The sequence below is a fragment of the Prionailurus bengalensis genome, chromosome C1, assembly GCF_016509475.1.
Source record: "Prionailurus bengalensis isolate Pbe53 chromosome C1, Fcat_Pben_1.1_paternal_pri, whole genome shotgun sequence".
In the NCBI taxonomy this organism is placed as follows: Eukaryota; Metazoa; Chordata; class Mammalia; order Carnivora; family Felidae; genus Prionailurus; species Prionailurus bengalensis.
The window spans coordinates 26491186-26563274 of record NC_057345.1 but is presented as its reverse complement, the minus strand read 5'-3'; positions in this window follow the sequence as shown (position 1 = coordinate 26563274).

Sequence of the window (72089 nt, the reverse complement as noted above, 5' to 3'; positions counted from 1 at the left end):
CAGGATCTGAGAGCTGGGGAACCCTGGCCACTCAAACTCCCCAAGCCCAGTTACTCCCCTCACTGTAGATGCCCAGGCTGATGGCTGGTTCCTGGTTTTTACCTATTCTCTGGGATAAAGTCCTAATATCCAGCTTCACCTTTGGGAGTAAGGCCTTCCCTGGGAGTGGTTGCTGGTCCCTGCAGTCCTCCCGGCAGTCTGGGAACCTGTTTCACCCAGGAAGGCCCCACCCTACCCACGCAGATGCTCCGCATCCCACCTTTGCACTCATGTTCAGATTAGACTCTCAGGTGCAGCTGTGAATTAGACTCACTTTGCCACATCTCCTTGGATCTACCTAGTAATTTGGAATCCAAACTGTCCCCTGCTTAGCCACTTGTAAAGCAGGGTCTACCTCCTTTCCTCAGTCTCATGTGCATCCGAGTACACGTGTCCATCATTGATCATGCTGTGATGGCTGGAGGGACTGTGTCAGCGTGCGTGTGTGTTCGCTGAGGCTGTCATGTGTGGTTGTGCGCTGTGTTCTACAGCCTGACCCTATGTCCATCATAAACGTGAACGTGCCTGGTGTGCCTGGTGAGGGGTATCAGTATGACATCTATGTACATGGGTATATGTCTGTCTACACACATGTACAGCTCTCTCCAATATGTATGCATGCATGTGTATAGATATATGTGCATGTGGCTATCTACGCATGTGACTGTAGGTGTTTGTCCTTGTTTATGATGGGTCTTTTGCCCATTCTGGAAGGAAAGGAGATGAGGGTCCAGTCTCACTTTCTGTAGTTCCACTGGGGACCAGGCTGGGTTGTGACCAAAGGGGTGGACATGGATGCCTCAGATCCTCCTGGGATCTCTCTGCTTAACACTGGGACTCTTCTAGCTGTCCCCTAGCCCTATGGGCTTGGCTCTGAGTACTTTAAGATTATCTGGTGCTCTGGCTCAGCTCCTATCCCTTTCCTTCCCAAAGTGTGTACCTGCAGAAGGTAAATCAGTCAGTATCCCTGAAATCCAGTCTGGATAGTGGAGCCCATCATTATGGAGTCACCTGCTGTAGCCCATGTAAGTCCATCTCCTCCAGTGCTAATGTCTGGGCTATTGTCTGTGTGGGCCAGAGGGGTCTGAGGATAAGGGTCCTGGCCTGATGTGGCTGTTCCTGAGGATCAGGTTCTCTAGAGGACTCAGGACTGCTTGGAGACACTCCCAAGGACCTGGGCTGTGTTGAGTGCATGCCTAGGGCTCCCCCTTCCCAACAAATCTTGGGATGGGCAGGGAGAGCACTTGTGGGGAAATTACCAATTTAAATAGGAAATGCAAGTAATTTGGATGGAACCCCAGGACAGCAGTTTGAGAGCTCATTCTCTGCCCCGTGGGGGTTTGATTACAACCAACTTGGCTGATAACGTGCCGAGAGGGCCAGAGAAATGGTTTCCAAGGAAACTCAGATCTTTCTAGACCCCTCTGGCTCAGGTGGGAGCCAGGGCTAGTGGGAAAATCAGAGGTTGTGCTCAGTACCACTGGGCATTCTGTTCCCCATAAGCCCCCTGAACTCACTACCTGCTCCTACTCCTACGCCTACAACCCAAACCTAGCCTGCATGTCCATTTCTATCCGCAACAGTTGCTTCTTCTGTTCTCTCAGTCTCCTGATTTATCTCAGCCTTTATCTGCACAGACGTAAACACTGGGGAAAGTTGGCAAACAGTAAAAACAGGGATACTAAAGCCTACTATTCATATAACATCTACTATGTTCCAGAAAGGTCACAGGATTTACTTCTATCATTTCCATCTTCACAGCAACCTATAGATAGATGAATACTATGTGTTCATCCAATCCCTTTCTTTTTTCCTGGAACTACACTTCCCAACATTCCTTGCTAACACGTCAAGTCATGTGACCTAGTTCTGACCAATGGAATGTGAGTAGGAGTAATATATGCCACCCTCCTGTCTGTGCCCTACAAATACCATGCACCACCTTATACATACACTCGCTCACTCTTTTTTCTTGTGGTCTGCTGAAACAGAAAATCCAGTGGAGGACCCTGAGCCCTAGGGGATGGTAGAACCACTGGATCCAATTCCTGTGTAATCTTCCTTAGTAGCCCCTAGTCTCTGCTCATTCATTGGACTGTACGTTATGTTTATTAAGACCCTGAGGTTTTGGGGTTGTTTATTAGAAAGTTGCCTTGCCTGATAATACAAAGTCTGGGAGAGGGATTTCTGTTCGTCCAGGGAGGAAATGGACTCAGAGGTGCTAAGTAACTGGCCAGCGTCACACAGCAAACTGTGGGGCAAATCTGAGGTTTGAGCCCAGGTGATGTCTTTTTCACTATAGTAGGATGACCGCACCAAATAGAAATTGTGTCAGCCTTTGTCTGCCTTTTGAGGACTCACAGAAAGACGCAGGGCATGACTAGGAGATGGAGAGGGAGGGCAGGCCTGTGGAGTGGCACATCACAGCAGCCAAGACAGGTAGAGTTTTAAGGAAGGGGTGGCCAATTGTGTCTAATGAGACCCAGCTGGGTGGAGGAGGAAGAGGGCCAAGGAAAGACCATTAAATTTAACGACCCAGGTGACAGTTTCAGCGGAGTGATGGGGCAGATGCCAGATTACAGGGGGTTTGGGAGCAGGTTGGTGGTTGTATCGGTGAAGGGAAGGAGAGAAATAAAGGGATAGCTTTAAGCAGCAGCCAGGCCAGGGGAAGGAGTTTTGAGGAGAGAATCAGTGGTTAGGAGGAGATTAAAAGCAAAAAAGGGAATCATGACCTACATAGTGCAAAGCACCTGAATGTGATGATTTCCCCTTTCTGCCTGGTTCTAGTGTGCATTCCCAGAGCTAAGATGATGGGCCAGGAGGCAGGGAGGGGAGGGTTGGACACCGCCAGCAGGCCATGCAGCATTAACTGGGCTGCAAGGCCGTCTCTGGAGTGGGCAAGGGGGTGACAGCTGAAATGTGATTGGAGAGCCTGAAATTCTTCAGGGTTTTCTAAGATTATACACCTTCTTCTATGTGTTCAAGTTCTTTAGATTTTTTTTCTCCTTGTCCCTTCTAACTTTGTTTTCCAGCTTTATTGAGGTTTAATTGACAAATAAAATGGTAATACATTTAAAGTGTAAAACGTGATGATTTAATAAACATACACGTTGTGAAGGGGCTTCCACAGTCAAGTTAATTAACACATCCATCACCTCACAGAGTTACCTTTTGTTTGTTCGTTTGTTTTGTTTCATTTTGTTTTTTTTTGATGAGAAGTTTTAAGATCTGTCTTAGCAAATTTCAGTTACACAACACAGTATTATCAACTATAATCACCATGTGGCACATTAGATCCTCAGGCCTTACTTGTAAGATTGACTGGGCTAAGGTATTGATGCAGATAAGTCTAGATGATAAGCTTGAGGAGGAGAGGGGGTCGTCACCTGTACAGCACCTACCACAACTTTCTAGAACCCAGGGCCAGGGCTTGCTAAGTGTCCCCAAATGTCCGTTCACTCCCAGCCTCCCTTGCAGTTAGGTGTGGTCATGGACTCGGTTCTTCAGTTCTTGCTGAAAGGATGTGTGCAACTTCCATCCAGATTGCATCCGTATATAGAAGCTGTTTGCACCGAACATGGGAGGGGAAGCCTTTTTCCGTGGGCCGGAACTTGGAAAGTGCCAGTGATAAAAGCAGCTGTGGTTACATGGATAAAGGCAAGACCCTATGGATGGCCCAGCAACCAGATAGAGGAATCTGGGCCCCTTGAGACCTTGTGGAAAAGAACTGATTACTGCTCTGGACCATCTCTCCCTCTGGACTGTCATGTGGGAGAGAAATGAACTTCCATTTTATTTAAGCCACTGTGTTCATGAGTCTCATTATTACTGCAGCTTGGCCTGAACTTTAATTCGTATTCCCCCTTTGTCCCAATCTGTCTCTTTCCACAGTGTTCTCACCATTCAGCAGCTGCCCCACCCCTCCCCGCTCGTTTCTTCCCTTGTGTCTCTCCTCTCCCTGCTTCTATGGTTATATTCTTTCAGTCTCCTCCCATCTAAAACTTCTCATTCACTTCCTTCTGCTCCTTTGTTTTCTTTAGAGCCCTCCCAATGCTAGTGTTTCCCAGGGTTCTGCCTTTCACCCTGCTCTTCTCTCCTCTCCACATTCTATATGCTTTCCTTGGTCTGTCTTGGCTACTTTCTCTCAGTTTACATCCCATCTGATGACACCAGAAATTTACCTTCAGCTTGACTTCTTCCCTGAGCTTCAGACTGAAGAGCCATCTGCTGATGGGCACCACTCCTACAGGTCACCCTGGGCATGCTGTGTTGCCCAACTCCAGGGACTCCATGTACTGGGTCTCCTAGATTCAACATATCCATAATTGGTTAGGAAGCTTGAGGCTGTATGTAGCAGAAATCCCAACTTGAAGTGGCTTAAGCAATAAAGAAGTGTATATTGGCTCACATAAGAGGAATGGTTGAGCTTCTGGGGGGCTTGCTCCATTGGTTCAACAAGTTCATCCAGGGTCCAAGATTTTCTCTCTCTCCATTATACTCTTCATTATACTTGGCTTTCATGATGCATTATATCTTTCATTATATATTATACATTATATCTTCATTATACTCAGAATTGCCTTATCCTAAACCTCCTGAGTTGGAGTGTTGTCAGTAGCAATCAGGACTACTTGTTTTCTTGTTCTTATCAAGAGGGAGTTCCTTTCCCAGAACTTTTGAAGAAAGATGCTTTCCTACTGTCCAAATGGGTCAGTTTGTGGCCTGTCCACCAATAAAGTGTCAAGGGAAATGTTATGTGCTTATTTCTTTGGACCTATGCCCTGTATCAGTCATGGCACGGGGGATTATTATGGGATGGGCTTATTATGATTGGGTTATGTGAGTTAGGGTCTACCCTGGATGAGAGTGGGTTGCTCAGACTGCATATCTGTGACAGAGGGCAAAGGGGTTGAATGGATGTTGGACAACTACAATGTCAACCCCCAAACAAAAATCTAAACTTAACACATCTATTCATTTCTTTCAACCCAGACCTTCCTCCTGTATTTCCTGTTTCAGTTAATGGTCCCACTGTTAGCTCACTACTTAAACCAGAAACCAGAATCATCCTCCACTTTCTCTCTGTTGCCCCCCTCAATGATTAGCCGATCACCAAGACCCAGAGCTTCCATCCTCTATGGTCCTCGCTAGTGTCTACTGTCACCACTTGAACAACTACTCATTGGTTTCCTTTCTCCCACCCGGCACCTTCCAATGTACCCTCACTACAGCTAGCGGAAGGAGATTTCTGAAATGCAAATCTGATCTTTGTCGTCACCCTCTTTGCTTAAACTCTTCACTGACTTCATATCATTTACAGGATAAGATCCAACCACTTCTCAGATGGTTGGGGGCTAAGCAGGATATAGAAGCTTTATCTCAGCTACAAAGGGATCACAGCTAATACTGACACATCGTGGTGCCAATAAGTGTTGGTTGAACTAGACAGAATGCTGTGTGGTGTGTGTGCATGCATGGAAGGGCCTCACAAGAAGGTGGCTGACCTAGCCTGGGGGCAGGGGAGGGAAGTCAACACAAGGTAGTTGAAGTGTGAGAGGGCTTGGAATTTATGACATGGTGGGAAGTTCTGTTTTTAATCGGAATCTGGTGCTTATGGAGCTTTGGTTAGAAGTTAGACAGCAGGGGCTGGGTTCGAATCTTGACATCACTATCTGCCACCTTGGGCAGGCTGTTGTTGAACTCCCCAGTCTCAGCATCTTGCCCCTGCAAATGAAAATAACAACACTACCCACTTCAAAGATTTGTTGTGAGGATTTAATGAGATGATGCCCATGAAACACATGGCAGATGTGGGCTAAGTGTTGGTCTTTGTTATTACCACTTAATTGAAATCTAATATAAATTACTAATATTTTAAATCTAATATAAATTACTAATATTTAAGAGATGTTCTACAGTACCAGCTTCTTCTGTAAGAGGATTAATGAATATTTCCTCTCAAATATGAACATGTTTTTCTATTGATTTTCTGGGCCTGGGTGGCCCAGTAGGTTAAGTGCTCGACTTCGGCTCAGGTCATGTTCTCACGGTTCGTGAGTTCAAGCCCCCCATCGGGCTTTGTGCTGATAGAGCCTGGAGCCTGCTTTGGATTCTGTGTCCCCCCCCCCCCCCGCCCCCCCGCCTCTCACCCCTCCCCTGCTCACACTCTGCCTCTGTCTCTCTCTCAAAAATAAATAAACATTAAAACAATTAAAAAAAAATCTGGGATGAGACATCCATAAGTGTGAATTTTTAAATATTGCTAATTTAAAGAGTTTAAATCTATTAGAAATGAAAACAAAAGCCAAACATTTCAGGAACCCCTGGAACACTCCTGAGGAGTGCTAGGTTCTGTGGAACATAATTTAAAAATCATGGTTGTAGCCCTGCACTGTACAATGTGGTAGCTACTAGCCACATGTGGCTGTCGAGCACCTGAAATTAGCCATTCCAACCTTAGATGAACCGTGCGTGTAAAATACACATGGGACTTCCAAGACTTGGTACAAGAAATGTAAAGTCTTAGTAAGTTTTTTATATTGACTACATGTTGAAATAACATTTGAGATATCCTGAGTTAAATGCATTATCAATATTAATTTCACCTGTTTGTTTTTACTTTTCGAAATGTGGCTAAAATGTCACATTAGCTATGGGCTCACGTTGTATTTCTACTGAACAGGCTGCCCTCGACTTTCTCTCGCATCACCTCCTTCTCCATTCTGGTATTCACTGTCTTTCTCTCTGCTTTGCTTTCTTTCACTCGTTTCAGAGACCTCCAGCATCCACTTTTTGTTCTGCACATCTTGTGGATGACCTTTGGCCAGAGGGCTGCGATTCTGCTGTGGGGATCTGTGAATTCTCAATTAGAACTCCCTTGGCCCATTCTACTGCCTCCCGTGGGTGGGGCCGAGGCTCAGGAGCACAGCCTGGGGTCCCTGGAGACTTCATTAGGGCCAGTCCCTGTGTGTAGAACTCAGCAGAGCGGGGGCGGCTGGGTGCAGGGCAAAGCACACTTTCTGTGTCCCTGCGGGATGCTCCTCTTCCAAACACCTGCTCTTAGGTTTCTGCACCGCTGTGGTTATAAGTGTAGTGGAGTGCAATGGTGAGGACACGGGCTTTGGAATCAGAGAGGCTTCACCCAGTCTCACCTTCTAGCTGTGGGACACTGCGCCTGTTTCTTGATCTCCTTGTGCCTCGTTTTCTTATTCTGTGGAATGGGGGCCATACCAATCTCTGAGAATGATTGGTAGATTTAAACGGGACGGTGTGTAGCCCAGTGCCCGGCATATTCATAGGCGCTCAGTGGATCTTACTTCTTTTCCTGCATCCACCTCTCCATGCTTGGTGGATAGTAAGTTTTGGTAAAGGAGAAGGGGAGAGCAAGCAGACTGAAAGGGCTCAGGACAGAAAGGCCAAGGGCACCAAAGAAAAACTTCCCTGCTGCCCATCTTTGCCCAGGGCCAGCCCTGAGAGAGGAGGCAGGGCTGGGGCTGTTGGGGGCTCTGGGTTAATGAAGAACTGGAGCCCACTCTACTGCTGTCACCATTGATTTTTCGTTCCAGGCAGCTTGCAAGCTGCCCCAGGAATCAATGTTGGAAGGTGAAAACAAATTTCTAAAATTAGCCTGGAATACACTGCAAGAAAAACCCTTTGCATGACAAACTGTAATGAAGCAAATACCCGAGGCAGGTATCCTAATGGGGAACACAGGGTCCAGGCAGCACCCTGGGCTCACTGCCTCAGCATGGGGGGAATCAGTCCCATATGTAACCTTTCCATCTTCTGAGAAGTCTGTGTAGTCCATCAATACACAGACGCTCTGCCCAGCACGTTCCAGCACTTTTTGGTCCTACTATGCAACCATTCAACTATTATAGAAGGATAGTCATGCTAAGCATTGACTTTGGGGGTGGTGGGGATGTAGGGACATGCATTTGCACTCTGCTGGTGGTCCTGGAAATTGGCCTGTGTTGTTGGAGGGCTCCTAAGTGCCAGGAAACCATTTAAATTTTTGGCCAGTTTCCTCTGCTGGGCAGAGTCGGCTGTGACCGTTTGCACTGGGTTAGGAATCCCAGACGTGACAGTTTTCTGCTCACTTTTCACAAAGACATGTCTGAGGCCTGTAAACCTTACCATGTGAAGTGAGTACTCCCACAGAAGTGCAGATGCCTGCGTGTCTTCTTCTGCAGTCTTCCCCCACCCCCCACCCCCAGCTATAGGAAGAAAGGAAATAAACAATGAATTTCAGGAGAACCATTTTGTGCCAGGAGACATCCTCCTGGGACCCACCTCCCAGACTGTGGTATTGTATTGGAAGGGCTTCTGGGAAGGGTGTGTGAAGGGGGAGGACATTTATCCTGGCTTGTGTGACTCAGAGATGATAGGAATGAATTGAAGAACAGCCTTCTGGATCGTCCATCCTAAGTTGTCTGGGATGTTCTAGTACGACTAAGTGTCTGAGTTAGAAGTTTCTTGGGCTTTTTGTCTGCCCGCTGTGGGACCAGAAAATCATTACAATGCATAGAAGCTGAAAGAACTCAAGTTTAAGGCTCCAAATCTGCCAGAAAAGCCAGCCACCCATTGGCTGAAAACATCCCACAATTCCCTTTTGCAAACTAGAATTCAAAGAAATAACCAAGAAGGAAAACAAGTATTTGCAGACTTGTGCTTGCAGTTGTCTACGTTGCAAATGTAAAATATTAGAAGTAACCAAATGTACAGCTTCTGGGCCTTGGTTGGTGCCCTAGTGGCATGGTGACAGCATGGTGTGCTATGTGCGGCCTCAGGGTGGAGCATTTAGGGGGAGAGAGAATGGCCTCTCCATAGTACAGAGTGAGGTGCCCACTGGGCTGTTGTGTTATATGACTTTGGAAGAAATGAGTCATGATGCACATAATCAGGACTTTATGGACATGGGTTTTAAATTCCTGTGTCAGATTCAGTTCCAGAAGGGCCCTTAGTGGTAATCTGGTCTAACCCTCACACTAATTAATGAATTAATTCAACAGGTAATTGTTTGAAGCATCTACTATAATCCAGGTCTGTGCTAAGGACCTGGGGAAATAATGTTGAACAACCCTGACCCTGACAAGTCCTGACCCACATGACCTTCAAAGCCTAAAGCACAAACCCCTTCTACACTGTGTCTGACAACCAGTGAGTGTCTGACATCTGCTACACACTGGCCACCAGGAGACCATCGCTTTGGAGGTCAGAGCGATTCCACTGCAGGACGTCACTGGCTGGAAGCTGAAACGCACCTCTCTTATTCTTCCACTGGAAGCTGGCTCTGACTTCTGGTTTCATGTTGCACTGGCCTCTTCCTCCTCCAGACTAACCCACGTGTTTTCAAGGTGGCAGAAGGTGGTTAAAAGGCCTGATCCCAGCGTGCTTGCACACACCCAAGAGGAAAGGTGTGCTCAGAGCTGCCTCCCTTCTCCCAGGACTGCAGGTGGCCTTGCAGTGCTGATCTGTTCTCTGAGTCCACTGCCACGAGTTTTCCTGCCCCAAAGGAAAATTTCCAAAGGTAGGAGAAACGCTTTGGCTGACCTGTTATGGGCTGGCCCCAGGGAATTACCGATCTTTTAGGTTGTTCAGTTCTTGATGAGAAGAAGGAGCTGAAGTTGAGTGCCGAGAGGCTGGGACGGCTTCAGGTGGGGGGATGTGACTAATTTTCCAACATGCCCCTGTGCTAACTTTCCTACTCTTCTCCCCAACCCAAATTTCATGTTCTTTAATTTCTCCAAACGTGACAGTTGAACTTTCCTCACCTTCTGTGAGACAGAGTCTTAATTACAGAGTCTGGGGTTCTGAAATTCAGTCCCGATGGCCCCCAACACTTGGTCCCCGTGGTACCTTCCCAGTGTTTCCCAAGATTAGGGACTCTCAGTCACTTAGAACCCCTAGTGGCCAGTCCTGACACCGAGGATCCCCAGGCTGTGTCTGTGAAGCCTTATGCTTGGAAGCACTTGGCAATGTTTGCAGGAAAGTGGTCTGTCTCTTGGCAGTTTCCTTTTCGAAATGCAAATCCTGGTGCTGCTGTTCATTAACTGTGTGACCTCGGGCAAATTCCTTGGCCTCTCTGAACCTTGTCCATAAAATGGAGAAACGCCTGTGAACCTGCTGAATGAGACAATTGATTAAAAGAATTTAGCACACTTCCAGGCACACTGTCAGCACTCAACACATTTGCTGCCACTGTCTATCACTAACAAAATTGTCCTTTGTTAAAGGGGGACACCTGGAATTGGACTCGAGACCCCAGGTTTGGTTATGCCCAAATAGCAGAATTTTTTCTCCAACTTTTTAGACACTAGAATTCTACATGTCTGAAGATTGCATTAATTTTCCAAAACCTTCACAAACTTTACACACTTACTAAGACCATGCTCCCCACCCGAGTCACCCCTAATTCCACTTAGTAATGGCCAAGTTCACATTTTGGTGTGTATCTTTACACAGATCTTTTTTTCAAAAAATAAAAATTGGCTCAAACTGCACATATTGCTTTGTAACCTGCTGTTTTTCACTTAGTATTTTTCTAATAATAAGTCCTTAATATATTCTTATGCCATTATTTTTAATGGGTATGTAGCTGTCAGTTGCACAGATGAACCACGTCCATTGGCCAATGAGATTGTTCCCAATGTTATGCTAGTATAAACAATGCTGTGCTGAACATCCTGGACTATTCTGTTAGTGTTACAGCTATGCTGTGTTGACTAAAGCTCCAGCTTCATTAAAACCTGCTGCTGCTAAATCCCATTACTGTCCCGCCCAACTCAATCTTGCCCTTGAACAGTTATTGTTTTGAAGCCAAGTTCAGGACCTGACATTTATCTCTGCTTTATTTTATCTTATTAGATTCAGCCCATCAGTCCAGCCTGTCTAGAGCCATCTGGATTCTGTCGATGTTTTTGCAATCTGCTCAGGCTTTTTTTTTTTTTTTTTTAATCAACCACAAATTTGGTAAACAAGTTTTTTATGTTTTCGACTAAGTCATTAATAATGTTGTACAGGTCAAAGTTGAGGCCAGAACTCTGTGTCTGGCCACCAGAGACCTTCTCCCAGGTTTGGTCAGCACTCACGGGGATTAGCGAGTTACAAATTCCCCTCGCTGAAATGGCATTCAGCTGACATCCTCCTATGTAATCTAGTTCCAGCCCTATAATAAAGTTCAGAAAACAAAGTTGGGCCAGATGGTCTCAACATCCAGACTCAGTCGAGGGGAACCATCCTCAGAAGCAGAAGCTCAGGTTCTGGATGGAGAATTGGGCTCCCATCGTTTCTGTTTTAACTGGGGGACTTGGCCACCTGGTCGGCTCACCGCTCTCTCGGCGTGACCCAGGTTGAGGGCGTTTAGGGTTGCTGTCTCCCCCATCCATCGGGGACGGCCCTGGGGAAATGGCTGACAATGCCAGCTGAGCCCAAGCAGGAGTGAAATCTGATGTGGAAGGAAGTGCTGCTGTATCAGGGTGTCAGCTCTCACCCCACATGCAGCACCGAGTGAGAGATGCCGTGGATATGGGAAACCACCCACCCCAGGCTTTCACCACCTGGGGGAGCACCCCGGCATGGGGAGGGTAATGCAGGGCCCGACGGAAAGCGCAGACTCCGGGTTTAGTACTCATCAGCTGAGTGACTGTGGGCAAGCCCCCTCTCTCTGAGCCTCGGTGTTTTGTTTATTAAACGTAATATTCTTGGTAGGGGCTGGCATGTCAATGTAATGAGATGAAGGAGAAATAGCAGATAGGGTACAGTGGGGGAAGACTGGTGACTAATGGGCTGGATTTGGCCAACAGGTGTGTTTTGTTTGGACTCGTATTTTGTAAAAATTTGGGTCAGTTTCCAAAAATCAGGAGACTTCACTAAAAACTTTCGGCCCTACTTGAATTTAAATAAAATCTTGGAAGAAAAAAAAACCACTCTGGATCCTGTTTCTCTTGAAGAATTGGAAGATCTGGTGAGGTTAGGCCCACACTCCCAGTGATGCTGTAGACCGCTAGTGATTCTGTAGACCATTAGTGATTCTGTTCTGGATGGACATCCTTTCCATTTGCCCCGCCAGCCTGACCTGCTTACCTCCCAGGCCAGGGTTGTGCAGGCAGGTGAGCTCCTCACTCTGGCATGAGGTGGAGAGTGCCAGCTTCAGAGCCAAAGTGCATAGCTCTCATGTGACTTCTGGGTGCCTCACACTCCTCTTGCATCCAGCTGGCAGGATAAGGGTTTTGCAGCTCTTGGTTGGCGCCCCATAGAATTGTGCAGCCTGCATGGCCACCCATGGCAGCCTCAGCTGGAAGGCCAACCGGAAGCTGGTGGGAGCACAGGGAGCTCCAAAGTGCAAAGAAGCAGTAAGCCTAGTGACTGTCTCATAGCCCATCGGCAATCACGGCGGCCACAGACACCATTTTAAGGGACAGGGGTGTCTGAAGACAGTGTTCACTGTGGATACACATGTGCAGGTAGTGGGAGAAGATCTCATCTGTCACAGCAGTGCTCTGTCCCTGCGTTACTGTGGCTTTCAAACTCTGCGGTCCGCTTTTCTCCTAGGGTCCCCGTGGGTCATGTCTTCCCCCACCTCGTTCTGTCTCCCTCTCTCTTCAGTGTATTAGGGGCTCTTGGGTGTGAATTTTCTGAGCAACTGGAACCACCCCCTGTGGACCTTAGAAGAGCAAAGAAAAGAGCAGTCTCACCAGGTCACAGGTAGCCAGGAGCTTGGGAGCCAGAGCCTTTTAACTTCCCATCCGGATACCTGATGGAGCTACAGAGCAGCCGTATGTGGTGTTCTCCAGGCAGTAGTGCATGGGTAATCATCACGTCTGCCTGTCCAGTGATTTCAAAGTGTTGGGCTCGTGGACCAGCTGGCTTTTGTCTGTTGGCCCACACCTCCAGCCTGTTGTACCAGTTCGTACTTAACCTCTGCTGGCTGTGTTATCAGCAGATTTCCCAGCTGCCTCCCACCTCTGTTTCCCATCCCTGCTAGAGATCTCTGTCCAGTGTAGGGGTGGGCATTGATGGACCCCCATGAGCACAGCTATTGGAACTGCTAGAACTGGATGACTGCCTTCTGTGTTAGTCTTTCTCACTTTTGTGAAGCCAGCGACCCTACACCATGTGATTTATATTCTCTTTTCTCTCCTTGGAGGGTGAAGACCATCATATTTGAACTCCCTATCTCAGTATTTCTCTGTAAATGTACCCAATGCTTTCTTCTTCCTGCTTCAGAGTCCAATAGTTCACATCAACATTCCGTGCACACCTCTTATGTGCTGCCCTGTTGATGGCACTATGCTGACAGGTCTCCTTTCTCTCCAAGTTTATTACCATGGTTGCTTCTCCTACAGCACCAGCTGCACCCTGTACTCTAGATCAGCGGTTGGTAAACTATGGCCCAGGGCCAAATCTGGCCTGCCATCTGTTTTTGTAAATAAAGTTTTATTGGAGCATGATAAGTGGAACACCATGTGGAACACACATTGTGTGGCCTTTGCACCACAGTGGCAGTTGAAAAGTTGTGATAGAGACTGTATAGCCCACAGAGCTGAAAATATTTACTCTCTGACCTTTTGCAGAAAAAATTTGCAGATCCCTGGTCAAATGCCTTCCTGCCTGTCCCACCCTGAAGAACGCCTGCTGTGAATGTGCCCTCTCTTTCTCCCTTGGTGTCTTCAACCTATTCATCTCCATGGACTGTTTTCTCTCTAGTCCAGGCTGCTTGCCTGTATCCTACACACTTCCCTCTCTTCTTTCAATGCCAGATGAAGAAGCTTCTTGAAGGAGTTGTCTATACTTACTGTTTCCACTGCTTTCTGTGTTGATACCCAAGGGGGGGCGAGGGTGTTTGTCTTCCCAGGCACTGATGGCCATTCTCTGGATGGAGACTGTGAGCAGTGGGGGTGGGAAGGGGTGGGTGCTGCTGCGACCCCTCCTTCCCTATGGAATTCCCAGCCCCCTACCACTCTATGCTCACTGATGATGTGGGGAGCTGGGAAGAAAGCAGGAGCATAAAGGAAAGAACATGGGGCATCAAACACAATAGGGGGTGGGGACTCTGCCAGTTGCCAAATTGTGATCTTGCTCTGGTCCCTTCATGTTTCGACCCTCTTGGATTTCTCATCTCCACAACAGAAATGAGAGTCCCCCTGCTTCCGGATCATTGTGACCATGCAAGTGCTCAGCAACTGGTATCTAGAAGGCTCCCAGTCCCCACACCAGTCTCACTAGGGCTCCATTCTCTGGGGCTTGCTGGCAGAGACTAGGCGGTGTGATTAGAACGTTGCAGGGGTGCAGAGGCAGAGGCGGTAGCGGCCCATGGCCTGGCCTATTTCTGGACCTGGATTCCCTCACATGCCCCTCCCCAAGCTGGTACTTTTTCTCCTGTGGATGGGGTTGGGGGTGCAAATGAGTATGTACCACGGACAGCGGGGTTTGGGAGGCAGCAGCCAGGAGGGCTAAGGGACTTTCAGAACACAGGTGTGGGCCTGTTGCAAGAGGCCCGGCCGGTTGCCATGGAGAGAGAAGTGTTATGCAGTTAATGTGTTTGACTGGCGGCCTTGAGAAATACCCACGTCCCTCCAGGGCCTCTGAGCCATCCATCACTCCAGAAAGCCTCCTTTCATGATGAGAGTTATCTATTTGGCTAATAAAACCGCAATCACAATCCCTTACATACAGACAGCCCTTCCCCTTTTATACATTTTATGGAGCCCTCTTCAGTTTATAAGAAGCCCGAGGCTTCGTTCTGTTTGGCTCTGACTCTGCCACTGAGATAGGCATTTGGGGCACATACTGCTGCTGGACACTGAAGGGCGAGAGATGAGACAGCACAGCCCCATCTTGTAGGAGCTCCTCATTCCCTGCAAAGTGAGCACCACCCCTGCCATCTCTGGCCGAGGAAGCGAAGGAACAAGGGTCCGTGTAGAGAGGGGTAGAAGTGGCCTTGCACGGGAGGAGATGTGCCCTCCTCTGAGATGGGAAAGGGGAGGCAAAGAAGGGTGAAATTATAGCAGTAGCAGGAAGGGAGCCAACAGCAATTACGGCTGCTTCGACCCAGGCTCTGCTCCTGGCATGTGGCACATGTTCAGTCATTTATCAGGACAACAGAACTCTTTTGGTTGCAAGCGACAGAATCACCATGCAACCTGGCTTAGACAAAGAGATGATTGTTGGCTCAGGTGTCCAAATTACAGGAAGGGCTGTGTTGACAGGGCATTAGACGTCTATGTCTTGTGCCTTGCAGGAAAAGGCTGCCAGCTGCTTCCAGCTCCACCATTTTGTCTCTCAGGGGGAAATTTGCTCTTTTTCTGGCTGTAGTTTGGAATATCCCAGGGAAGGACTCTGATTGGTTCAGACCAAGGTATGTTCCTAATCCCTGATCAATCATTGTGGCCAGGGTCAGGGGTCAAGGCGGCTGGCAGCTTCCACCAAATGTTGGAACTGAGATGTGAGGGTGGGTGTAATGGGGTCTCAGAGGAGTGGTGGGTGTATCGGTAGCACAGAAATGTCACTAGATGGCCATCTTAGGTATTTCCTCTTATCCATTTAACAAAATGGGCATTATGTTACCACTGTGAGTGACTATGACCAAAGCACAGTCCCTGCTCTCCGGAAGCTTACAATTTTGTGAGGGAGAAAGGCAATAAACAAGTAAACAAAGAGCCATAATTTCAGGGAGTGTTAAGTGGTAAGTGAAACCAAGAGAAATAAAGAGATTAGAAAACGTAGGGTGGGTGTATAGATGGGGTAATTGGGGAAGGTCTTTCTGAGAACCGCCTGGGAGGGGTATAAGTCATGTTAAGATCTTGCAGAGAGAACCGCATGTGCAAAGGCCCTGAGATGGGGGCCAAGCTTGTGTTCTGGGAACAGCCAGAGGCAACGTGGCTGGAACGTCACAGTCAGGGAGAGAGGGATAGCAGATGATGTCAGAGTACACAGGGCCAGGTCACTTCGGGCCACTCCTGCTGACTGTGGTGAGGAGTTTGGATTTCATCCTGTGTGGGACAGGATGCCATCTTGAAGTGATGACCATTCTCCCACAGATAAAAAAACTGAGCCACAGGGAGCCTGGGTGGCTCAGTCAGTTGAGTGTCTGACTTCGGCTCAGGTTATGATCTCACGGTTCATGAGTTTGAGTCCTGTGTCGGGGTCTCTGCGTCAGCATGGAGCCTCGAGCCTCTGTCCCCCTCTCTCTCTGCCCCTCCCTGACTTGTGCTGTCTCTCAAAATTAAATAAATATTAAAGAAAAAAGAGAAACTGAGCCACAGGGAGGTGAAGTTAACTTGCCTAAGAAGAAAGGTCTTATCTATGGGAATAGTCTGGAACCAGACCTCCTTCTTTCTTACACCACATGTGCCTTCCTCTAGTTAGCTCTGGAAGAATTGGAGGAAGTAAGGAAAGAAACTGGACAACAACCTTGGGGCAGGGCAGAGGGTGTCCCAAGAGTGAGGGGTAGGGGTGAAACAAGGGCAGAGGATGGAAAGGGTTGGCAGCTGCTGAGCAGCTGGGGGTGAGCAGGAGGAGGGCAGGGCAGCGAGAGCCCCACAGAACTTGGAAACCATGAATTTGTAATGGAGCAGCATAGTTATTTGATTTTCTCCAGCCATACTTGGCAGACAGCCGGCCTGGGATGGGAGCGGAGAGGGAGGAAGGGCCCGTGAATCGCAAGTAGGGACGAGGGCATCTGAGGGTGCCGGTGAGGACATGGTGGAAATGACTTATATATACATGTACCTATGTACATATATATTCCAACCATATATTCTGCCTTTTCTGGGACTGGTCCAATATAATGGCATTTTTTATGTTCAACAAAGGTGGTTACTAAAATTATTTATTTATTGAGATTTAGAGTTTGTACATGCATAGGACCTTGCAGACAGAAAACATCACTGTTATGGGCTGAGTTGTATCCTCCCAAAATCCATGTGTTGAAGCCCTAGCCTCCCCTCCACCCCCCCTGAATGTGACTGCATTTGGAGAAAGGGCTTTTAAACAGGTGATTAAGTTAAAATGAGGACATTAGGGGTCTGACCTAATCCAGGCTGACTGGTGCCCTGGTAAGAAAAGGAAATTTGGGGGTGTCTGGGTGGCTCTGTTGGTTAAGCGTCGGACTTTGGCTCCGGTCATGATCTTGCAGTCTGTGAGTTCGAGCCCCATGTTGGCCTCTGTGCTGACAGCTCAGAGCCTGGAGCCTTCTTCGGATTCTGTGTCTCCCTTGGTCTCTGCCCCTCCCCCGCTCGTGCTTGGATTCTCTCTCGTTCTCAAAAATAAACATTAAATAAGTGTTTTTTTTAAATTAAAAAAAAAGAAAAGGAAATTTGGACAAAAAGGAGAGATACTTAGGGCTCATGTGTACAGAGGGACAATCACATGAAGAGGCAGCAAGAGTGTGGCCATCTGCAAACCAAGGGCAGAGGCCTCAGAAGAAACCAGCCCTTCTGGCACCTTGAACCCGGACTTCCAGCACCCGGTACCTTGGGAAAATAATTCTATTGTCTGAGCCACCCAGCCTGTGGTGTGTTATGTTTGGCATATGGTGTATTTTGTTATGGCAGCCATAGAAAACTAAGGCAACCATGAATCAAAAAGTTTTCTTTTGGATTAGACCTTAACCTAACGTGGACTATAAGGTCTTGCTCAACCTGGTCCTAACCTGATTTCCATCCTGACCTCTCTCCCGTCCCTGATATTTCATAATCTCTGTACCTCAGCCCCATTGGCCTTAAAACTTCCTTCTTTCCTTATTGTCTTTGCCCATTGTGTTCTGCTTAGAACATTCCTCCTCCAGATAACTCCTTACTTTTCAGACTTCACCTCAGATGTACTTTTGTTAGAAAAGCTTTGTATGAGCCTCACACCCTCACTTGCTTCCACCACCCCCTAACTAGACAAGTCCTCCTTTAATGTGTTGTCTTAGGTGGTTCTTGGAGCACTGGAGGTGGCTTACCCCAGGGAAGGGGTGTGACCTTTTCGGGGTGGCTCTTGAAGGCTGAGGGCAATTTCTGGGGAAAAATCAAGTGATGAGACATTGTCCGCATCCAGTACTCCTGGCAGTGGGGAGGATAAAGGCCTGAGGCCTGAAAGGTGGACTAGGGAGCACACCATAGCAGCCACAACATCTGTTCTCACCTTTCCTTTACAGCACTTGGAGGTTGCAAGTTGATATTTGTGTGGTTATTTTATTAATTTTGCCTTCCCCACTAGGTTTAGAACAGAGAGGCGTTCTTGACAAGAAAAGTGACGCTCCATCAGGCATAGAGGAAAGGAATATGATGGATGCATAACCAGGGGTGTGGGGGAGGATAGTCACACCAGAGGAGGGAAGAGCCGGAGATCTAGGAGGAAACACTGTGTAATGGGAAAGACTTGACATTGGTTATTATTGCAGGAAAAAAAGGGAACGGAGTGAGAGGGGGTTTTAGTGTATATGCCACCTGCTATGTGCTGGGCACTTTCCTATTTAATCCTGATAACAACGCTGGGACTAAAGATTGTTGTGGCTTGAGAAGGGTTGAGGAGAGTTCAGATGTCTCTGAGAAGGCTCAGTGGTTGGCTGCTAGGACGCCTCTGAGCCTGGCACAAAGCTCTGTGAATTTATCACAGAATAAATATGGCCAGCTCTTGGCTCCTTGGGCTCCCCTGTCCCTGCTCCAGGCTAGCATGCTTTCTCTGCTCGCACGGTCTTTGCCAACTGATTTAGTTAATTAGGTTTCTGCTTACTCAATTACCGTCACCCCTCAGTCTTGTCGCCCTGTGACCAAACCCAGGCCACTGTGATTGGCATTAGGGGTCTTTCCAAACTCTTCAGTCACATTTTCAGGTCACCTCTTGGTTCATGGCAACAGATGGCATACCTCTTCCTTCTGTGTGGCTTTACTACCCTAACTCTCAGAGGGCACCCTTGTTTCCAGGGTCAATACGTGCCTCTGTGTACTGCTGACAAGCAGGGTTACTGCTTTGCTGAAGCTCAGAGAGGTTAAGTCTCTGGCCTATGGTTATCCAGTCAGTAGAGCCAAGATTTCATTCCAGGTCTTCTGGTTCCCAAGACAGGGAGTGGAGGGGTAGATAAAGGGCAGGAGGGCCATGGGTCAAGTAGTACAATCTCTGGTTTCATGGGGAACTCCGGCGAGAAAATGTTTTGCAGGTTTGTTCTTAGGGTCTCCCAGGACTTGGTGGGGACAATTGCAGCTGGTTTAGCCAATAGCCACTGTATTCTCTGAGCAGTACCCATGCTCTGCCAGAGCTGAGCCTCTGTTTCAAGGATGTCTCAGAGCTGAGCCCTCTGTGGTGACTCCAGTGGAAAGTTGACTAGCACTGCTGGCTGTGGTTGCATAAATTGAGTCTGGGAATGAGAGAGGCTGAAATTCAACCCACTTATCACTCACTGACCTTTGCACCTTGGTTTGTGGTTGCTATAGTCTGGAGGAAGGAACACCTTTTCCCTACCATCTGGGGTACCAGTCTGTAATTCCACAGAATGGAGGGGAACACTTCTTCTACTTTTTACAAAGGCTCCCTATGTGCTGTGAGCTCTCCAGTGTGATGGTTCCTTGTTCCTTTGTATATGCCAGCTCACTTTCTGAGGTGTAAGCCCACATTCAGGTACTTGATCATAGTCCTGCAGGGGTCAATGGAAGCTATCTGGGCATCTCTGTTGACCCAGGAGCATCGGTGGTCAAGTCCAGGTCAGCTGAGAGGGTTGTGCCTGGCAAGTTATGAGCTCTACAGGCCTTGTTTGTGCCTGTAACTTTCTGGAAAGCCCTCTAGGCAACCAGCACAAGGTCAATCACTTCTGCACAGTGAATCCCTGCAAGGGGATTTGTTCTGGGAAGGGAATTACATTTCAATTTGATTTAATTCAGTGAGAATGACACCAAATTGATCAACTGGTAAAATGCCATTTGATGGGCAGATCTTCTCTTTCCAAGTCAATAGGAACCACCAAAAAAATTAGGCTTGCTTTCTCATACAGAACTGAAAGTTTTAGCCATTTCCCTTTGCCTTTTAAAAAGGGCTCAAACAAAATGAACAAATCAGGAGACTATAGATGCTGGTGAGGATGTGGACAAACGGGAACCCTCTTGCACTGTTGGTGGGAATGCAAATTGGTGCAGCCGCTCTGGAAAGCAGTGTGGAGGTTCCTCAGAAAATTGAAAATAGACCTACCCTATGACCCAGCAATAGCACTGCTAGGAATTTATCCAAGGGATACAGGAGTACTGATGCATAGGGCCACTTGTACCCCAATGTTCATAGCAGCACTCTCAACAATAGCCAAATTATGGAAAGAGCCTAAATGTCCATCAACTGATGAATGGATAAAGAAATTGTGGTTTATATACACAATGGAATTCTACGTAGCAATGAGAAAAAATGAAATATGGCCTTTTGTAGCAACATGGATGGAACTGGAGAGTGTGATGCTAAGTGAAATAAGCCATACAGAGAAAGACAGATACCATATGGTTTCACTCTTATGTGGATCCTGAGAAACTTAACAGGAACCCATGGGGGAGGGGAAGGAAAGGAAAAAAAAAAAAAAAGAGGTTAGAGTGCGAGAGAGCCAAAGCATAAGAGACTGTTAAAAACTAAGAACAAACTGAGGGTTGATGGGGGGTGGGAGGGAGGAGAGGGTGGGTGATGGGTATTGAGGAGGGCACCTTTTGGGATGAGCACTGGGTGTTGTATGGAAACCAATTTGTCAATAAATTTCATAAAAAATAAATAAATAAATAAAATGAAAAAAAATAAAAAATAAAAAGGGCTCAAATTCCCTGAAGGTAGAGAGCATTTTCTTCACAGCTCTGTTGACCTGGGTAAAATGATTACCCACCAGGTACCCAGGGTGAAAGTTTTGGAGCAGCGTGTGTGTGTGTGTGTGTGTGTGTGTGTGTGTGTGTATTTTAATTATACATCTTGTATCAGATTTTTGTGTGCTCTTGAGAGATTTCTCAGATTCTTTGGGCCTCAGTCCTGCATTCTGTAAAATGGGCATATAGCCTCCATTGGTCCACCTCTGGGTGACTGTCCTTGGAGTAACAGTATGACCAATAACCATGGCACCTCGATGACCACTGCCATTATCCCAACAACCACAATCACTTACACTACTTTTGAGCAGTTACTAAATACTAGGCACTATTAAAAGCTTCCTATGCATTTTATCATGTAATCTTTGTAATAATTCCATCAGCTATGTATGGTTGGTTCTTCTGTGCTTGCTTTGAAATGCAAATTGTGACTCTCACCACTGTTATTTACCATAGTGTTGGAAGTCCTAGCCTCAGTAATCAGACAACATAAAGAAATAAAAGGCACCCAAATTAGCAAGGAGAAAGTAAAACTTTCAATCTTTGCAGATGACATGATACTCTGTGTGGAAAACCCAAAATACTCCACCAAAAGCTGCTAGAATTGATACACAAATTCAGCAAACTCACAGAATATAAAATAATGTACAGAAATTGGTTGCATTTCTATACACCAACAATGAAGCAGCAGAAAGAGAAATTAATGAATTGATCCCATTTACAATTGCACCAAAACCCATAAAATACCTAGGAATAAGCCTAACCAAAGAGGTGAAAAATCTACACACTGAAAACTATAGAAAACTTATGAAAGAAATTGAAGAATACACACAAAAAAATGGAAAAACATTCCATGCTCATGGATTGGAAGAACAAATATTGTTAAAATGTCAATATTACCCAAAGCAATCTATATATTCAATGTAATCCCTGTCAAAATAACACCAGCATTCTTCCCAGAGCTAGAATAAACAATCCTAAAATTTGTATGGAACCAGAAAAGACCCCCAAATAGCCAAAGCAATCTTTAAAAAGAAAACCAAGCTGGAGGCATCACAATTCTGGACTTCAAGATGTATTTCAAAGCTGTAATCATCAAGACAATATGGTACTGGCACAAAAACAGACACACAGATCAGTGGAATAGAATAGAGAAGCCAGAAATGGACCCACAATGTATGGGCAACTAATTTTGACAAAGCAGGAAACAATATTTAATAGAAAAAAGACATCTCTTCAGCAAATGGTGTTGGGAAAGTTGGACAGCAATATGCAGAAGAATTAACCTGGACCACTTTCTTACACCATACACAAAAATACGCTCAAAATAGATGAAAGACCTAAATGTAAGACAGGAAGCCATCAAAATCCTAGATGAGAAAGCAGGCAGAAACCTCTTTGACCTCGGCTGCAGAAACTTCTTACTTGACATGTCTCTGGAGACAAAAATGAACAATTGGGACCTCATCAAGAAAAATACTTCTACCCAGCGAAGGAAAAAAATCAGCAAAACTAAAAGGCAACTGATGGAATGGGAGAAGATATTTGTAAATGACATATCAGATAAAGGGTTAGTTTCCAAAACCTATAAAGAACTTACCAAACTCAGCACCCAAAAAACAAATAATCCAGTGAAGAAATGGGCAAAAGACATGAATAGACACTTTTCCAAAGAAGATATCCAGATGGCCAACAAACACATGAAAAGATGCTCAACATCACTCATCATCAGGGAAATACAAATCAAAACCACGAGATACCACCTGATACCTGGCAAAAATTAACAACTGAGGCAGTAACAGATGTTGGCAAGGATGCAGAGAAAGGGGTTCTCTTTTGCACTGCTGATGGGAATGCAAACTGGTGCAGCCACTCTGGAAAACAGTATGTTTCCAGTTCCTCAAAAAATTAAAATAGAACTACCCTACTACCCAGCAATTGCGCTACTAGGTATTTATCCAAGGTTACAAAAATGTTGATTTGAAGGGGTACATGCACCCCAATGTTTATAGCAGTGCTATTGACAATAGCCAAAGTATAGAAAAAGCCCAAATGTCCAGCAACTGATGAATGGGTAAAGAAGATGTGGTGTATATATACAATGGAATATTACTCAGTGATCAAAAAGAATAAAATCAGGGGCGCCTGGATGGCGCAGTCGGTTAAGCGTCCGACTTCAGCCAGGTCACGATCTCGCGGTCTGTGAGTTCGAGCCCCGCGTCGGGCTCTGGCTGATGGCTCAGAGCCTGGAGCCTGTTTCCGATTCTGTGTCTCCCTCTCTCTCTGCCCCTCCCCCGTTCATGCTCTGTCTCTCTCTGTCCCAAAAATAAATAAACGTTGAAAAAAAAAATTAAAAAAAAAAAGAATAAAATCTTACCATTTGCAACAACATGGATAGAACTAGAGTGTATCATGCTAAGTGAAATAAGTCAGTCAGAGAAAGGCAAATATCCTATGATTTCACTCACATGTGGAATTTAAGAAACAAAACAAATGAACATAGGGGAAGGGAGGGAAAAAGAAGACAAAAACAGAGAGGGAGAAAAACCATGAGAGACTCTGAAATACAGAGAACAAACTGAGGGTTGCTGATGGGGTGGTGGGTGGGGGGGATGGGCTGAAGGGGTGAGGGACATTAAGGAGGGCACCTGTTGGGATGAGCACTGGGTGTTATATGTAAATGATGAATCACTAAATTCTATCCTTGAAATTATTATTACACTATATATTAACTAACTTGGATTTAAATTAAAAAATAAATAAAAATGCTATTTTAGGAAGCTCAAAAAAAAAAAAGAAAATGCAAATTGTGGCAATGCCATAGATGTATTAGGGGATGATTAGAGCATACAGTTAATTTGGCACTTGCTTATGTGTGATTTTGTGTGAGAAACACTAGTGAGCCCACTATCGCTCCCATTGGCTGAACCACGCCGCATAAGAATAAACATACACCTGAAACATCTTAAGCACACTCAGTTCTCTGTGTGTTGTGTGTGCTGTGGGCCACACACCTGGTGCTGGCACTTTTTTCTCCATTTCAGATGACCCTGCTTACACCATGTCACAGTGACTCGAGCTGTCTCCCTTCCCACTTCCACTTCCACAAGCAAACGGAAGATGTTTTTGAAGGTTAAGTGTCGAGCTTTTTGTAGTAGCTCTGTATATCTTAACTACTGAACATGTGTAAAATTGTGCTATTGTTTTAATTAGGTTGCTTTTTCTTTTTTAATATGTCACTGATGACGTTCTTGAGTGCTGTGTCTTTTTCTTTTTTAGAGAGAGAGAGAGAGAGAGAGGGAGAGTGCACAAATAGGGGAGAGGGACAGAGGGAGAGAGAGAGAGAATCCATGCTGAGGATGGAGCCTGACACAGGGCTCGATCCAGGACTGTGAGAACATGAGCTGAACTGAAATCAAGAGTAGGACGCTCAACCAACTGAGCCACCCAGGTGCCCCTTGAGTGTTGTGTCTTAATTCCACTGTTTCATGTTCTGTGGGTTTTGCCAAGTGGTGATTTATTTTATTTTTCATCAACAAATTGTGATAAAACACACATTACATAAAACTTACCATCTTGATCATTTGTTACTGTACGGTTCTCTGTTTTTTTAAATTTTTTTTTTTCCAACGTTTATTTATTTTTGGGACAGAGAGAGACAGAGCATGAACGGGGGAGGGGCAGAGAGAGAGAGGGAGACACAGAATCAGAAACAGGCTCCAGGCTCTGAGCCATCAGCCCAGAGCCCGACGCGGGGCTCGAACTCACGGACCGTGAGATCGTGACCTGGCTGAAGTCGGACGCTTAACCGACTGCGCCACCCAGGCGCCCCATGGTTCTCTGTTTTCAGTGTATTCACATTGTTGTGCTACTGATGCAGGCTGGGGCCCAGGACCCAGAGGACGTCCTGCAGGACCAGACAACAGGGTTCTTGGCCTCGTACAAGGAATACAAATCAAATGTGAGTGGAGAGGAGTTTATTGAAGAAAAAGAGAGAGTGCAGATACAGAGCGTCCGGGAGACTCAGAAAGGGAGGAAGAGTGAGTCTTCTTGTCTTTGCCTGGGTCTGGAGTTTTGATTGAGGACTGTGGTCAGGTGCACTGTTTTCTCAGGTGTCTAGGAACTGGTTAAAACAAAGACAAGCATTTAGCTGTCCTCGGTAAGTCACTTATGCCCTGGAGTCAGGAGTCCTGGTGAGTCCCTGGTCTTAGAAAACGTTCTTGATGACACCACACAGTCACTCCTAAAATGTTAACTATTGTGCCAGCAGTCTCCAGAGAAATCATTAATCCTTGACCTTTTCAGGGAGGACACACATGATCTGCCCTGCAAGGCTTGTGTAAGGCGGGGGTGCAGGTCCTAGCAAGGATAGAATTAGGAAAAGGAGTGAAAAATGTAGATTTTCACGGGATCCCTTTAGTTTCCTGTCTCACTACCATAGCCACCCTCCATCCTCAAGACTCTTTTCATCTTTCAAACGCAAACTCTGTCCCCACTGAACGGTAGCTCCCCACCCCCTCCTCCTCCCAGCCCCTGGCAACCACCATTCTTTTTGTCTCCAGGAAGTTGCCTACTCCAGGTATCTCGTAGGAGTGGGATCAGTATAGTATTTGTTCTTTCGTGACTGGCTTCTTTCATTTAGCGTAATGTGCTCAAGGTTCATCCATGTTGTAGCCTGTGCCATAATTGTCTTCCTTTTTAAGTCTGAATGATATTCCATTGTGTGCATACACCACACTTTGTTTATCCAGTCTGGAGTGTTTCCCAACAGAGCAACCAATTCCGATTCTCTGGACACTACGCTGGTGGCCAACAATTCAATTCAGTGCTTAAGGGCTTGGTCCCACGAGCCTGCCACACTCACTGCAGATGGCTGTTGCAAGTCTGAGGCCTCCCACACTTTTGACTGACTTGGCTATGAATTGGAGGTGTCGATGACCCCTTCTTAAGGTTAGATAATTTGCTAGAATGGCTCAGAGAACTCAGGAAGTCACTTTACTTACCCTTACCTGTTTACCATGAAGGGTACAACTCAGTAAGAGCCAAATGGAAGAGAGCCTTCAGGCAGGTAGGGGGTGGCGAGGACACGGAGATGTCATGCTCTCCAGGGCCCCACTCTGCCAGCACTTGGATGTGTTCACTAGTCCAGAGGCTCATCAAAATGTAGTAAGAGTTTTTCTTTTTTCCTTTTTAAAAATTTAAATCCAAGTTACTTAACACACTATAGTGTGATAATGATTTCAGGGATAGAATTTAGTGATCCATCATTTACATATAACACCCAGTGCTCATCCCAGCAGGTGCCCTCCTTAATGTCCCTCACCCCTTCAGCCCATCCCCCCACCCGCCACCCCATCAGCAACCCTCAGTTTGTTCTCTGTATTTCAGAGTCTCTCATGGTTTTTCTCCCTCTCTGTTTTTGTCTTCTTTTTCCCTCCCTTCCCCTATGTTCATTTGTTCTGTTTCTTAAATTCCACATGTGAGTGAAATCATAGGATATTTGCCTTTCTCTGACTGACTTATTTCACTTAGCATGATACACTCTGGTTCTATCCATGTTGTTGCAAATGGTAAGATTTCATTCTTTTTGATCACCGAGTAATATTCCATTGTATATATACACCACATCTTCTTTACCCATTCATCAGTTGCTGGACATTTGGGCTTTTTCTATACTTTGGCTATTGTCAATAGCACTGCTATAAACATTGGGGTGCATGTACCCCTTCAAATCAACATTTTTGTAACCTTGGATAAACACCTAGTAGTGCAATTGCTGGGTGGTAGGGTAGTTCTATTTTAATTTTTTGAGGAACCTCCATACTGTTTTCCAGAGTGGCTGCACCAGTTTGCATTCCCATCAGCAGTGCAAAAGGGTTCCCCTTTCTCTGCATCCTTGCCAACATCTGTTACTGCCTCAGTTGTTAATTTTTGCCAGGTATCAGGTGGTATCTCGTGGTTTTGATTTGTATTTCCCTGATGATGAGTGATGTTGAGCATCTTTTCATGTGTTTGTTGGCCATCTGGATATCTTCTTTGGAAAAGTGTCTATTCATGTCTTTTGCCCATTTCTTCACTGGATTATTTGTTTTTTGGGTGCTGAGTTTGGTAAGTTCTTTATAGGTTTTGGAAACTAACCCTTTATCTGATAGGTCATTTGCAAATAAGTAAGAGCTTTTCTAAAGCTTGATCTCCAACTCCCTTCCCTTCCCCTGAGGTCAGTAGTGGGGCTGAAATTTCCAGCCCTCTAATCACTGGGTCTTTCTGGTGACCAACCCCTTCCAGAGAGCATCTAGGATCCTAAGTCACGGCATTAGCATGAACTCAGGTGTGATTGAAAGGGGCTCATGAATACCAAAAGATGCTTCTCACAGTCAGGAAATTCCAAGTATTTTAGGAGCTTTGTACCAGGAACGTAGGACCAATCAAATACATCTTTGTATTATACCACCCATTGTATAGTGGTGATTTTCAGGAAAGCATGTGTAGCATTACATGACTGTACCCTTATTTCTCCATTTTGCACATGAGGAAACTGAGGTACAGAGTGGTTAGGTGATGCCCCCAACAAGTTTCTCAGGCAATAAATGGGAGACCCAGGATTCAAACCCAGGCCTTGCCAACTGCACAATTTGTGTCAAATGTGATGCTGTCCTGCTTCCTTTTTTTCACGTATTATCACCAATCCAGATGAGGATGACCCCAAGTCACTTTGGTTATTAATTTCCTGTTGTTAATAGAAGCTATAGTGTCTGAAATCTCAGCTGTGCCATCTGGAATTTTTAATAAAAACTTGAGGAATTTCCAGGGGTTTCTGCACATTGCTCATGTGTAATGGCAAGGGAAAAAATTGCTATTTAAAAACAGAAATGCCTACAGCCACTTTTATGCTCCAGGTGCGGGTGAGAGGGGTGCCTGACAGAAGGAAGGCTACTTTTTTATTTAAGAAAACACTATATATAGGCTTTTTGATTATTCAAAGGAAAGCTTCCTCCCTCCCCCCACCTTGCAGAGTCTGGAAGGAAGGGGCTCTACTGAATACTAGATTGCTCAACAAAACAAACTAGTAGGAATCAGAAACTGTCCACCGGCAGCTTGTGAGGCAGGGAGTTTTTAGCATCTTGCAGGACCCAGGGAAAAGAGATTAGAGAAAACTCATGGTAAGGGTTTTCAATTGTAGTGCCCTCAAACAGGGCAGCAAGCTCTGGCCCCAGAAGGGCATTGACAAATTCCCTGTGTTGGGCTGGTTGGAGGGACTCTGAGAAGGTCAAGATTCACTTTTAAATGTTCCCAGTTGTTTGCTGTTTTGTAATGTGCCTCATTCTCTACAAAACCCACAGGCTCTGGGTAGATTTGCTTTTAGGGGGTGAAGGTAGAGGGGCTGGGTTCCTGAGAAGTGGTGGTGGGGGGAGGGGCAGGACAGCAGGGGTGGGAAGTGCCAGGTGAGAGGAGCTTTGAAAGAGGACCCAGTTATCACCTTCCCTGTCTCCATTTGACCTCAGAATGTGCTTTCTGATTCAGTTCTTCTTTCCATCATCTTTCATTTTTTTTAAAGTTCTATTTCTATTTCTTTCTTTCTTTATTTATTTATTTATTTAAAGTAGGGTCCAGGTCCAATATGGGGCTCGGACTCACAATCCTGAGATTAAGAGTCACAGGCTCTATCCATCTGGCTAGCCAGGTGCCCCCTTTCCAGCCTCTTTCTTAACTCAGGCAAAAGACTGGGTGGGCAAAATATCCCATTGGGAACTGAAACTACCCCCTCAAGCAACAAGTTCTGTCCTGATGCCAGCGGGACCCCATGTGATGGATCCCAACACAATGATCCACCTGACCTTCACTGCCCACCTACACAGACCCACCGACTTCTGTTGCACATTTTCTTTATATACACCTGGAAGTATTTTCAGCACTTTGGAGACAGGCTTTGGGACATGAGTGTGCCGTTGGCCTCACTGAGATAAATTCCCTTCTTGTTCCATTGCTGCCCCTCTGTCTGCCTCTGGAGTAGTGGTCAGTGGTGAAACCTGGTCCGTTTGGAACCCCCAGGGCTCGGGTGCTCATTGACCTTCTGCCCTGGTTACAGTCTGAGGACTGAGTTGAGAGCAGGGAAGCAAGAAGTGATCAGGGGAGCAAGAGGCCCCTGAAAACGGTAGGAATTATTGGAGAGAAGCCTGTTCTTCCCCCAGATGGCTGGGATGGAGGCAGAGGTTACTTCTGTGGATAAGAGAGGAGAGAACGTTCCAGGTAATGTACCATGCATTGCCTTCTGGGGAACTGGCTCCAGCAGGTGGTGGTGCCATGTCCTACCAGTGCTTTGTATCCCACTTCTGGACCTTAAAGGGTGAGCACTTCATGATGATAAACACAGCCAGGGCCACTTATGGTTATATTTTGCACATCTCCAGGGCAGGCTTTGTGCAGTAGGTGCCCTTCTCAAAGTTGTTCTCTTAGATTTGACAAGGTAGTATGATTCTTTGCCCACAGATGGCCATAAAGTTGCATGAGGAAGGGACTGCTTGGTCTAATATGCCCAGAGCCACCATCTGGGCTTGTGGTGGGTCTATACAGCTGCTCTTTTTTGAGTGTTTAATACATGTCCTGCCCTCTGTGCATATCACCTCTTTATTTATTTTATTTTTTTTAATGTTTTTATTTATTTTTGAGACAGAGAGAGACAGAGCATGAGCAGGGGAGGGGCAGAGAGAGAGGGAGACACAGAATCCGAAGCAGGCTCCAGGCTCTGAGCTGTCAGCATAGAGCCTGATGCGGGGCTCGAACTCACGGACTGTGAGATCATGACCTGAGCTGAAGTCGGATGCTTAACTGACTGAGCCACCCAGGCGCCCCCCCCACCTTTTTTTTTAGATGCATATCACCTCTTTAAATCCTCAAATGACTGTATAAAGTCCTTGTCCAGTCTTTATGGAGGAATATAGCAAAGCTTAGAAAGGCTCAAGGTCGTGCAGCTAGGAACTGCAGTATTCCTCCCTCTCTCTAACCCCTGCTCGGCTTGTGACCACTGTGGCTTCTAACTTTGTCCTTAGAAAAGACCGATGGGTTCTTAGATCCATCCTTTGGCCTAGAACTTTCCCCTGCAAAGCCCGAGGATCTTACACTTGAGCTGTACCAGTCACCTGGAGGGTTGTTAAAGCAGAGAGCTGGGCCTCACCCCCAGTCCCCAGGTGGAACCTGAGAATTTGCATTTTTGACTAGTTCTCAGGTAACCAGAGTAGCTTCTCTGAGGACCACAGTTGGAAGCACTGTGCTAGGCTGATCTAAGTTGCTAGATAACCTGGCCGGTGTCCCCAAGTCACGTGCCGTGCTCTGCTGTGTGATCCTTCTGCTGCCAAAGATCCAGGCTGCATAGGACTTGATTTGTCATCCTCTCAGCCTGGGTTCTAGAAGGCTTGTCCTGTCATCCTGGCCAGCAGCTCCCCAGCCCTGTCTGGTCTTGGGCTCTCCCCTCTTCCTTGTAGGGGCCTTCACGCCATCTGTGGTTTGGGCTATGGCAGTGCTGCTGAGACCTGACCGGCTGGAGGAAGAGGGAAGCAGGGCCCTGAAGCTAGAGGGACTGGAGGGCGTTGGCTGCACCTGTTTCTTCCTTCTAAGAGCTGGTGTGGAGGGGCACCTGGGTGGCTCAGTCAGTTAAGCATCCGGCTTCAGCTCAGGTCCTGGTCTTGTGATCACTGAGTTCAAGGCCTGCATCAGGCTCTGTGCTGACGGCTTAGGGCCTGGAGCCTGTGTCTCCCTCTCTCTCTCTGCCCCTCCCCCCACTCACACTGTCTCTCTGTCTCAAAAATAAATAAACATTAAGAAAAAATTTAAGAGCTGGTGTGGAGCTTGGGGGGCTTGGTGTGTCTACTCAGGGATTCAAATGGCCTCTGCAGAGCTCAGTGGCTCCCCCTCTCCCCCTGCCTTGCATAGACAGCCTTTACCTGGGAGACAGACAGGTGGGAATTCTAAACAGAGAGAAAAACATCTTTATATATCAAGTGTCTTTTGGTAATGTTTTAAAGGGCCAGAGAGACAGACTGTCAAATGTAGTCCTTGGATACCTAGACCAATATACCTCTGCTCCTGATGCCTGTCTCTTGTCTCTACAGCTGGAAGGGGAACAGGATCATGGAATGTGAGTGTATGCACAAGTGGTGAGAGGTGAATTTGGTAGGGGAGGGAGCTAGGGAGCAGACGTAGAGCTCCTGCCTGGTGTCAGGCTCCATGGAGTAAGGGAGGGGACAGGCAGATGGTGCACGGGGGTGGGAGGGACTCTCACAACAACCCCGTGAGGTGTGGATTGTCACTTTCTTCTGTTTTACAGAACCAAAGGCACAGAGAAATTAAGTCACTTGTTTGCAGTTATGTAGTTGGTAAGTGACACGGATGAGATTTGAACAGACATGTCATGAAAGAATATAAGGACAGCAAATAAGCACTTGAAAAACTGCTCAGCATTATTAGTCATCAGGGAAACACAGGTTCCAGCCACTGTGAGATACCACTGCACACCTACTGGCTAAGATGGCTAACGTAAAAAAGAGCTGACCATAGACAGTGTTGGCAAGGATGTAGAGGGACCGGAACTCTCCTGCACTGCTGGTGGGAATGTGAAATGAGGCAGCCACTCGAAAAAACAATTTGGCAGTTTCTTCATCTTCTTTTTAATGTTTATTTATTTATTTTGAGAGAGAGAGGGGGGTGGCAAGAGAGAGGGAGAGAGAGAATCCCAAGCAGACTTCTTGCTGTTAGCGCAGAGCCCGATGCAGGGTTTGATCTCACAAAGTGTGAGATCAAGACCTGTGTCAAAATCAAGAGTTGGACGCTTAACTGACTGAGCCACCCAGGCGACCCTGGCAGTTTCTTAAAAAGTTAAACGTACACCTATCATAGTCACTGCCATTCCGCTCCTGGGTGTTTACCCTAGGGAAAAGACAGCATATATCCACACAAAGACTTGCACATGAATGCTCTTAGCTGCTTTATTTGTAATAGCTGGAAATAACCTAAATGTCAGTCAACAGGTGAATTGGTAACAAATAGTTGCCAACCCATACAATGGAATAATACAAAGCAATAAAAAGAAATGAACCATCGATATGTGCAACCACATAGATGCATCTCAAACCAATTATGCCGAGTGAAAGAAGCCAGATATAAAAGAATGCATACTGTATGATTCCATTTATATAACATTCTGGAAAATACAAGCTAATCTCTAGTGACAGGAATCAGATCAGTTGTTGCCTGGAGATGGGGGGATGGGGCATGGGGAGCGCCTGGAGTGGGCATTACAAGGGACACAAGGAAATGGTACAGGGGGTGGAGATGTTCATTATCTTGATTGTGTGATGATTTCAAGGGTATATACATATGTCCATCTGTGTCAATGGCACACTTGAAACATGCAGTTTTTTATATGTCATTTATGCCTAATAAAGCTGTTAATAATAATAACCACCTTCCCCTCCACCCCTCAAACCCAGCTGGCAGTCTGTCTCTAGAGCTTTTATTTATCTACTGTTGAATTTGCAGCTGTGCACTACAGAGCGGGGCTGGCTGTATGTCTGTCCAGGCTGAACAACAACAGCAGCCGATTCTGTGCTGGATACTTTACATGGCTTAGTTCTTCCACTGGCCAGTCCTCTTCAGGCGGGTCCTGTTTGACCGTGCCCATTGAGTAGATGTGGTATGAAGTTAAGTGACATACTCAAGGTCACACGGGTGGGACGTGGGAGAAGAGCAAAACCTGCCCACGTAACAACCTAACAACCACCCCTCAAGAAGGGGAGACAAAGAGAGCAGATGCCTGAAAGGCTTGCAGAGCCTTGGGCCAGCATCTCAGAGCAGACCAGCCAGGAATGCAGATTTCTCCTTCTCTGCAGGCGTTAATCCGGGCCTCTGAGGCCTGAGTCCCTCCAGTGCTGATGTCCAGGGAGTCTATGAAGTGAAAACACTCCCATCCCTTGGAGGGCCAGCCACCTACCGGGACTCCTTTGCCTGCATTTTAGAGACAGACCTGGTCCTGCCATTAACTCAGCCTGTGATCTTGAGCAGTTCACCTCTCCAGGCCTCTATTTTCTCACCTGTAGAATGACAACATTCACACCTAATTTCTAGGGTCTTAAAAAAGGATTCAATAAGTGAAGAGATACAAAAGTGCTTTGGTCGTTGATGGATCCTAGCAATTTTGTTTGTTTGTCTTGGAATTTCATAGCTCACCACCTGTCCTAAATGAGATCGTTTTTTCTTTTTTTTAATTGTAGTAAAATATACATAACACAGAATTGATCATTTTAAACCTCTTTAAGTACACAGTTCAGTGGCATTGAGTCCATTCAAAATGTTGATCTATTTCTGGAACCTCTTTATCATCCCAAACAGAAAGTCTGTGCCCATGAAACATGAACTCCTCATTTCCTGCTCCCCGACTCTGGTCCCTTTATTGGGGTAACCACTCCTCTACTCTCTGTCTCTATGAATTTGCCTGGTCTAGGTCCCTCATATAAGGGGATCCATACAATACCCCAATCTTTACCCCCACTTTATGTTTGTTTTGTCAGCAGGAATGAGGGCAGGTGGGGCTGTGGTGGCTGCTTTGTAGATAAAGGAGCCCACCGTTTCCAGGACAGAAGATGGGGTGGTGGGGAGTCCTGGCTGGGGTAGGCCCAGGGACTCTCTGGGAGACTGGACTTAGCATGTACTTCTGATCAATGACTGTGTGGTTGCACAGGTGTTTCTGGGTATCCTGCCGGCACAGATCTGGGGCTCCCAGATCATTCAGCAGGTGCCTCAGGAGTTCTGCAAATGACTGATTTGGATTTCATTTCATTATTTAAAAGTGCCTATGAGCACACCCACTCAAACGTATCTCAAATTAACATGCTGATTGTACAGATCGTGCAGATTTTAGAATGGGAGGGGTCCTGACATCTCTGTTTAATTAAAGAGAATCCTGAGATGGTAAGAAAGCTGTCGAGAAATTTCTACCACTTTCAATGACTTCTCTGTGTGATTAGAGTTTTCCTACAAGGCGTGGAAATTAATTGGCCATTGAGGTGGATGCCTGTGGCATATTGTATTTCCCAAAGATGGATCTGGTGTCTCCAATCCCTCCTGTTCTTCTTATGATGTGGCTGGTATGGTTTTAATTGTGTCCTCCAAATTGATGTGCTGAAGTCATAACCCCCTGTACCTCAGAATGTGACCTTGTTTGGAAATAGTGTCATTGCAGATAAAGTTAGTTAAGATGAGGCCGTACGGGAATAGATGGGCCCCTGCTTCAATATGACTGGTGTCCTTATAAAATGCGGAATTTGGACACAGAAAGAGAACACCATGGGAAGATGAGGACAGAGACTGGGCAGTGCTGCTGTTTGCCAAAGAACACCAAACCGCCGGAAGCTAGGAGAGTGGCACAGGACAGGTTCCCCCTCACCACCCCAAGAAAGAACCAATCCTGCTGACTCCCCAGGATCTTGACTTTAGCTCCTAAGTTGTGAGACAGTACATTCCTGCTGTTTGAACCACCCGGTCTGTGGTATTTTGTTATGTGACCCTGGGAAACGAATACAGTTTGTCTTCACAACACTATCATTAACAGGTGTGGTCTGTGTCCCCTCCCCTTGAAACTAGGTGGCTTTTGTGGCTGTTTGGACAAATAGGATATAGCAGAAGTGATGCCAGGTGACTTCTGAGGCTAGGCCCTGTGTGGGGCGACCTGATTGGGTGGAGGCCAGTGGTGCTGCCTGCTGGAAAGAATTCACCCAAGGCAGAACAAAGGAGGTATAAGTTTATTGAATACACTGTAAGGGAGCAGTGGGCAAGACAGCAAAGGAGCTGGGAACGTATGGAATTTTCCTTTTTTGGTACCTGTGCCCCGTTGTAAGTAACCCACTGGTCAGCTAGGGCCTGTAGGGTAGGTTGCCTAATGGGCCAGTTTGCATTCAGTGCTGGGGGTCACTGTGGGCCCTTTTACCTTCCTCGGGTTTCCATTGCCCAAGCGGGTTGCCTGAGAGCTGCCTCTACACCAAGGAAGGTGATAAAGCTTCTGCCTGGCTTGTAGCGATACCTGCTCTCAAAGCCTTCAGTCACTATGCAAGAGAGTATGACAGCCCAGCCTCCTGGAATTTTGGGGCGGAGAGGAAGCAGCTGTATCTCTACAGACAGGGGCTATAGGAGTGAGGCAGCAGCCTGGGGCTGGTGGTAACATGGGGCGGGGGCGGGGGGGGGGACACTTTTGAAGACATTGTTGAATCCAGTTATAAATTAGACACCACACTATTTCCAGGTTCTAGAAAGGCATCTGCAACTAGGTGACCCGTTCTTTTTCCCCACTTGGAAACCAGATAATTGTACAAAGTCCGAACTCTGAAGAAGGGTCGGAGGATGGGGGGACCCTTCTTGCAGGGAGGCCTCCAAATGGTGCATTCTGCATCCTCCAGCTGAGGTCCCAGATACCTCCTCTGCTCCCCTACACCTTCCCCACGGTAACTGCACCCTGCACCCTGGGCACTCACCCTCAGAAAGGCTTGTGTTTTGGAGACCCTACTGTGTGCCAACCCCTTTACCTGCATTGTCTCATTCAGTTCCTGCAACGACTCTGCGGAACAGGTTTATTGCTTCTCTACCGTATCATTCACATCTCAGTAGGGAATCACTTAACCGAATTAATCCTCTAAGCAAATCTCAGTAGCACCGCGAACGTTTTGGGCAAAACAGTGGACTCTACCTACTGTGGAGGAAGGCCGGCCCCTTTAAGGAACAAGTGACTGCCACCAGAGTTGAAGCGGGTTGTAAACTGTTGAAATCTGCTGAGCTCTTGGAATGGAAAATTTCTTTCAATGTAGATTATGCCTTGATTGGGGGGACGGCCTACCTGAGGTTCCCTTGGCAACCGCCTTCCTATTGGAAGGAGCCTGAACACCGAGAAGGGAGCCGCGGGGAAGGCCTGTTGTGACTCACCCACGAGAGGGCAGGAAACAGTTAAAAAGCAGCCACCTAGTGAAGCTGTGCAGGGACAGGCTTTTTCCTTCTTTTTATGAATCTGCCAAGGTCTTGGGAGGGATTACAGATACACGGGAAACGGTCTGGAATGGCTGGCTTCTGAGAAGCCCCTTGGTTAGAAAAAAAGTTCTCTTTCCACTAAGAGCTCAGAAGTCTTCCAAGTCCTCTCCTTCCGCAGCATAAAGAGAGAAAAACTCAGACCAAGGTACCCCCAAGAGTTTCTAGACAGTTGTGCAGATTCACGCACAGAATTCTGAGCAGAAGCACAGCCCCGGCGTTTACATGAACACCGTTTAGTGGCGGGAAGAAAAAAGGACATAGGGCTACGGAAATACCAGGGGTGCAGCCTTCCTCCGAAAGTCCAACCTTTCGATCAAGAGGTGCTCGAGAGGGGCGCTTGGGTGGCTCGGTCGGTTAAGCGTCCGACTTCGGCTCAGGTCATGATCTCATGGTCCGTGAGTTCGAGCCCAGCGTCGGGCTCTGTGCTGACAGCTCAGAGCCTGGAGCCTGTTTCGGATTCTGTGCCTCCCTCTCTCTCTGCCCCTCCCCTGTTCATGCTCTGTCTCTCTCTGTCTCAAAAATAAATAAAACGTTAAAAAAAAAAAGAGGTGGTCTAGAGCTTGAGAATTTCTGTCAGGCCCCATTCAAGGCTGTTCAGTCTGAGCAATAGGGATCCGAGCAAAAGCTTGCATAAAGCTTACTTAGCTCCAGGCTCCCTCCTAAGGGCTTCGTGTCTGTTTGCTCACATTCACACCAGGTGAGTTCTACCGTTCACTCTCCCCTTTTACGGATGGGGAAATGGAGGCACGGAGGAAACAGGACCACAGGTGCACAGCGGGTGAGCGTCACCGCCAGGATTCATTCCTGGGCTATCTCAGTGTGGACGGGCACGGGATACAGAGGACAATCAGCTGGAGAAGCAGGATGTGAGCAAGAGGGAAGAGGCCCTAGACAGTGCTAGGTCAGAGATACATCTAAGTCCGGCTTTAGTCATATTTTATCCAGATGCCAGCACCCAGAGGGACCCCTCTTCAGGGTGGCTCCTGGCCTGTCCAAAGCAAAATGGGTATTTTATTTGTTTATTTATTAAGGTTTATTTACTTATTTTGAGAGAGAGTGTGCAAGCATGAGAGAGGGAGAGAGAGAGAGAGAGAGAGAGAGAGAGAGAATCCCAAGCAGGCTGTGTGCTGCCAGCACAGAGCCAGACATGGGGCTTGAACTCACAAACCATGAGCTCATGACCTAAGCTGAAATCAAGAGTTGGATGCTCAACTGACTAAGCCACCCAGGAGCCCCAAAATGAGTGCTTTTTAAAATTTATTTATTTGTTAAAATGTTAATTAATTTATTTTGGCCATGGAGGGGAGGGGAGAGAGAGAGAGAGAGATTTAGAATGTGAGCAGGGGAGGAGCAGAGAGAGAGAATCCCAAGCAGGCTCCATGCTGTCAGCACAGAGCCCGATATGGGGCTTGAACCCATGAAACTTGAGATCGTGACCTGAGCCAAAATCAAGAGTTGGACACCCAAGCGACTGAGCCACCTAGGTGTCTCCCAACATGGGTGCTTTTAAAACACAGATGTGATAATGACACTCCCCTCTGTGAAAGCATCCTTGCCTGTAAAGTAGTGACTCCTGACTCATTGGCCGGTCATAGAAAGCCTTTCCTGCCTGACCCGGTTTTGCTTGCACCCCTTCTCCCTGCATTTCTGTTGTTCCAAGCCAAAGCTTTCTCCAGCATCCCTCTTCCCCCGGCAGAGCCGAGCATGGCTCAGCCCCCTCTCTGATGCTTGTTCTCATGAGGTACAGCCTCTTTTGTGATGAGCTGTCTTTAAAGAGAAGCAGTCCCCTCCGTGGGACCGTTGGATAATCACAGATATAACCCACACTGAACATAAAGTAAAGATGCAATAACCATAAACTTCAACAATGATTTTAAAACAAGAATACAAGTGCTGAGTTCTAGAAAATGAGCGCATGTACATTAATTATAGAATAGACCCTTCTGTACTGTAATGTGTGCATGAAGTAAAAGACACCTCAAATACGCCATAAACTGGATATAAAATGGATGTGTTGGGAGGAAGAATGGTACCGAGGAGAGACAAATCCCACCTGTGCCACGACTGGCTGTGCCTCTGGGCAAATAAACCTCTCCAAGCCTCAGTTTCCTTGATGGGAAAGAAGAAATAATAATAATGCCCAGGACATGATGGTGTCACAAGAATTAAATCTGATGGTATGTGTAAGGCTCCAAGCAGAGTCCTTTGTCTTTTCCTTTCTGATTAGTAGGAGATTTTAAATAGCAATTTATAGCAACTTTCCTTATTTTCTCAGAGTGATGTTCTCCATATGAGAAGCTGGGTCTGAGATCATGTGTTGCTGTGTGACATTCAAACTCTTTCCAAGCACTTGGACACCCAACCCACCCTTTCTGTGTACCTAGAGACACTTAGAATCTTTTCAGGGGCTTGGACTGACAATTCTCCTGGTGTGGTCCTTGGCCCACACAGGGCCTCCTGTGGCTGCAGACTGCTCTAAAAACCCAAAATCTTGTGGATTTTTTTGTTTTGCCTTTCTTAAAAAAAGAGACAAATACTGTGCGAAAGTCTACTGACTTTTGTTTTTTGTATAGCATTAAAATGTTTTGTAATGTTTATTTATTTTTGAAAGAGAGAGAGAGAAATAGAATGTGAGCGGGAGAAAGGCAGAGAGAGAGAGAGAGACATAGACTCTGAAGCTGGTTCAAGGCTCTGAGCTATCGGCACAGAGCTTGACTTGGGGCTAGAATCCACGAACTGTGAGATCATGACCTGAGCTGAAGTTGGATGCTTAACTGACTGAGCCACCCAGGAGCCCTAGGTTTTTTGTGTAGCCTTAAGTTTACTTACTGAGTTATTAAAGGTTATCAGAATCAACATTTAAAAAATTATTTATTTATTTAGTGATGGAGCCCTGTAAACTTCTTGGTCCTTTTACTTAAAAGAATTTTTTTTAAAGCTTTATTGAGCTACAGTCCACACACCACACAATTCACCCACTTAAAGTGTGTTATGCTGTGTTTTTTTAGTATATTCACACACATAAAAGAACATTATTTTTCTCCAATTTTTTTGATATCAAAGGGCCTGCCAAACTCCCTCCCCCCTCTGGAAAGTGGTAACAGGTAGGGAGGAAAGTTGTGGGTCTTTTGCCTCAGCTAAGAGGGTATGAGAGGGTATGAGAAAATATTTTGGGATCCTTTGCCTAGGAGAGGTTTTAAAACGTAGCCTGCATTCCCTACTTTGGCCACTAGGTGTCAGGCTCAAGGGCTGGCAAAGTCTTGTCCCCGAGGAGCGCTGCTGTGTGCCTGGACTGGCACTGACGCTCTGCAGATAAATATGATGAAGAGAAGGATACAGGTAAAAATTAGACCTCATGGAATTATCAGAGCTTTGAAGTTTCCTATATTTTACTTGGCTTGGAAAATTGCTTCACATTTGCTTAGGCATTTGGCAAAAAATTAGAATCCTTTTTCTCCCTCCTTCTTCCCAGACTTATTCCTTTATTTCAACATGTTTTAAAAATATTTTATTTTATTTTATTTTATTTTATTTTATTTTATTTTATTTTAGAGAGGGGAGAGGGGCAGAGAAGAGAGAGAGAGAGAGAGAGAGAGAGAGAGAGGATCCCAAGCAGGCTCCATGCACAGTGTGGAGCCTGTCATGGAGCTCGATTCCATGACCCTGGGATCATGACCTGAGCCAAAATCAAGAGTCAAATGCTTAACTGACTGAGTCACCCAGGCACCTCTCCCAATGTGTTTCGAGGGCTACTGTGTGTCTGGAACTGTGTTACAAGTTGAGGATACAGAGATGAACAAAGCCCAGCAGGTCCTTTCCCTGAAGGAGCTCATACTATGGGGAAGAGGCAAATTATAAACAGATCAGCACCTGTCTGATGACAGATACCTTGAAAATGGGAGCACAGGTGTGGTGAGGGTCATGGGAGAGGTTATAGTGTTAGTGGAACAACAGAAATGGCAATAGCAACACTCTGGACTCCTGAATATAATTAAATAGTATCAGTGGTGGTGTAAGATAAACACTCATGCAGTGTGGTTCTGAAACCAGAATTGGAACCAGGTCTGGGGGTTGGTTACATGTTACAAATGCTTCCAGAGACAGGTTTTATTATTTAAATCATATTTAGTGAGCACTATGCTAAGCAATGAGGGTGCAACAGTGAAAAATTAACGTGGATGCTATTATTTGTACTTTGCATATCCCAAGACAGTTTTTAGCTTTTTACGTATCTTATCACATTCAATTTTCCAGCAACTCCTTCAGGGAAGGATCTATTAGACCTATTTTTCAGATGAGAAACTGAGGTACAGGAAGACTTAACAACTTCCCCAAGATCTGAGAATACAATTAAATAGTAGGAGTGGTGGGATAAGATAACAACTCATGCAGTGTGACGTTGAAACCAGAATTGGAACCAGGTCTGACCCGCTCAAGGGCTCACACATCTAACTGCTGGGCAGTGTGCCTCAGACATTCCCCTGGAGAGCTATTCATCTCATGACCACCATCACAACATTTTGTCTTCATTCAAACCATGTGAAGTAGGAAGAAACAAGTGTTCACACTGTCGTCTTACAGGCAGGAGCATTGCGGATCAAAGGGAGAAAGGCTGTTCTTTGATCACCCATCTACAAACAAAACAAAACAAAACAACATAAAACAACTTCGATCCATATCTCACACCATATAAAAATTTTACTCCAGATTGATCACTGAAGCAAATGTAAAATCTCACAAGCTCCGGAATTTCCAGAAGAAAACAAGAGCAAATTTTTGTGCCCTTGGATTCGGCAAAGATACCTAAAGAAGACACCAAAAGCACATCGATAAAAGAACAAATTGACAAATCGGACTCATCAAAATTAAAAACCTCTGGTCTTCAAGAGACACTTCAAGAGACAAGTGAATGAAAAGACAAGTCACAAACTGGGAGAAAATATTTGCACAGGATATATCTGATAAAGGGCTTGTGTCCAGAAGATATAAAGAACTCTGAAAATGCAATAAGAAAACAAATAGCCCAATTAAAAATTGGCTAAAGATTTAAACAGACATTTCACCAAAGAAGATATACGGTATGCAAATAAGCACACAAACAGCGCACAGCATCATTAATCATTAGGAAAATATAAATTAAAACCACAGTGAGATACCGCTTCTAAAACTAAAAAGACCAGCCATCTCAAGTGTGGCAAGGATGTGAAGGAACTAGAACTGTCATAGATGTCAAGCAGCAGTGTAAAATGGTGAACCACGTTGGAGAACAGTGGCAGTTTCTTAAAAACATTAAGCAAACATCTACCGTATAATCTCGCATTTCACTTCTGAGTGTTTATCCAAGAGAAAAGAAAGGGTGTTCATAAAAATATTTGTACATGAATGTTCATGCCAGCTAGCAGCTTTTTAAAAAATGTTTATTTATTTATTTTGAGGTGGGGAGGGGCAGAGAGAGGGAGAGAGAAGTGGAGAGAGAGAATCCCAAGCAGGCTCCGTGCTGTCAGTGCAGATCCCGATGTGGGGCTCGATCTCACGAACCGTGAGATCATGACCTGAGCTGAAATCAAAAGTTAGATGCTTAACCGACTGAGCCATGCAGGCACCCCGAACAGTTTTTGTTTTTAAATAACAGTCCCAAAGTAGAAAAACCCAAATGTCCATCGACAAGTGAAGGGATAAGTAAATTATGATAAATCCATACAGTGGAATAATACTAAGCAATAAAAGGGAATGAACTACACACACTACTTGGATGAATCTCGGAAATAATTTTACTAAATGAAGGAAACAAAACAAAAAGAGTACATACCACATGAATTTATTTTTACAAATTTCTAGAAAATGGAAGCTTATCCGTAGTGACAGAAAGTATATAAATGGTTTCCTGGGAATTGAAGGAGGGAAGAAGAGAAGGAGGGATTCCAAAGAAGTTTTGGGGAAAAATGGCTTTGTTTACTATATTGCTTTTGATAATAGTTTCATGATTGTATACATAGGGCAAAACTTACCAAACTGTAAATTTTTAAATATCTGCAATTTAGTGTATATCAGTTAGACCTCAATAAAAAACCTCAACAACAAAGAAACAAATCATTTTATTGTTTATTTTTTTATTTTTAGAGAGAGCGAGGGAGAGTGCAAGTGGGAGAAAGGGTCAGAGGGAGGGAGAGAGACTCTTAAGCAGGCTCCACAGTCAGTACAGAGCCTGATGTGGGGCTTGATCCCATGACCCTAGGATCGTGACTGAGCTGGACACTCAACCGAGCCACCCAGGTGCCCCAAGGAAACAAATTATTTAATAAAAAATGGACAAAGATTTGAACAGACAGCTCACTATAGAAGCTATATAAATGGTGTATAAATACAAGAAAAGATGTCAACATCATTAGCCCTTAAGGAAATGCAAATTACAACCAAAATTACTACACACCTATTAGAATGACTGTAACAAAAATGAAACACCAAATCTGACAACATCAAATGTTGGACAACATCTAACAGTATGTGGAGCAACTGGAGCTCTCATACATTGTTTCTTATAAAATTCAATATACACTTACTGTATGATCCAACTATCCCATTCTGGGCTATTTAGAGAAAGGAAAACTTATGTTCACACAAAAATCTGCACACAGACGGCAGCGACATTCATAACTGTCAAAAGAATGGAAACAACCCAATAGTTCTCCAATGTGTGAAGGGACAAGAAGACTGTGGTACATCCATACAGTGGAATACTACTCAGCAATAAACATGAATGGACTATTGATTCATGCAATAGTATGGATGAATACCAAAGACATTATGCTGGGTGAAAGAAACCATTTTCAGAAAGCTATATACTGTATGATTCTATTTATGTGACATCCTGGAAAGACTATACTTACAGAGGGTGGATCAGTGGTTGCCAATGGGAGGAGGAAAGCTGGACTACCGAGGGGCAGTGTGAAGGCATTTTCTGGGGTGATGAAACTGTTCTGTACCCTGATTGTGGTGGTTGTTACAAGAGCCAATACACATGTTGAAGCTCATAGACCTGTACACCGAAGAGAAAGTCAGTTTCACTGTATTTAAATTAAAAAACTGTTAATGCAACACAGCTGACCTGCGGTACCCAGCAGGAAATTTTTAGCATTAGGTGCTCTTATTAGATAGGAAGAAAAGCTGAAGATTAATGGGCTAGAACAGGTTTTCTCAACCTCATTAGTATTGACTTTTGGGCCTGGAAATTTTTTGTTGTGGGGGGCTGCTCTGTGCATTGTAGCATCCCTGGATGCTACCTCCTTGATGTCAAAACAACCAAAAGAAATCTCCAGATATTGCTAAATGTCCCCTATGGGGCAGAATTGTCCCTGGTTGAGAAGCCCTGAACTAAATATCCAACCTAAGGATTTACAAGCGAATCATATGAAAATTATCCAAAAACATAGAAGATAGGAAATATAAAAAACAGAATCAAACATTTATGAAACAGAAATGAAATGTACAGTACAGGCCAACACAGCCAGAAGTTGTTTCTTTGAGAAAGCCAATAAAATTGAAAAATCTCTGGTGAGATTGATCAAAGAAAAAAGAGAGAAGACAGACAAAGCAATGAAAGGAAGGAGTGAAAACGGGGACATATTTATAGATTCAGCAGAGATGTAAAGAATGAGAAAGGTGTAATGAGCAACTTTATGCTAATACTTTGGAAAACTTAGGCAAAATGAAAACATTTCTAGTGAAATATAAACTGTGAGAACTAACTCAAGAAAAATGTCAAAACTGAACAGTCCTAAAATTATTAAATAAACTAAATTATTAGTTTAATAATATACCCTAAAGAAAACACCAGAACCTCCCAAGTGGTTTTACTGTTGAGTTCCACCAAACATTCAAGAAATAGATCTTTCCAACCTTATACAGCCTATTTCGTAATATAGAAAAAGAGGAAACATGCCCCAACCCATTCTGGCATAATCTTGATACTATACCATATCTTGACAAGGGAAGTCTGAAAAAAGAAAATAATGGGCTAATCTCACTCAAGAACACAGACACAGAATTTTAAACAAAATATGGGTAAGCAAATTTTGCAACATAGAAAAATGGTAATATGCCATGACCTAGTTTATTCAAGGTATGTAAGACTGGGTAAACATTAAAGCATAAAAAATTAATGTGATTCCCTACATTAACAAAACAAAGAAGAACAGTGATATAATCATTTTAAGAGATGTGAAAATTTAATAAAATTCAATACCCTTTTATGGTTTTCTTAAAAAAAGTCTTTGCAAACCAGAAATAGAATGAAATGTCCTCACTTGATAAAGGGAACCTATAAGAAACCTATACCAAGTATCATATTTAGAAGTGAAACATTGAAAACATTGCCCTATTAATATGAGAAAAAAAAAGGACCAGGGTGCCTGGTATTGCCATATCTCTTCAACAATATACCAAAGGCCCTAGCCAGTGAAGCAAGGGAAAAAAATATTTAAAAAATAAGACATAAGGATTGGGAAGAAAAATCATACTGTTATTATTTTGAGATGATATAATTATAACATAGAAGCCCCCAAAGAATATGCAGGTACATTATTAGAATAAGTAAAAGAATTTATCAAGGTCACTGGATATAAAAGTAGTACGAAAGTTAATTGCATTTTCTGCATCAACAATAAGCAGTAAATATTGTACTTAAAAATAGATACCATTTATAATACCTCCAAGAAAATTAAATACCTGGGAATAAATCTAAAAAATATATGCAGAATCTTTATGCAGAAAATTGGAAATCAATATATTGATTTAAGTCAACTTAAAAATAAGTAATAGCGTACTAAGTTCATGGATTTGGAAACAAAAAGGTAAAAATATCAGTTATCTCAAACTGATCTGTAGATCCAATGCAATTCTAATAAAAATCCAATAGGTTTCTTTTTCAAGGATCGTAATGAACAGATTCTGAAGTGTATATGGAAGAATAAAGGCTCAAAAATAGCCAAAAATACCACCAAAGAATAGTAAAGTGGAGAAGTAGTCTTATCAAATATCTTTATAACAACATAGTAATTAAGATAGAGTGGCATTGGGTTAGGAATAGACAGAGCAATGGAAGAAAATCTTTTGCTGGGTAAATTGATTATTCACATAAAAAATTTGGACCAATACCTCACATCATATATAAAAATTTCAGGTTAATTATAGATTTAAATTTTAAAGACAATATTATAAAACTTCTTAGTGATGATGACGATGGTGATGATGGTGATGCCGGTGGTGACGATGGTGATGAAGGTTATGATGATGGTGATGATGATGGTGGTGATGATGGTGGTGATGATGGTGATGTTGATGATGAAGGTGATGACTATGGTGATGATGGCGATGATGGTGATGATGATGTTGGTGATGATGGTGGTGATGATGGTAGTGATGATGGTGATGATGATGAAGGTGATGACTATGGTGATGATGATGTTGGTGATGATGGTGATGATTGTGATGATGCTGCTGATGATGGTGATGATGGTGATGATGGTGATGTTGATGATGGTGGTGATGATGGTGATGATGGTGATGATGGTGATGTTGATGATGGTGGTGATGATGGTGATGATGATGTTGGTGATGATGGTGACGATGGTGACGATGGTGATGATGATGTTGATGATAACGATGATGGCGATGATAGCTGGCATATAATACTTACCATGTGCCAGACAGTGTTCTAACTGCTTTTTGAATATTAACTTATTTAGTCTATAGAAGAACTATGTGATATAGGTATTAAGATCATTTCCATTTTTTAGATGAGTATATTGAGGCACAGGAGGTTAAGTAATTTGCTCAGGGTTTCATCACCAGGGTTTAAACCATGGCAGTTTGGCTTGGGAGCCTGTGTACTTATTAAATACTGTTAATACAGAAGCAGTATAGGAGATATCTTTATGACTTCAGGGTGGGGAAGGATTTCTTAAAACCCCAAATTTGCAATCATAACAAAAAGATTGAAAAATTTGACAACATTTAAACTAAGAACTTTTGTTTATCAAAAGACACCCTAACGGAAGTAGAAAGATAAGCTGAACATTGGAAGAAATGACCCACAACATCCATATGTGGCAAAAGATTAGTATTGAGAATATGTGAAAAATACTCCTACAAATCCATTATAAAATGACAACCCGATAGAAAAATGGGCAAAAGAAATCAAATAGGCATTTAATCAAAAATGAAACCCAAATGTCCAGACTGAATGCTCAGTCTCACTGGTGATCAGAGACGTACAAAATAAAACAAGATACTATTATACACCTATCAGATTTGCAAAAATGAAGAAAATCTGATAACATCAAGTATTGGCAAAGGCGTGGAGTAACAAAGTTCTAAATTGCTGGTGGAAGTTGGAAATACATTTAGCTTTGTCTAGTAAAGCTAATAATGCACATATCCAATGACCCAGAAATTTTACTTCAGGTCTATACCTGAGAGAAACTTGTACTGGTGCACCAAGAGACACCTCAAGAAACGCCCTTAGTAACACTGTGAAAGAAAAACAATGAACAATGTTCATCAATAGTAGAATGGATGCAATTGATCCAATGAAATACTATACAGCAATGAAAATAAAAAAAGTCCATCAGCACTGATGAAGCTGAGGGTGATAATTCTGAGCAGAAAAGCAGGCCATAAGATAAGTTACAGAGTGAGAGAAAATATTTTCAAACCACAAAGAACTAGTATGAAAATGTCTCAGGACAATGGTAACAAATCCAAACAATGGGCAAAGACAGGAATGGATAGTTTGCTGAAGAGGCTATTTAGATGGCAAATCAGCACATTGAAAATATGTTCAACATCACTAGCCATCAGAGAAATGCAACTTTATAATTTTTTAAATGTTTATTCATTTATTATTTTGTTGGGGCGGAGGGGCAGAGAAAGAGGGAGAAGGGGAATCTCAAGCAGGCTCTGCGTTGTCAGCACAGAGCCATAAGTGGGGGTCTAACTCATGAAGCTCAAGGTCATGGCCTGAGCCAAGATCAAGAGTAGGATGCTTAACCGACTGAGTCACCCAGGCGGCTTGAGAAATGCGGTTGAGAAACTTCAAGTGATGATGATATATCACTACATTGATCAGAATTGCTAAAATAAAAAAATTAGTGACAACCGTTGGCAAGGATGTGGAGAAATTGGCTCACTCCTAAATTGCTGATGGGATGTAAAATGTTGGAGCTAGTCTAGAAGTTTTCTTATCACACTAAGCATGCATATGACTCTGCAATTACACTCTTAGGCATTTATCCCAGAGAAGTAAAAATTTATGTCCACAGAAAAGCCTGGGAAGCTTTATTTGTAATAGCCAGATATTCATAGTAGCTTAATTTGTAATATTGGTCAAAGACTACAATCAGCCCAGATGCCCTTCAGCAGATGCCTTCTTAAGCCAACAGGTGTACCCATACTGTGGAATACTAGTCAGCAATGAAAAGGAACAAGCTATTGAGACACACAACTTAGGTTAATCTTTAGTGAATTATTATGAGTGAAATATGTCAATAAAGGTTATATACTATATGATTCCATTTATATAATATTTTTGAAATGATAAAATATTAGAAATGTTGAACAGATTAATGGTTATTGGGGGTTAGAAATGTTGTGGGACTGGAGGGAGACTGCCTCCCGGATCCTTACGGTAATGAAATTATCCAGTACGTTGACAGTGGTGGTGGATTCACAAGCCTACACATGTGATAACAATCATAGATTTAAATATCCACACACAAATGAGTTTAAATATCCACATACAAATGACTTGACTAGGCAAGTCTGGATAAGATTGGTAAATTGTCTCATGTCAATATCCTGCGTGTGCTATTGTACTATAGTTTTGAAACTGTTACCACTGGGGAAACTGGGTAAAGGGTGGGTACACAGAATCTATCTGTGTTATTTGTTCCAACTGTGTGTGAATTTACAATCACTTCAATAAAATTTTCAATTAAAAGTTTAACTCCTACTCTCAAATAAAAAAAAAAAAACTTAAGAGTTTTGACTTGGCTATAAAGAAAAAGGAAGTCATAGAATCATAAATAACTGCATGATTCTTTTTAAAGATCAAAATGTATTAACATATTGCTGGAATATTTGGAACTCATAGAGAAACTCACAAAGAAAAAAATGTGGGAGAATTACACAGACTTCAGATTAAGTTTCCTCTGGGTAAGCGGAAAGAGAATGGGGTCAAAGAGGAACACACAGAGATTTCAAATCCAATGGTCATGTTTCACTTCTTAAATTGGATACATGAGTGATCCTTTATTGTTATTCTTTATATGGTAGGCATATATTTTTAAAAGAGAACCCCCCCTTTTTTTAACATTTATTTATTTTTGAGAGACAGAGACAGAGCATGAGCAGGGCAGGGGCAGAGAGAGAGGGAGACACAGAATCTGAAGTAGGCTCCAGGCTCTGAGCTGTCATGACAGAGCCTGACTTGGGGCTTGAACCCATGAAATGTGAGATCATAATCTGAGCTGAAGTTGGGCTCTTAAACTGACTGAGCTACCCAGGCATCCCTCAACTAAGTTTAATAATACATTTTAGAAAGTCTTTGGTGTGTGTTGACATATGTGTTGTGTGTGTGTTTCTGTTCGGCAGTGTGCTTCTAGTTCCTGAGTGTGGCAAACTCTTCTCAGCCACAGGCCCTTTGCACTTGCTATAACGTCTGCCAAGAATTGTATTTCCCTTGCTCTCCATGGGTTTGGTCTCACCTCAGCCCAGACAAGTGAAGCAAAGAGACTCTCAGATCCTTACTTACACATTATGAAGTGGTCTTGTTTGTTTAATCATTTATCTATCTATCCTGACTAGAATGTAAGCTCCCCGAGGTTGGGGACTTTTCCTGACTCATTCACCCAACACCTAGACAGACTGAATGGATATTTGTACATATGGGTTTAGGGTTTAAAAAAAAAAAGCCAGCTGTAAGTTGAATTAGTTAGCTTGTGTCACTGACTTGCCCTTTAATAGTATCATGGTAAACTGGGTGTTAAATTGCTTTTAAAATCATCAGAGACTTCTGGGGTGCCTGACTGCCTCAGTCAGGAGAGCATACGATTCTTGATCTCTGGGTCGTGAGTTCGAGCCCCATGTTGGAGATAGAGATTACTAAAAAAAAAATAAATAAACTTAAAAAATCATCGGAGACATCTGATTGAATGGGAGAGTTACAGAGAATAACAAGGGGCATGTCTTTGAAGGACACAGGTGACAGCATAGAACAAGTTCAAAAGAGCTAAACAAATTCAAGCTAAAGAGAGAGTAAGTTTAAACTGGGTCACTTTCCCTGGAGATTATTGCAATTTTAAGGGTAATGCTGCCCCTAAGAATGTTAGCTTTACTCTTGGTTGCCGTGGACTTGACAGTGTGTGGGCCCATCATTAATCAGGAAAAGGCATTTACAGATCTGGGTGCTATTACCCTAGGTTTGTTTGTAAAATGGATTTCTCTGCAGGAATCACTGACCTGTGACCATGTGATGTTTGGATTGTGCTTCAGAGCAGAGGATGGCTTGGCAAAGGCCCTGGAGGTTTATATATAACAGATTTTATTTTCTACAATTGGATTTTGAATTTTGAGATCCAATCATTCTGAGTTCTTTATAAGTATAATTTTGTTACCCATGGAATGGTTTGAATTTAAGTTTCATGGAAGTAAGTTTGCATGCGGTTTGGGTTTTTAAAATTAATTTCGATTGGAAACATTTCATCATCCTGAAATGTATTTGTTTGGCGATAGCAATTGTGAGGCTAGAACTTCTTGCTTCATAACAGGGGTTATTATTGGGTATTTTCATGCCTCGATGGGTGGATGATAGAGAAGACACACCTGTAGCATAATACTCTCTCTCTTTTTTTTTTTTGGTGGTGATTTTGAGTACAATTGCCATGGAATACAAAACCAGGAGACACAGAAGTAGAGAATTTAGTTCATGTCTCTCAGTGTAATTGATTTGAATACGTTTAGCCAGAATGTGTGCTTATGGGGCATTAAAGGATCAGCAATTTACAAATGTTGCCACTATAATCGGATCTGAAAAAGGAATAATAGAACCTGCTGAGTGATGTGAGGCAACGGGGAATGTATCTTTTGACAGGAACCCAAATGCTTAGGGTTTTCTCTAACATGAAAGGGAGTGAGTCTGTTGGGCTGGGTGGAGAACCACCAGTTCCAGGATCAAAATTATAAAAATAATCGTAATAATTTCCACTTACTGTGCATTAACTATATGTGAAGCTAAGAATCTATCTGCATTGTTTCATTTAATCTTGTAAGAATCTTAGATGGCAGGTTGTGCTGGGTTGTGTATTGTCTGCCTGGCATCTGACTGTCACCTGTCATTAGGTGTCTTTTGCATTGCGGAGGAGAAGCTGGGACCTACCTTTCCCACAAAGCCCTTCCTCATATGGTTTCTGGTTTGCATTGGCCAAAACAGATGTTCATGGGAGATTTGGAAAGGGGAGAAGACGGTGAGGCCATTATTCTCCAGAAGCAGTTGCAGGCAGATACATAGACATGAGATCTGAAGCATCTTCCAGACAAGCTTTGTGAGCTTCACACGCTGCATTCCTGCATCCTAAGAGGGTCACTGGGAATGTCCCAGGGAAGTAGCAGTTGGAGGGTTGTGGCTTCCTCAGCTGGTGTTTACCCAGCCCTTCTGACAGCTGTGGAAGCTTCTAATTCCCTACATTAAGGCCCTTTCTACTTGGAACACACAGAAGGTCTTCTGTGGTTTTTGATTGGACCCTGACCAATACATAAGTTTTATTATTTCTGTTTTTCAGGTGAGTAAACTGAGGTTTACAGAGGCGAATTGCCCAAGTGCACATAGAAAATGGCTGAGTTGGGGCACCTGGGTGGCTCAGTTGGTTGGGTCATGATCTCACAGTTTGTGAGTTTGAGCCCCGTGTCAGGCTCTGTGCTGACAGCTCAGAGCCTGGAGACTGCTTTGGATTCTGTGTCTCCCTCGCTCTCTGACCATCCCCGACTCACATGCTCTCTCTCTCTCTCTCTCTCAAAAATAAAATAAACATTAAAAAATTAAAAAAAAAAAAAAAAAGAAAATGGCTGAGTGGGATTTAGACCCAGGTTTGCCTGCTGCATGATCTTGATCACCAGACTCTGTCATCTGCAAACATAGCCTGGACATCCAGGTACTTGAACTCTGCTCACAACCTCCCACATGCGAAGCTTGCTCCACCCCACAGCTATAGCCCCCACGCTCACCGTGGGTGTCCCTCGTAGAGGCAGGGTCTGCCCATCCACTTAACATCCATTTGCCCATCCACTTAACATGCGTGGCACCAGTCAACTCTGGCGTTCTTCCTTGTTGGAGACCCAGGCAACATCTGGAGATTCATTAGCTGGTAGATGAAAACCAGGAATGTATTTTCATACCTTGCCTTGCTCATTCTTGTAACCTTTCCATTGTACATTTCAACTGCTCTGTTGTACATTTCAATTGTTCAGTGTGTTACTTTTGTAATTTGAAAAGTATCCTATAAAAAACCTGAAAGTAAAATGAAAAGATAGGTCCACTTTGATATAACTGCATGAGGCATGATGTATGTGGGGGTGATACTGAGTTGACAACAGACATCTATAATGTCACATAGTACATTTTAAATGATGGCACAGGGCTTGCTGTATACGGCAGCAAGCGGAAAAGCAGATGTTCTCAAATTTTTATTTGGCTACATTGTGGATGTTATAGTGGATATGCCTGTTAGATACCCAAGTGGAGACTGGAATATGCAGTTGGATGTACCTGTCGGAAGCTCAGAGAAGAGTGCCTGCCTGGTGATGTACAGACGAGAGCCATCAGCACAGGAGTAGTATTTAAAGCCACGGCACTATACCAGATGTTTTCCCCAACTTTCATTAGGTTGTGTGGCAGTAACAAACACCCCCTAAACTTCAGTGGTTCATAAATGACAACGTGTTTCTATTCCCCTCCCTTTACCTACCATCTGCAGGTCAGAGGCCATGCCTGTGCTCAGCCTGTCTTCTTCATTTTGGCAGCAGGGCTGAAGGAGCAGCCCCTCTCTAGGCAGGGCAGAGAGAAAGAGCAAGGGCAGAACAACGGGACAGCAGTAGAAGCTTTTGTTCCAAAGTGGTGCATGTCACATGGCTTCATCAGAGCAAAGGACTTAATTCTATGTATGTACTCCTTTCCCCCCAGAATTCACATCTGCACCCTCAAACACCATGTCCTCCAACTCGGATAGCGTCTGTATATGCTCTGCTCAGGCTGGGTCCATTGCGCCCTCAAATAATTGGCCTGGGCACATGATGTATGAACTGTCCATGATGACTTTGGAGTCTGACCACGTGTTTCTTCTCCTGGAGCACATCTTCCCATGTGTGTGGCACGTGTCACCTCATCCTTCCCTTCCCACACGTGCTAGCTGGGGAATCCTCAGGCTGCTTCTGACATTTCCAGATGATGCCTCTTCTGGGGGTTCTAAGATTGGGGGAAGTGGGAGGGATGGGGAGGACAGGCGTCCCAGATGGTGCAGATAAAGAAAACCATCTGCATCTGATCCCTGAAGACTAGAGAAGATGGTCTGTTGCCAGGAGAACAATAAAGATGTAACAATAAATATGCACCTGTGCTATCAAGTGCCATGTCCTTGAGTGTGGACGATGAGGGTCATCGGTTTGGGGTGAGGGGAGACGACTCTCCTGTGGGACGGAAAGATGGTGGCAGGGAGAAAACCATAAAGCAGGGCCCGTGGAAGCAGGGAGAGAGCCGGTGGCAGAACAGGATCACAGAGACACGGAGAAAACCAGACACGGTGATGCTGACAAGGAATCGGGACAGAGAATGAGGTGGGGCAGAGATGCAGAGAAATGGGCGTGTCAGGACATGAAAAAGAGGCAGGTGGAGGGAGAGTCAGAGAGCTTTCCTTCCTTTTATTCAGGAGGTTGGGGGCCCCGGCAGGTGCTATGAGGGACAGTCCCAGGTAGGTGTCAGTCAGCGGGCATTGGTAAGATAAGCTCAATCAATAAGTATAGATGCACTCCAGTGTCAGAAGGATGGCACCGGTCTGTACATTCCAGTCAATAAGCGCCTGTCCGTAAATATCAGCTAGTAATTCCATGAAACAATCCAAGAAACACAGACTGACCACTCCTGGGGTGGCAGGCAGTGCTGGGTGGTGGGGGATGGGAAGAACAGATGAGGCAGAGCTCAGGATCTCACAGAGCAGGTGAACACATCACTGTGAATAAAATACTGCCATTTAGTGTTTGCTGGGTAAGCACTCAGCCTCGTGGCTCAGCTTGGGTCACCTGTCTGAGGCTCCCCCGTACCCCAGGGGGCAGGTCTCAGTATCCCTGTTTCATGGAGAAACTGAGTCTCATACGGGTTAAGTTAGTAACCAGACAGAGCCCGGCTTTGCATGAGGTGCGTTGGATTTTCCAAGGGGCTGCACTGGCCCGTGGTACTTTGCTACATCCCTGATCAGCGACAGAAGATTGAGCATTGGCAGACTGGGTGCACTGTTGATCTGATGGGACGTCGCAGGAGGGGGTGTGGAAGAGCAGCCCAGGAGGAGGGGACAGCCCGGGCAAAGACAAGGTGTCCCAGGCTCAGCTCGTGTTTTCCCTGCCCAGTCCTGGGATGGCCGTTTCTTTAAATAACTTTGGTTTTTGTTTTTAATATAATTTTTTGTCAAATTGGTTTCCATACAACACCCGGTGCTCATCCCAACGAGTGCCCTCCTCCCTGCCCATCACCCACTTTCCGCTCTCCCCCATGCCACCTTCTACCCTTAGTTTGTTCTCAGTCCTTTTGATGGAGATTGGTATTTAGGAACCAAGATCTAGGTGCTACGGTGTGCTGTTATTTGCTATGGTGGTTTCTTTGCTTCTAGACTGTCTTAGCAGACAGAGCTGGGGATGAGGTGTTTTTATACACAAATACTTGCATGTATAGGTATCCACACATGTCTCCATCCACTTCTTTTTTCCCCCTTAATGTTTATTTATTTTTGAGAGAGAGAGAGAGAGAGAGAGCGAGAGAGAGAGAAGCATGAGTGAGGGAGGGGCAGATAGAGAGTGAGGGACAGAGGATCTGAAGCAGGCCCGTGCTGACAGCAGGCAGTCTGATGCGGGGCTCAAACTCACAAACCATGAGATCATGACCTGAGCCGAAATCAGACACTTAACCAACTGAGCTGCCCAGGAGCCCCTCTCTCCACTTCTATATTCATATTTCTATCTGCATATTGCAAACTCTGGGGTCACCCTGATACCTCCAACACATCAGGGCTCATTCCAGCCTCCCTCCTTTGCATGCCCAACAGCATGTTAGCAGCTGTGATATGAATGGGCCGCAGTCTCTGCATGGGCTGGGGCTGCAGTCCAGCCTGTCGGGATAGAAATTGTCAGGGCATGCAGTTTAAGCTGCTAGAAATGACTGTGGCTGTGAATGGCATGGGGAAACTTACACCCAACTTGGGAGTCTGCAACAACACAATGTGACCTCTGTAAGCTAGTCCTGACACCTGACTCGAGGCCTGACACTTTACCTTTGACTCAGGGGGAAAGCAGTCTGGGAGCAAGGTCTGCTACCACTGAGGGTGCTCAGGAAGCCCAGAGGCCTCTCGGCAATGAGGGGTGAACAAATATGGGACCGTGTAAGACTCAGCAGCAGGAGTCACGTTGGGGGAAGCGTTCAAGCTCTCTCCTGCACAGAGCTGACTGTAGTGGGCCATCCGCCTGCTGGTTCTCCCTTAATGCTTCCTGCTGCAGCCTCATGGCAGGGACGGGCCACAGGGCTAGAACTGCCACCCACCAGGAGCCCGGCTGCTGCTCTGGGAGAGAGTGCACCCTGCAGAGCGGTGCCACCCAGAAGGCAGAGAAGGATATGCCTGGAGTCACGAACCGAGGAGACTGTGATGTTCATGTTCTTATGAAGTTTTTTCCAGGACCACACCTGTACCACCGCCGAACCCTCAGCTTGAAGGTCGACTCTGAGCAAGCATCTGAGGAATAGAACGGCACAAGAAACACCCAAGGATGCGGGCAGACCACATGTCTATGGCTCTAGCTCTAAGTCCAGTCTGATTTCTTTGCCTTGAGAACAAATCCTTGGCCCCTTTCGGTATTTGGACTCAGGAAGGACTGGTTCACATGGCTCAGGTCGTTCTTGTCACACATCAGGCAGGAGGGAATAACCATAGGTAAGGGGAGCCCGGGTGGTTTGGGGTGAGGACTCCCAGAAGGAAGGAGAGCTCAGTGGGGTCTCAGCCTGGGAAGACCTGGGCAGGCCACCATGTCAGAACTCAAGTCAAGCGATCTAGAATGTAAGGTAGAGAGGTTTCATCTCTGGGGCAAGGCTGAGGCCATTGGCAGAAGGGGGCACGGGGCCAGAGTTGGGACAGGACTGTAACGTGGGGTCCAGAGCTGCCTGGCTGGCATGTAGATGTGGGCCACATGACCTTGGCTCTGGCGGGGCTGCGGTGAGGTGGAGGTTCTCAGAAGGCGCAGGGAGCTTGAGGAGAGGGTTCGGCTCCTGGGCTGGCTCGTTTATTTCCTTAAAGAGCTCTCTCTCACTGCTCTCTCTCCAGCCATCCATTTCTCTTCAGCGGCTTCAATGGGCTTCAGTCTTGCAAACACTTGACGTGTTTCTTTTTGAGGGGCTTGGGCTTTATGTTTCATGTCTTCTCAGTGAGCCCTTTTCACAGGTCTCCTTTTCTGTGGCTGAATACCTTTTCTCTCCAGCGCTTCCCCTGCCTGTTTTCCCCACAGGTGGAGTTAGATGTCTGCCCTCCCTCATTGTCGTCCTGACCTTCCTGTGTAGATGACACAAGCCCAGACACTGGAAAGCTGTTCTGTATTGATCCTTCCCAGGCCCCACCAACTGCATGGGACTTGTCAGGCCTGGGCACCTTGATGGGGGGCCTCACAGAACTGGAGCTCGCGAGGTTGGGCCCTGACTGCCTGGTGAGATTTTACTTTCTCATTTTTGGTAAATTTCTCTTCTTTTAGCCTGGCATTCAAGGCCCAGAATAACCTAATGCTCGATGATTTGAGGTATACCTTGGTTCTTTTGCTTAGCTTTCCTGCCCTCCACCTGTCGAAATACTGTTCATTCTGCAGATGTCACTTCTCCCAAGAAGTCCTCCCTGATTTGCTTATTTAGCTCTAGTTATTCCTTCTGGGCTCCAGGGCTCTTTTGCCCTGGGTGTGGCGGGCACGCTTCTCTGTCCCACCAGGTTTTGGGTGCCTTCTCCTGTGGACAAGGTCTGCATCATGTCTGTCTGTCTCCAGCAGGAAAAGGACTGGCCCACAGTGGGAAATAGTCCGAAAGGATTTCATTTCATCAAACAGAATCATTTTCCATGGGTTTCTTTTCTTCCCTGTTTACCCTGGGATGCCCAGGCCCAGTCTTCCGCACCTCATCTGCCAGTTCTTTGCTATTCGACATGTGGTGTAGAGATCACCAGCCAGAGCAATGGGGAGTGTGGTAGAAATGCAAAACTGCAGGCCCCATGCTACTGAATCAGCCTCTGCATTTTATCTGGATCTCTAGGGGATTCCTTTGAGGCCCTGCTCTGGCCTACTTGCTGTGCGAGGGCTGGGTTGAGGGAGGTGGGCACGCACACTGCCCTGTGTCTGCTTAGCCAGACTGTGTCTGGCTGAGGGGATGGGGTAGGGGGTGGGGGTGGCTGAAAGCCAGCCTGGGCTCTATTCATCCGGTTGTGTGCCCCAGCTGTCAGTCCAGGAGTGCCTTCTAAAGATTCATGCTGGGGAGCCAGAGTGGCTCAGTCAGTTAAGATTAAGCGTCAGACTTCAGCTCAGGTCATGATCTCACAGTTCGTGGGTTCGAGCTCCAGGGCGGGCTCTGTGCTGACAGCTCAGAGCCTGGAGCCTGCTTTGGATTCTGTGTTTCCACCTCTCTCTGCTCCTCTCCCTGCTCACACTCTGTGTCTCTGTCTCAAATATAAGTAAACATTAAAATTAAAAAAAAAAAAAAAGACTCACGCCAAGGTTGCTGCACCTGGGCTGCAGGTTGGGGGTGGGGGAGGCGTGGCCATTTCTGCCGAGTCTTAAGTCCCGTTTTGTTACAGCTTCTTCCTTTGTTGGTTCCTAACCTGAAAAAAAAAACAAAAAAAAAAAACCCATGCATATATTGTGTTCCAGCCCTTCTGGCCTTTTGGTCTTTCCATTCCTCAAACATGTCATGTTTCTTCACTCCTCAGGCCCTTTGAACAGGTTCTTCTGTCTGCCCTTTGTCTTCTGTCTTCCTTTGCTGCCTCTCTCTATACACACCCCTCCGGATCCATCACTCAGTCCTCTTTTAATTCTTCAAATCTTAGTTTAAATGTCACTTCCTGGGGAAAGCTTTCCCTCCTTCTCCAGATTACATCAGATCCTTGGGTTGTTTGCTGTCAGAGCTCCCTGTCCCTCTCCATGGCATTTATCACCGTTTATAATTAAATAACTAATTGCATAATGAGCTGTTCCATGCTTATCTCCACCCTCTCCTGGATGTAAATGCCTCAAAAACTATAGCCCCAGATCCTAGTTCACTAATTTGTTCCAATGTGCTCAAGAAAGGATTTGTTGAATAAATAAATAAGATTATAAAGAAGACACTGCCCAGGGCTATCCAGGTCAAGCTGTCTTCTTTCCTGACGAGGATGAGGATTTCTATCCCTATATCTTGAGCTTGAGTCCCAGTCATGCTGCTATGTTAACCCGAACGGTAGCTTTTCTGATGTTTCCTGTAGCTGGGTGGTCTCAAAGTGAATGAAGAGATTGGCCAAAATCTGTTCCTGATAGAAACCAAATATAGTTTCCCTTTCCACTTTCCTCTGGCACCGTCTGCCCTGGTTAGTTTTGCACTGGTTAGCTAAGATAATAACCTTCCCGCTTCCTTGTCTTGCGTTTTGTGTAGAGGGTGGTGGTACTGATGCAGACTGGCTGGGGCCAAGGACCCAGAGGGGGTCCTGCAGGACCAGCCAAGGGGGTCCTTGACTTCGTGCAGGATAGAAATTAAATTTGAGCAGAGAGGAGGTGAGAGCAGAGGTTACTGAGGACATAGAGTGCAGATGCAGACAGAACATTGGGGAGACTCAGAAAGGAAAGGAGAGTAAGCTTCATCTTTGCTTGGGGTCTGGGGTTTTTACTGAGGATTATGGTCTGTTATATGTGTCTTCTCAGGGATCCAGGAAAAGGTTAAAACGAAGACAAGTGGTGGGGTGCCTGGGTGGCTCAGTCGGTTAAATGTCCAACTCTTGACAATCAACTCAGGTCGTGATCTCACAGTTCGTGGGTTGCTGGGTTCGAGCCCTGCATTTGGCTCTGTGCTGATGGTATAGAGTCTGCTTGGGATTCTGTCTCTCCTTCCCTCTGCCCCTCCCCTGCTTATGTACAGACACACACACACACACACACACACACACACACACTCTATCTCTCTCAAAATAAATTAATAAACTTAAAAAATTATAAAAAATAACAAAGACAAGTGTTTAGGTGTCCTAGTGTTGAGGTTTTGGGGTGATGGTGTGGGTTCGGAGCCAATAGCCAAGAGAGAATTCTTGAAGACGTTTTTGTTGCAAAAAGGTGATTTTATTAAAGCACGGGAACAGGACGCATGGGCAGAAAAAGCTGCACTGGGGTTGTGAAGAGTGACTGATTATATACTTTCAGGTTGGGAGGGGGTTAGGGACAGCATAAGTCTCTAAGAAATTTTGGAAGCAAGGTTTTCAGGAACTTGAGGGGCTAGCTGTTGTTACAAAAACGTCATTTATAACTGTTTAGTAAAACCTCAGTCATGAGACCCTTCAGATGTATATCAGGGGCCATTATGCTTGGAGTATAATTGCCAACATATACTTGGGGTTTAAAGATAAAGGAGGTTTGCAAAGGAATTTTTATGTGTTTAAGGAGACTGGCAGGATCATGGTGGGGGTTGGGGGTCAGGATAATGTTAAGCCAAGATTCCCTTTTGCCCTAGCAAAGTGTCATCATGGAGGCAGCTGAGCTCCTACAGGGAGGTCACTCTGACTGTCTCAAGGACTTGCCAATGGGCTATAGGCAGTAAGGGAATTTAATCTTTCATTTGCCTTAGTTTCCCACATCACCATGGCAAGCACTTAAACCCCCTTACATCTTGATGAGGGTGATGTTAGGGCTCCAGGAAACGGAGTCCATAGGTTTCTGTAGATTAGGCTATGGATAAGATTGCCGTTTTCTTGCAGTTTACTAAGTTCTCAGTAAACTGAAGGAGATGCCTGTGTTGCATGACTGTGATCTCTATCAGTCAACCATTTGCATTCTTTTCTTTCCCCTGTTCTTGGACAGCCTGGAGTATCCAAGAAATAGCACACATATATCCCACGTGGGGGCGGGGGGGGGGAGGGGAGCTGTGTGCTAGCTTGTCCTTTGTCTTCAGCTTGCCTTATGCTCCCTCATCGCTATAAGTCACTTACACCCTGGAGCCAGGGGACGTGGTGAGTCAGTGGTCTGGAAAACATACATGATGACCCTGCCTGGTCACTCTTCAGACGTTAACTATTGTGTGGAAGACTCCAAAGAAATCATTAGCTCCTCGACCTTTATAAGGACGGCATGTGCTCCCTGTTCGATGAGGTGTGTGTAGGGTGGGGGTGCAGGTCCTAGCAAGAATAGAAGCGGGAGAAGGAGCAAAAAGCAGTCCTTCAGAGGGTCCCTTCTGGTTCCTGGTCTTGGTGCTGGGCAGAGAAGAGCCCAGAGAATTCGACACTGACTTGACTCTAGCCACTAACTATGTGCCTTTGGGAAAGCGTCTCTTTTTGTCCATCTATAGAAGCTGGGCTAGGTTAGAGATGGCTCACATGCTCTCGTTCCCCTTCCCGTACCCGTGGCAGACAGTATCCATTGATCAGTGAATTCTTTCTTGCTGACTTCAGGCAGAGCCTCCCAATTCTTCCTTAAGCAGTGCTCTCAACAGCCACTACCATTCGATCAGAGGTGGCATTTATGTTGGACTTGCTTACCATCTGAGGACCAAATGCCTCTTGCTCAGGCATTTGAAGACAGTGTTTCCTTGTCTGTTCCCACCAGTCCTTGTTGGTGAGAAGCCTTGTCAGGGCTGAGCTCTCTCAGAAGCCTCCCACCTCTTCCACCCTCGTTACAATGTGGGAAACAGTCTTGGCTAAGCATTTTGGACGTTCCTCTTCTTTCCCACGTGTCATGGAAGAGGGCTGCCCCAAATGCACACAGGCCAGTCTCAGACGTCCCCACACTGACCAGAGAGTTTCGATTCAATTCATTTGAGCGTGTGTTGAGCAGAAAACCTTTAATCTAAAGAAAATGGCAAGCCCTCTCTTTCAATGCCTTCCCCAAGCTTTCTGCAGATTCTTGATGTGGTTTTTGTCCTCAAGGTTCCCTTTGAATTCTGATTCTGTGCTTCCCCTGCCTTCAGAGTCACGAACTCACAGCTCCCCTCTGCAGCTGCCCCTCTGTGCATCGCCTCTCCCCACGGCTGGACAAGGTCTCTTTTCCTTCCTCCTCTCAAAGCACTGTCGCCACATGGCTGCTATGACCGTTGGACTTTTCCTGAAGGTTTGGAGTAGTGGGGGGAGAGGTGGCAGCACAGGGCAGCACGGTATCAGAAATACTTTATTTTATTTTATTATTCCTGTTTGTATCTCTTAATTTTTTTTTTTTTTTTTTTTTTTTTAATTTGGGCTGCCTGGGTGGCTTAGTCAGTTAAGCGTCAGACTTCGGCTCAGGTCACGATCTCACAGTTCCTGGGTTCAAGCCCTACAGCGGGTTCTGCTGACAGCTCGGAACCTGGAGCCTGCTTCAGATTCTGTGTCTCCCCCTCTCTCTGCCCCTCCCCTGCTCATGCTCTGTGTCTCTCTTTCAAAGATAAATAAACATTAAAAAATTGTTTTAATTTAAATTTTAGTTAACATACAGTGCAATATTGGTTTCAGGAGTAGAATTCAGTGATTCATCACTTACATACAACACACAGTGCTCATCACCCATCTAGCCCATCTCCCACCCATCTCCCTCCATCAACCCTCAGTTTGTTCTCTGTCATTGAGTCTCTTGTGGTTCATTTCCCTCTCTTTGCTTCCACCCCCTTCCCATATGTCCTTCTTTTTTGTTTCTTAAATTCCACATACAAGTGAAATCATATGGTATTTGTCTTTCTCTGATTATTTCACTTAGCATAATACAGTGTAGCTCCATCCATGTCATTGTAAATGGCAAGATTTCATTCTTTTTGATGGATGAGTAATATTCCATTATATATATATATATATATATATATATATATATATATACATATACCACATCTTCTTTATCCGCTCATCAGTCTATGGACATTTGGGCTCTCACCATAGTTTGGCTATTTTTGAAAACGCTATTAAAAACATTTGGGGTGCATGTACCCCTTCGAATCTATCAGAAATACTTTAAACCTCAATATTCCACATCTTGTTTCTCCAAGTCCCTTTAGCCCTCAGAGCCCAAGAGATGTCCACTGTCTACCTTTCCTCTTCAGGCCCTCAGCCTACTTGCTGGAGCCTGTGGAGGCAGCTTTTAGGCACAAACTTGAGCAATGGAACCTTGGTCAAGGCAAAAGGGCCCACAGTGACCACTGAGCTGAATGCAAACAGGCTTTTTAAGCCACCCATCTTGAAATAACCACAGACCCTAACTGACCAATTGCAACCAGGCACAGTTCTGAAGATTACCAAAAAAGGGAAAGTTCCATATGTCCCCATACTCCCTTACTCTGCCCTGTAACTGTGGCCTCTCATCACTGCCTGGTGGCAGACAGTCTCTCCTTTGCTGTCCTGCCCAATTCCTCGCGATGCATTCAATAAACCTTTATCTCCTTTGTTCTGCCTTGGGTGAATTCTTTCACTGCCCTCCAGCCAATCAGAGCATCCCACATTTGGTGGCCTCCCCATCCAATCGGGATGCCCCACAGGCCTCTCCTTTTCACACATTTCCTTCTGTTTTCCTAAGAGTTGCCTGCCTCCTCTCCTGAACAGTCCCTGGAACTCAATGTTTCTTTACTTTGTTATGCAATTTACCTCCCACTTTGATATACCTGTTCCTTCTCAACCAGGCCTTGGGGAGTATTACATTTAACTCCAAAGAAGTGCCTCTATGTATTTTCCTAAATAAAAAGCCATCTCCTCTGATAAGAATTTTGCCATTCCTCTAGGACGTAGAAGCAGCTACAGTTAGTTCTTATTTTGAAGAACAATCATTGTTTCTTCTTGGTACCAAAGAGGCATAGGATGTGTCTTTGCCCCCCAAGGTGCTCACAGCTGCGTGGTGGACACGGGCAAGTACACCATCAGTTACCTTAGGAAGTGAGCAGTGCTGGAGAGGGGACCGAGTGAGATGAACATGGGCCCATGGTTGAGAACAGTGGGGAGCAGGGTCGGACGTGTGCCGGGGTGAGTCGTGAAGGTGATGCAGGAGTTAGAAAATGGACTGGCAAAGGGTAGACAGAGGAGGAGATATGGCACTCCACATGAGGGAAGCTGCCTGCTCAAGGGCATGGAGCCAGCACCTCTCCAGTGCAAGCGGGGAGGTAAGAGATGGGGCTTCAGAGCCAGGCAGGGGCAGGTCTCTGGGGACCTTGGTGGGAACTCCTGAAGGCTACTAATCTGGGGAGTGTTAGGGATCTTTGAGGAAGACTACTGGGCAGCCACTGTCGTAGAAGCTAGATCAGGGCAGAGAGATGGGTTAACAGGGAGTCCGGAGAATTATATTTGCTAGTGTCTGGTAGAAGGGTTAAGGATCTATTGAGTCAAGAGCAGTGGCAAGTCTTATGGAGTTAAGACAGGATCTGAAGGACATTTAGGGGGTGAGTGTGGGTGGGGATTGGGCTGATGGGGGATGAGGGCCAGGGTGACTGACGGATTAACGTATTGATCAAACATTTATTGAGTACCATGTGTCAGGGCCTGATCAGGATTTCTGGGTCCCCTGCCCAGGGGCAGAACCCTCCCATGGCCTCTGACAAATAACTCTGAGTACACTCTCCAACATCCACTCTTGGTGTGCACACCGGGGGAGCAGGTGACCCAGTGGCTCCATTGCTGTCTTGCTGGAAGCACCCAGATGCCAAACTCAGTCAAGGAAAAGGTGAGATCCTCTTTTTCTGGTACATTAATGAGAAGGACTTCAGACCAGCAGTGTGGGCGAGCAAGAGTGCTTCATTGTCTTAGGCATGCCGACAAAAAGTTCAGAATTTTGTCTCTATTGGTAGAACTCAAATAAAACTAGTTAGAAGAAAATCCCCCAGTAGAGCTGAGAATCGCCATCCTTCCTAGTGGAGAAATGCCACAGTAAGAGTCATGGAAGGGGATTGTGCCCTGGTTGGGGACTCCAGATTCTAACAGGTCTGGGACATGGGGAGTAGGCTTTGAGTCAGCCTCCTCACTAGCTTTGCTTTCAGACTTTGTTCCTCTCTCTGGGGAAGGGGCCCCAGGTCCCTCCAGAACCTTCTCCATAACCAGCTGAGAGAGCAGATGGGTGGTTAGATGGGTTTGGTATGCTTTCTAGGCTCCGTGGCTTGACTCCTAACCATTTACAGTATTTTAGTTAAGATTCATTAATTTGCAAATATCAGAGACCAGTTTGCCTTAAACACAAATAGATATTTTTTTTGCAGTAATACAGAAGGTCATCGACTAGGAAGCCACCAAGAACCATAGTCGTCACCTCGTCTATATGTCTTGCTCTCTCTGGAGCTGGAGGGTCTTTTATCTGTGCATTTCTCTGAACTGTGCTTCACTTTCCAACCAATCTCTCTCTGGTTCAATTTTATCTATGCTTTTGGCATCAGATGGTTGCCCCACAATTTCCAAATTCCCCCAGAAGTGTGAAGTATGAATACCACACATTACTGGGAGGAGAAAACCTGATTGGCTCAGGTTGAGTCATGTGCTCACTGCTATCCAACCAACTGTAACCAGGAGGGTGAGGGAAGTCATGTGCTGTAATTAATGCTGCCATGGTCAACCATGAAAGATATCCATGGATGTGGGGTGGCTGGTTCTGTCATTGCTCTGCATGGGTAAGTGTGAACTTTGTCTCTGCTCTAGAAGCTGTAGAATAGGACAGCAGGGTCAGCACTGAGGACATGAATGGAGGAAGATCACACAGACAAAGTCCCAAGGTGATGCCAGGCTCAGGAGTCATAGAAGTGTCTGGATTCTGGAAATAAAGGACTAAGGATCAAGTACAGGGAATTGCAGGCAACTTCTTTTTAATGATTTGTGTGCTAGTAAAGCCAGATTTTATTGGGGCCTTAATCAAAGAGATTAAGGTTCTTTCCTCGAATCACATAACATGTAAGTGAGGGAAGAATGAATTCAAATCCATCCTGTTGGACTTCAAAGCCACCACCTCTCATTGTCTCCTATGTGTTATTGGGAAAGGCTTTCCCCAAGCTCTGGAAGGTTCTTCCTGTGAAGGGAGTTCAATTAGTGTAGCTTTGCATCCCTTTCCACCCCATTTATTTTTGTTACCCTGGGGAGATGGGATGACATCTTTCCGATCGGTAAATTTAAGAAGAATAATGGGGGTGCCTCCTGCCTCCTGGGAGTGATCTGGCACCGAGGAGAATCTGAAGGCTCTGCTTTGATGTAGGACTTGATGGAGTCGCCTCCAGCACAGAAGTTTGCCCTGGTCAGCGCTGCCCTGACTCCTACCCCAGGATACACTCCCAGCCCGGCCCATTCTCTTCCACATTAAGCTACATTTTCAAACTCAGCATCTCTCAGTAATAATGTCAATGTTTTGACCTCCATCTATTTTTTTTTAATTTTAGGGAGAGAGAAAGAGAGAGTGAGTGTGAAGGGGGAGGGGCAGAAGGAGAGAGAATCTTAAGCAAGATCCACACTCAGCACAGAGCCCAGCATGGGGCTCGATCCCATGACCCCTGGGATCATGACCTGAGCTGAAATCAAGAGTTGGATGCTCAACTGACTGAAGGTCCCCCAGGTGCCCATCCATCTGTTTCATATAAAAATTATTTTCAGGACTAAGCCAAGAGGGCTGCTACTTATTGGGGACCTCTTGGAGACCCCACATCTGCAAATGCTACTAACAACATAAATAGCCATAACAACAATAAGGTTAATAATAAAAATAGTCCCCATTTATGGAGATTGTGCTGTGTGCTAACATCCTTGCACGGATTACCTAGGAACCCTGGCAACCACCTTAGGAAGTGGGAGCTATTATTATCCCCACATTACAGTTAAGGAAACGGAAGGTTAGAGTGAGGTGGGTGTTAAGCAATGAGCCAAGTTGCACAGCTAGTCCATGCGAGAACCCCCTCTAGCCAGGACCAGAGCTGTGCCCTAACCACCAGGCCACATGGCCTTCTGGGGAGAAAATGTTCACAGAGATGGCCTAAATAAGGAGGGCTTCCTGGAGAAGGGGTGAACAGAAGCCTTGAACTCCATCTTGAAGGATACACAGATAAATGCTTTGAGCTGCGGGTTTAGCAATTCTCTTTTTCTTTGTTCATTGGCAAATCCCACAGGCATGTGCTCCATAACTCTTGGGTGCCTCTCCTTCGAATTTAGATATCATATCATTTGTTTAACTTGCTGAATAAAGTAATTAGTACCTAGGAGCCTGCCTGCCTGGCAGAATATATTGGTGCAGCTAACGAAGTTTATGCCTTCAGGCCGTGCAGTGGAATTTGATTTAATTTGTCCCAAGGTTAGGGAAGACGAGGGGGGACTCTGGCATCTCCTCCATCTCCGCCACGGAGTTAATTCATTGCGAGGGTGGAGGGGGGTGGCGTGGGGCCATTTCAGCACTAATGGGACTCCAGAAGCTTTCCCACTGGAGTCTGACTTGCTTTATGGATGAAGATCGGCAGCTACCAGACTCCCTTCCTGGGAAGATGCTAGGCCTGTGGAGGGGCCTCTCAAGCCCGTCCTATTGCTATGGCCCCTGCAGTGGCCTTCATTTACAAGACCGTGAGCTCTTTGGGGTGGTGAGGACTCTGCCTCCCGTGCACCCTGCCCTGTCTCCTCTGTGACAGTGAAATCACCCTTTCCCCACCCCTGGCCTCTGCTTCAGGCAGCTGACATCCTGTCTGCCCACTGCATGTGCTGGGCCATCACCCTGCCGTCCCCCTGCCATCCCCGCTGTGGTCCCCCTGCTGTTCCCTGGACAGTGGCCTTTCTCTGTCTCTAAATATTTGAATTCTCTGCACTCTTTTAGTCTCTGTTCTAACCTCCCTTCCTCTGTTTCTTTCTTCCCCAGACTGTGCCAGATTTACAGCATCGGGAAGATGGTGTAGTTCAGAGATTTAAGGGCACAGGTTTAGAGCCTGGGTTCAAACACCAGCTGTGTTGCTCCTTTGCTGTGTGGTCTTGGGTGAATTACTTAATCTTTCTTTGGCCTGGTTTGCTCACCTCTCAACTGGGAGCAGGTAGGGTCCTGGAAGGATAAAGGAGTTAATGGATACATAATGCACATGAAACAGCGCTGGTATGTGTCACCTGAAGGTGAAAGCATCACCGTGCTGACCATCCTCTCTGTGCCTCCGAGGACCTCTCACCTTCAGGGTCCTGCCTGGGAACGTGTGTCCTGTCCTGCCATCACCCTCCTTGAGCCTGTGCCCACTGGCTCTGGGTTCAGCAGGCAGACTGGACCTTCCCTTGGGCCCTTGACAATGGTTAGTGGACCTCAGTTAGCCTGAAATGTACAGTGAGACCTGGGCAGCATCCCTTCTCCTGCCTTGGTTCTCCTCGGGGAGCTGAGTAGGGCAAGAGCCTGACCCATCCCCATCCCGATCATCCACGTGAGTCGGGTGGGTTGGGTGTGCTTGTCTTCCTTCAGCCTCCATGGGCTGAATGCTCTGTGGCAGATGCCGGCCTTTCCACATAGAGAAACCAGGGTTCTTGCCCAGAGGAGCAGGGGGGAGCAAGAATGTCGCAGAGGTCCTGACCTGATGGCAAAGTACCTTGTCTTCCAAGCTCACTGTGCTGGGGGTGGGGTTGGGTGTGGGAGAGGGAAGGTGAGGGGACTCAGGGATGCCATACTAGTCAGTGGTCTCTGAGCTGCAAGGGGAGGAGGGTTGGGGGTTGCTTCTAGGGCAGAGTCAGGACTTAGGGGAAGGGGAGACAGGTTTTCAGCTTAAGAGCAGGGTGACTATTCTCATAGCTAGAACTGCCTGAAAGTGTCAAGGGCTTTGTAAGATAATGAGCTCCCCATCACTGGAGAGGGTAAGTACAGGCTTGTATGGAGTCTGTTGTGCTAACACTTCTTAAGAGCTTACTGTGTGCTAAGCCTTGCATTAAGCCCTTTATTATCTCATTTAATCCTCATCTTGGCTTTATAAGGGTAGATGCAGTGGTCATCTTCCCTGTATTATAAATCAGGAAATTAAAGCCCAGAAGGTTTATGTGATATGACCAACTCAGGAAGGCCAAGGTCTAATCCTGGCCTGACCGCTGCCTACATATCACTGCGTACATGACTTTGATTCTTCTAAGCCTCAGTTTCTGCACCCAGAAACCCATGAGGTCGAAATAAGTGCCCAACAAATGTAAGCTACTCAGGTGAACACAGCCGGCTTCAGCATCTTCTCTCCGATCAGGTCACTGAGGGGTGAATCAGGCTCTAGCTCTCCTCTCTTATCTGCCGTCAAAGGTCCTAGCTGTGCCAAGAAGCCTTTTCTCAAAGACTGCTCTGCAGGATGTTCAGAGATGTCCATGAAAAACGTCCCCTAATCAAAGCAGCTTGGGAAACAGTGGGTTAAAAAAACTAAACAGGTTATTTACTGCAGGACTTCTCAGAGCTTTTAAAATGCTAATATATTGCGACTTTCCTAGAGAAGGTTACCAGTATGCAGCATTTCCCAACCTTATTTAATCATGTGCATTTCTCCAGCATTTTTTTTTTTTTTTTTTTTTTTGGTATCACTGCCCAGGACTATTTGCTGACTCTCCAGCTAATCACTTTTGGGAAAGCTCATGCTTCTCTGGCTATTGATAAGGGGCTGGGAGAGTCATCAAGACAGGAGGTTGTCACAATAGCTAGCCTCCAAGCAGAATCACAGAGGCTGCCAGGAGAATGACCTTCCCCAACTCTTGGCCAGCGGTAGGCATGCAGGTGCATGGAGTGGGGTCTCTGGGGTTATTTATGCTTGTAGCATCATGGCGGTAGGAGAAATGCTAGCAGAGACCGCGCGCAAGACCTTCTTGCATGTTTGGGTTTCATACATCATTTATGCTTCCCAAGCGTGCTTCCTGTGTGCTTTAATTCTCTATCCTGTGCACCAATGGCTCCTAAATTCTGTTCTGGGATTTCCATCTCAGGATACAAGAACGTCAGGATCATTCAGTCTTTTCCTCATTGTCATTTCTGGGTCACTGAGATGCATACTGACCAATATGTTTGCTAATTCTACCGATTCCATACCAAGGAAACATAATAGATAAGATCTTCCCAAGCATGCATTACCTACCACACGCAGAACCTCTTACAAGGTACTCTTCCCTTCTTTATTATCTAGCTGAATTATTTCTCCCTATTATAATACCATATATTTTCCTCCTAATCACTGGCCCACTTGGGAATTACAATTCGAAAGCAGCTAGGGAAAAGGGGGGTGAAGAGCTTTGAGGGGTGGCTAGTGAGGGGCTCTGTCTCCAGGCTCTAGGTCTGGAGGTGCTAATGGATGCGTGGCGGGGGGTATTGTCCAGCCCAGGAAGGGACCAGCCAGCAGGTCTGACCCTGTGGCCTCCAGGCCCTTGTGAAAAAGAAAAATGAGTCAGCATCAGCTCCAATGTTGTTTGCTTCCCTCCTAATCGGTGCCAGGGCCCCAGACACCAGGGCTGTAATTACTTATGCTGTCGAGAGAAGGGAGTTCTTAAAGTGATTTATCATGCAGGCGACAGAAAATGACAATTGCTCATCACTTAAAACAATGAGCCTGCCAGATGCTGACCACGCAGGTGCGGCAGGTGGAGGTGGCCGCGTTCCTTCTTCACCGGACTTTGGTGGTGGAGTCAATTAACAATTAGTCCCCTGGGAGATCCCCTCTGGGGAGAGGCACCCCGTGGCATCTGTTAGGACTTGGTGAAGGCTATGACACACATGTGGGCCCTTCTGAAAGGTTTCAAGAACATTTATCAAATGATTACTGTATTGGGCACTGTGTGGAGTGTTTTTGTGTGTAGCATCTCCTGATACCTGGTACGAGGCAGGGGTTATCCCTCAGTCACGCCGAGAACCCCAGGGAGGCAGAGGTGCCCACAGCTGAACCACCCTGAGGGGCCAAGAGAGCCAGTTGCCTTGACACGCCCCTGCACCCACTCCCAGGATGGAAACTGATGGCCAAGCTTAAGATTCCAGAGGCAGAAGTGGGGATCTCTGTGCCCCCACATTTCACCCTCAGATCACAGGTGTCCCCTGATTCAACACCTCACTGTGGCAGCTGGGACGTTCTTCTCTGACCTTTCTTCCAGCCTTTGTTTCCCTCTGGCTTGTCTCCGTACCACAGTCCTCTTCCACCCCTCCAGTCCTCGGAACCTTCCACACCCTCCTCAAGAGGCGACATAGCACATTGTGAATACCTGTGGCGGAGTGTGCCTGCCTGCTTTCCGATCCCAGCTCTGCTGTCAGCTGTGTGACCTTAAGCAAGGTTTCTAACCTTTCTGTGCCTTTGCTTCCCCACTTGTAAAATGGAGGTACTGAAAGTATCTACCTCAGGGTTCTTATAAACCTTACAGGAGTTAATGTGTGTAAAGTACTTAAAAATGACTTTGTGCGTTAACTATTATTACTTCTTTCATTAATATTTTAAGCACCCACAGAATGTAAAGTGGTGCAGCTGGTTCCTCAGAGGATGAAAAATAGGAATACTACATGACCCAGCAATCCTGCTTCTGGGTATTTACCCAAAAGAATTGAAATCAGGATCTCAAAGAGATACCCACCTCCCATGTTCAATGCAGTATTATTCACAATAGCCAAGAAAACGAAAACAACTTAAATGTCCGTTGATGGAGGAATGGATAAAGAAAATGTGGTGTATACTTACAATAGAATCTCATTCAGCCTTAAAAAAGAAGGAAATCTTGCCATATGCTACAACACCGATGAGCCCGGAGGACATCATCCTAAGTGAAATAAGCCAGTCACAGTATATCCTAAGTGAAATACTGCATGATTCCATTTGTGGGAGGTGTCTAAAAAAGTCAAATTCAGGGGTACCTGGGTGGCCCATTCGGTTAAGCGTCCGACTTTGGTTCAGGTCATGATCTCACAGTTCCTGAGTTCAAGCTCTGCATTGGGCTCTGTGCTGTGTGGAGCCTGCTTGGGATTCTCTCTCTCTCCCTCTGTCTCTACCCCTCCCCCACTCTCTCTCTCTCTCACTCTCAAAATAAATATATAAACTTGGAAGTGCCTGGGTGGCTCAGTCAGTTAAGCGTCCGACTTCAGCACAGGTCTTGATCTCTTGGTTAGTGGGTTCGAGCCCCGCATCGGGCTCTGTGCTGACAGCTCAGAGCCTGGAGCCTGCTTCGAATTCTGTGTCTCCCTCTCTCTCTGCTCTCCTTCGCTTCTGTACTCTCCCTCAAAAATAAATAAACTTAAAAAAAAGTCAAGTTCATAGACGCAGAGAGTAGAAGGATGGTTTCCAGGGGCTGGGGAGGAGGGAATTGGGCTTTGCTGTTTACTGGCTGCAGTATTTCAGTTAGCAAGATGAAAAAATTGTAGAGATCCGCTATACAACATAGTGCCTATAGTTAATCATACTGTGTTGTGCACTTAAAAAAAAACATTTAAGAGGGTAGATTTCATGTTAAGTGTTCTTAAACCAAAAACATAAAACCCTAAAAAAACCCAAGGGGAAATGAGGAAACTTTTGAAGGTAATGGATGTGTTTATCATATTGATTGTGGTGATGGCTTCATGGTTGTACGCCTATATCCAAACTCATCAAATTGTGTACCTTAATTAAGGGTATTTTTGTGTATCAAGGATACCACAATAAAGCTGTTAAAAATTAAACTCAAAACAATATGAAAGTATGTTAAAATAAGTAAATAGTAAAAAACAATATTTTGAGCACCTACCATGTGCCAGTGCTGGAATTGTCACTGGAGATACAGGGGACACCCTCACAAATGTGTCTCTGCCCTTAGTGCACAGAGCCTTGTCAAGAAAGTTGACATCAGTCAGGTAATCATATAAATAATTATGACTTTAAATCATGACAAATGCTGCAAAGAGGAAATCCAGAAGCCAGGAGAGCATATAAGAGGGGCATGTGACCTTGTGTGGGAGATCAGGAAGTGATGCTTAAGCTAAAACCTAGAAGATGAGTAAGGGGCCACCAGACAAAGGGAGAAAAGAAGACAGTGTTCCAAGTATGTCTCCACCCCCAAATGCAAGCATGTACAAAGGCCCTGGGGTGGAAAGAAGCATGGCATTTTTATAGAGCCAAAGGAAGACCAGTGTAGACAAGGCACAGAATGGGGTTAATGATGTTAGGGGATGTGTTTATTTCTTACTCCTGGTGTTTCCTGACCTCTCTTTGCCCCTTCTCTCTCCTCCCAGAGAGCACAAGTAATTATTCTCACTAGTGAATATACTGGGTTCAGCCACTCTCTTTGTCTCTTTAAGGGATCTTCTGCCTCTGTGGGGTGAAGCCTGCAGTTCTGCTCCATGTGGCTGGCTGTGTGAGGTTGCTTGGTGCTGAGGGTGGAATTAGGAAGCCCAACGTTGGGCTGAGCGCAGTCCCCAACAGCACACTCTCTGGACCCCCTAGGGCAGGATAAGAGAGGGTTGTCACTTATGGGCCCTAAGGGAAGGGACCAGATTGTGCATGGCCTTATCAACCTTCCTCTCTTGCTCCATTTGCTGGCCCAGAGCCAAGGGTTTATCAGTTTGGAGGGATGATCAAGTGCTAAGTAGCAGACATTTATATACAGCCTGTTTTTCCTTCATAGATGGAGGGGTGGGGGTGGGGGTGGGGGTGGGGGACAGAAATTGGGGAACCTATTTAATATTGAGTGGTCCAGGGATTCAATTACACTTTTCTCCACCAGAAAGTTAGTCAATTTTAATGGAATACATCAACAATTTAAATGATGTTGCCAGCTTCTCTCCCTG